Source organism: Alosa pseudoharengus, unplaced genomic scaffold (assembly GCF_046254945.1).
Source record: "Alosa pseudoharengus isolate Yale_2024_CS ecotype anadromous, Long Island Sound unplaced genomic scaffold, YU_APseudo_1.1 YU_APseudo_1.1_scf_16, whole genome shotgun sequence".
Classification (NCBI taxonomy): domain Eukaryota; kingdom Metazoa; phylum Chordata; class Actinopteri; order Clupeiformes; family Clupeidae; genus Alosa; species Alosa pseudoharengus.
In genome coordinates this window covers 3,339,991-3,412,079 of record NW_027468630.1, presented here as the reverse complement: position 1 = coordinate 3,412,079, position 72,089 = coordinate 3,339,991, and the positions used below count along the sequence as shown (strand labels likewise).

General features: G+C 39.4%; 4 protein-coding genes and 1 long non-coding RNA gene across 8 annotated transcripts in view; 2 read left to right on the top strand and 3 right to left on the bottom strand.

Annotated features, from left to right (window-relative positions):
* c1qtnf4 (C1q and TNF related 4) overlaps window positions 1-1,055 on the top strand; it is a 1,209-nt gene extending 154 nt beyond the window's left edge. Inside the window, exon 1 of the mRNA XM_076288035.1 lies at window positions 1-1,055. This exon is cut by the window's left edge and continues 154 nt beyond it. Coding sequence (XP_076144150.1) covers window positions 1-979 — 979 coding nt within the window. The 3' untranslated portion in view covers window positions 980-1,055.
* A 3,249-nt stretch (window positions 1,056-4,304) lies between these two features.
* On the bottom strand, window positions 4,305-9,638 carry ndufs3 (NADH:ubiquinone oxidoreductase core subunit S3). The gene is made up of 7 exons (XM_076286709.1): window positions 9,533-9,638; window positions 8,966-9,025; window positions 8,721-8,818; window positions 8,407-8,556; window positions 7,727-7,852; window positions 6,222-6,341; window positions 4,305-4,615 (listed from the first exon to the last, which is right to left on the bottom strand). Exons 1-7 carry the CDS (start codon window positions 9,585-9,587, stop codon window positions 4,451-4,453), a joined length of 774 nt encoding a protein of 257 aa, XP_076142824.1. The 5' UTR covers window positions 9,588-9,638; the 3' UTR covers window positions 4,305-4,450.
* A 71-nt stretch (window positions 9,639-9,709) lies between these two features.
* LOC143125336 (uncharacterized) lies at window positions 9,710-13,414 on the bottom strand. Of its 2 annotated transcripts, XM_076286706.1 has the most exons (3): window positions 13,340-13,414; window positions 12,467-12,506; window positions 9,710-12,366 (listed from the first exon to the last, which is right to left on the bottom strand). In XM_076286706.1, the coding sequence occupies exons 2-3, from the start codon at window positions 12,474-12,476 to the stop codon at window positions 10,967-10,969; spliced, it is 1,410 nt and encodes a 469-aa protein (XP_076142821.1). In that variant the 5' UTR covers window positions 12,477-12,506; window positions 13,340-13,414; the 3' UTR covers window positions 9,710-10,966. The 2 variants fall into 2 exon arrangements, with proteins under 2 accessions (XP_076142821.1, XP_076142823.1); XM_076286708.1 differs by having other exon boundaries at window positions 12,467-13,361.
* A 9,969-nt stretch (window positions 13,415-23,383) lies between these two features.
* On the bottom strand, window positions 23,384-68,021 carry LOC143125334 (high choriolytic enzyme 1-like). 3 transcript variants are annotated; one of them, XM_076286705.1, is made up of 8 exons: window positions 67,716-68,021; window positions 25,843-25,924; window positions 25,416-25,482; window positions 24,879-25,031; window positions 24,592-24,709; window positions 24,169-24,347; window positions 23,923-24,004; window positions 23,699-23,831 (listed from the first exon to the last, which is right to left on the bottom strand). In XM_076286705.1, exons 2-8 carry the CDS (start codon window positions 25,909-25,911, stop codon window positions 23,699-23,701), a joined length of 801 nt encoding a protein of 266 aa, XP_076142820.1. In that variant the 5' UTR covers window positions 25,912-25,924; window positions 67,716-68,021. The 3 variants fall into 3 exon arrangements, with proteins under 3 accessions (XP_076142819.1, XP_076142820.1, XP_076142818.1); XM_076286704.1 differs by lacking the exons at window positions 25,843-25,924; window positions 67,716-68,021 and adding an exon at window positions 23,384-23,562 and having other exon boundaries at window positions 23,707-23,831; XM_076286703.1 differs by lacking the exons at window positions 25,843-25,924; window positions 67,716-68,021.
* Window positions 48,399-49,536, top strand: LOC143125335 (uncharacterized). Its single transcript, XR_012987251.1, has 4 exons — window positions 48,399-48,454; window positions 48,801-48,939; window positions 49,247-49,297; window positions 49,453-49,536. It is a non-coding gene; the product is annotated as an uncharacterized LOC143125335 (long non-coding RNA).
* Window positions 68,022-72,089: the final 4,068 nt, after the last annotated feature.

The window sequence follows — 72,089 nt, the reverse complement described above, 5'->3', positions numbered from 1 at the left end:
TGGCGGCGACTTCGACCCCAAAGCAGGCATGTTCCGCTGTCGGATACCCGGGGCGTACTACTTCTCTTTCACTGTGGGGAAGTTCCCCCGCCGGGACCTGTCAGTCATGCTGATGAAGAACCGCAACGAAGTGCAGGCCATCGTTTACGACGAGAACGCCAACGAGGAGCGGAAGGTGCAGAGTCAGAGCGCCATGCTGCAGCTCGACTTCGGCGACACCGTCTGGCTCCGTCTCCATGGCGACCCACGCTACGCCATCTACAGCAACACGGGCCACTACACCACCTTCAATGGCTACCTGATCTACCCTGACACCTACAGCTTCCAGGAGCCGGTCGTCAAAGAGACGACGAACCGCCACGAGAACGAGGCTGTGGTTCACGAGAACGCCCAGACCGACAGGGTCATCCCGGACGCCAGGGAGAACATCCTGAAAGCGCAGGAGGAGAAGGAGCAAGCTGAGGAAGAGCAACAGACAGAAGAGGAGGAAGAGGAGGAGGAAGATCCCAGGTCAGCTTTCTCCGTGGGCCGCACCCAGAGTATTGTGGGAGTGGACCGAGGCCACGCTGAGCACCACCCCATCACCTTTGACTCGGACTTCGTCAACATCGGCAGCGACTTCAACATGTCCACCGGCACCTTTACCTGCCGCCTGCCGGGTGCTTACTACTTCGCCTTCAACGCTGGGAAGCTCCCGCACAAGACACTGTCCATCAAGCTGATGAAGAACCACTTGGAGGTGCAGGCCATGATCTACGACGACAGCGACCAGGAGAAGGCCCTCCAGAGCCAGAGTCTGATGCTCCAGCTGCAGCGCGGTGACACCGTCTGGCTGTACAGTCACCAGCGGGACGGCTTCGGTGCCTACAGCAACCACGCCAAGTACATCACCTTCACCGGCTTCCTGGTGTACCCTGAAGCCCCCAAGCAGAAAGTACAGGAGCAGCAGCAGCAGCAGCAGCAAAACACAAAGCCGTAACTGAAAGGAATTTGGGAGGGGTCCTATGGATGAACATTGGGAAAGTGCTTGCTGGGATACATATTGATCTGATATGTTTGTCAATGTGTCATAGTCCGTTCTAAACTCTACCCCTGTGTATTTTAAACCAGGAAACTATTAATATATGACTTCCTTCTTGACTGTGCACCTTGTAAAGGTTATCGCTGGAAAGAGTCTTGTTGTTTTTTATTCATTAATAAATTGTCATCATTGTGGTTTAAAAGCAACCATATGGTTTTGCAACAGAACTGGATAAAACTGATTTCCTGTAATACCCTCAACGGAATGAGATGTCTACAACCCTGCTAATGACGCTAATAATACTATTTCATGTAAGGTCAACCATAGTGCTGAAAGCTAGAGCATTGACCCTAATAGTAATCAGACTATTCTTTCTTTTGAGATCTATAAGTATAAGTATATATACTCTTTTGATCCCTTGAGGGAAATTTGGTCTCTGCATTTATCCCAATCCATGAATTAGTGAAACACACTCAGCACACAGTGTACACACAGTGAGGTGAAGCACACACTAATCCCGGCGCAGTGAGCTGCCTGCTACAACAGCGGCGCTCGTGGAGCAGTGAGGGGTTAGTTGCCTTTCTCAAGGGCACTTCAGCCGTGCCTACTGGTCGGGGTTCGAACCGGCAACCCTCCGGTTACAGGTACAGAGTGCTAACCAGTGGTCCACGGCTACCCCTCCATCACTGTACTACTGAGAAAATTACCAACACATAATCATTCTGTTCAAGTCACAGGTTATATTATATACATTTACATATTCATTTTTGTTCAAATCAGGTTGTTTGAATTAGTTCCTTAACTTGTTCAGTGGTGTAAGAGTAGAACCTAGAGCACAACAGATATAGCTTGGGCTAACTTGAGATTTCAATTCCAAACTAAGAAGCACAAAGAGTCTCTAACCAACAGATGCTTGTGGTTTAATTAAAATCACCTATAAGAAATCTTTAAACAGGGCTGTTAAATGTGTCCTTTATTTTTTCAATGAACTTTTGATTGTCTTGAAGATTGTAAAATTCCATCGACCCATTCCCTAACAAAGAGGAAAAATATCTAGCACACACAAAAAGTTTCAATCTTTTTTTAAAAATCAAGTAGCATAAACGGGTCCTCTGTATTGCCCAGCATCATTGAAAACACATCAGTGGTCCCAGTGTTTTATTGTCATGCATGCTTTTATGAAATAGTGTGCATCACATATTGCTTCCTCCAGTGCATAATGGCGTGTATTTATTCATCTGCCTTCCTTACAATTGAAGATGTATCTTTTTTTATGTGAGTTGTATTTTGTGACCTGAAGTTGGGTGGAATAAAACCCAAGCATGTTCCACTAATGGCATCTTAACTCAGTGACTTTCATAAGGTACCATAACAAAGTTTCTGGTCATGAACAGGAATGACAGGAAATATTTGTATTTTGTTTGTTATTCTACTTTTATGGTTGTGTCATTTGCCATTACATTTCTGCTATGTAATAAAACAATATTTCTTCAGTGTTCTAAAAATGAATGCTTACATGGATTTTTGCCAAAGCTCAACTCAAGATCAATAAACACAAGAAAACCAAAGGAGAGTATTGCAATTCTCTGTAAAGGTCAATCACAGCATATACAGTGTCTATAAAAAGTATTCACAGATATTCAAAGATATAAAGTGGAATTCAAAGATATTTCCACTTTTACTGCTTTTATAATTTGGCCTTTTTTACAATAATTTACAAAAATCCCCTCTTTAATGTCAAAGTGAAAGCAGATTTCTGCAAAGTAATGTTAATTAATTAAAAATATATTCAAATTAAAATAAGTGATATAATAATTTAAATCGTGCATATATATTCACCCCCAAGTCAGCATTGAGTAGATGCACCTTTGGCCGTAATTAAAACATGGAGTCTGCGTAGATAGGTCTCAATCTGGCTTGCACATCTGGATACTGCAATTTTACTCCACATTTTTATTTGCAAAACTGCCCAAGCTCTACCAGGTTGGAAGGAGATCAGGTGTGAACAGCCCTTTTTAAGTCCAGCCACAGATTTTCTATAGGATTGAGGTCTGGGCTTTGGCTCGGCCACTCCAGAACATTCACCTTGATGTCTTTAAACCATTTCTGTGTAGTTTTCACTGTAGACTTAGGCTCATTGTCTTGCTGGAGAGTAAATCTTCTCCCAAGTTGTAGTTCTCTTGCAGACTAAATCAGATTGTCCACCAGGATTTCCCTATATTTTGCTACAAGCCTTCCTGGGCCTGCTGTCAAGAAGCATACGCAGCATGGTGCTACCACCACCATGGTGCTGCCACCACCATGCTTCAAATTAGGGATGGTGTGTTTTTGGTGATGTGCAGTGTAAAAAAAATAGCATCTAGTTTGATGACCAAAAATCAGACCAACAAACCTTCTTCCTTCTGACCTTGGTGTCTCCCACGTCTTTGGGCGAACTTTAGTCAAGATTTAATAAGAGATTTGAAACTCAGCCATAGAGCTTTGACTGGTGAAGAACTCAGTCAAAAGTTGCTGTATGCAGTCTCTCCTATAGTATCTTAGCTGCTGAAGCTTTTAACTTCTTCAGAGTTGTCATAGGTGCATTGGTGGCCTCGCCCACCCTTATCTTTATTGAACGGTCAATCAGGTGACGGCCGGCTCTAGGCAGATTTGCACATTTTATATTATTTTATTTTATTATTATTCCTCACATTCCTTAATGATGAATTTCACTCGACTCCATTCACTGCACCGAGGCGATCTCTATTTCACTAATTGAGAGACTATTAGCACCAATTGGCTGTACCACTGTTGATTTAGGTCAGTTACTTTAAGGGGGGGGGTGAATATTTACGCAATTGCTTATTTTGCATTATATATTTTTAATTAATTAACATTATTTGGTAGAAATTTGCTTTCGCTTTGACATTAAAGATTGGATTTTTGTCAATTATTGTAAACAAAGATTCCAAAAAAAAAAAAAAGAGAGATATCCAAGGGGGGTGAAACAAATGTATCACTGTAATCATTGATGAGGATCAGCAACCTGTGTAGAAGCCAACACTTCTCCTAATGAAGAGTGTTTTGAATAATTCAAGTGATCCCCTCCCTCCCCCCCGTTATATTTGTTATTACTATTACTCACTCTGGATTCTTAATTTTGGCACATGAATATGATAATTTATGACTGATTTGTGAACATGATAAAATGAAAAGGTTGGTGCAAGTGACGAGAGGATATACCTCATAATCAGTACATGTTGTTATGACCTAACCAACTGGGTAAAAAGATGAGTCAGACATATTTGTATCTATATAATCTTTATTCTGCTTGTTGAGCTTCAGTCCACCATGAGATTTTAGAGACCAAAGTTGCACACAACCTGTTTGTTTATTTACATAAATACCTGCATCGAGAGTAGCAGTGGGATACAACACACAACGGATAGATCATTTTGCAGGAGGCTTATCTCCAGCCTCCAATTTCGGGGCATCCTTGGGCTCCCGGTACGCTGGGAAAGTCTCCCACGGGCTGTTAAGGTCAAACTTGCGGAACTCCTGGGCGAGCTCCACTGGCTCGGCTACCACACGCTTCACCTCATCATCATAGCGCACCTACAAACACAACAGATGGAGGTAATGAGGTGAAGGAAGTGCATTTAAAAATACAGTTACGTAATATCCACATATATTTATTTTGGGTCATCTCAACAGCGACAGTTGTTGCTTTTCAATTGGATCAGACAACCAGGCAATGCGATACTAACGCCATCTGCTGGTCAGCAGAGCTAAAAAACAATAGTTACATACATACATACATACAAATAAATAAATAAATAAATCAAAACAAACAACTAACTGACATTTTGAGAACAAAATACCAATTGCACACTAGGGCTATGTCCACCCAGCCTGACCTAGTAGACAATGACAAAAAAAAAATGCAAAAAGGCTTCACACTATTCCTCTGATGATGTCTAAAAAGAGACTGGCCCTTCTTAGCAATGTTATACAGCTGTAATCCCAAACTCAGGTCCCAAATGGGGGCCTATGGCTCCACACTTAATCAACCCAGCTCCTCTGGAGGAAAACCATGTAAGGTGGTGTCCCTCGGATAGACGACTGAGTGTTTACAAAGTGACTGATGCAACAACAGGAAACTGTGCTTGCCCTTCTCTTTATTATGGTTATATTAGAACCTAAATAGCAAGCTCTCAATCACATACAAGTTTTTAAGTGAAGAAATCCTGAGGCGCATTAAAATTCCTTGAATTGTGAAAGTGAACGTTCGCGGCGACCATGTTTGTATGAACAGATACATTTGAACAATTTTGTGTAAATATTTCATCTCAATGGTAACTCTCTGTCCAACTCCCAACATGTTCGTAGAGAACTACCTCTTCAACCTGTTTGCGAATGTTCACAACATTCGCAAAAAACTCTAAGGCAAACAGAAAATTGTTTGCGAACGTTAGCGAACGTTCGCCTTTGAACGCACCTCTGTTCTTACTGGGGTAATGTGGGAGAAAGTTGAGCACGAGTGTTTAACTCATTGAGTGCCAAAAACGTAATATTACGTTTTTCCTTCCCATGCGTTGAGTGCCAAAAACGTAATATTACGTTTTTAGCTTTTTTTTTAAATTACGAAACTAGACACTCTAACACACCTTATATGTGATTTTGGGAACTCTGTGATGAATGGAAATTAATTATATGACGATCGAATACTCATGAAAACGCACAATCTGGACATTTTATCTGGACATTTTATCATAACTCGGTTGCCGCTTTGGGTCGAATCAGTAACGCATGCATGTCAGCTCAAAACCAGGCCATTTTCGTGGGTCTATCACTAGGTGGCAGTCTGGCCAGGTCTCGCTAGGTCACTTCCCCTTCCTTTACAGGCAACACTTAATATTTCATGAAAGACGTTATATCTCCATTTCTAGAAAAGAAACCCAGCGATTTTGATGAAAACTAGCCACTGTTTAGCTTGCGATTTCTCAGGAACAGAAGCGTGTAGAAATACACGGTTTGCACCCACTGAGAGCTTAAAGTCTCACCTTTCAAACGAGCCATTGTATGTGTTCATAGCTATAACACAGAATATGCTGTGGCTGTACAAAAATCATCAACAATGGTCTAGATTGCTGGCACTCTAGGACAAAGCTTCCGAAAACAGCTTGGCATTCAATGAGTTAATAGTGTCACCCATCCTCACCTCGACATATCCAGAGAGAGGGAAGTCCTTCCTGAAGGGATGTCCCTCAAATCCGTAATCTGTCAGAATTCGTCTTAGGTCTGGGTGATTGGCGAAGAAAACACCATACATATCCCACACCTGAAAAACAAGAACTTTAAGTGTCAGTTACAAACAACACCCACTGTTAATTCTTTGACCTGTGTCGCAAACAAAAACAAATAGCCTTTGATAGTTACAAAAGGTTAGCTAAATATCTTAAATGGTTAATTTGCAGCCCACTATGGGACACACCCTGTCATGGGTTCCCCAAAAGCCATATTTCATTATGCCAGCCACCATTGGCTGGAAGACTGACGTGTGAGACACAGAGGAGGTACTTCCTTCTCCCTTATAATCCACGGCGCAATGTCATTGCTTCAGTCCTCTTGCCCCCAGAGGCTTGCTTTCCTGTTACCTGTTCGTTAGTGCAAACCTGTTCGTTCGTACTCGTCGCTCGACTTATCGTGACTAAATTCAAGATGGCGTCGAACGGTAAAATTCCTTAAGGTACTGTCTGTATAAATCGTCTTGTAAATGAACTACCAGTGCTTTTTCAAAATTCTCCATGTCTCGTTTTAAATGTCAAGGCCCTCGGAAGTCTACCAATGAAGTATGGAGCTACTTTGAGCCTTGTAAATGGTGTAAAACAGTGATTTATTTGCATGGCTAGGCCGATGCCCGAGGCACCGCAACGAAAAACTGTTGGTAGCATTGGCACTTGAATTTCCCCTGGGGATCAATAAAGTATCTATCTATCTATCTATCTATCTGGCTAACTAGCACCAGATTTCTGAGTGCAGGGGACAAGCCGAGGTGAGCTATGAGACATACGTTCACACTCGGTATCATGTTTCAACACACTTTAGGTCAATATCACACTGGAATTCTCCTTTAATGATTGGTGCATTAAAACAGGGACAATAGCCTTCCAGTGCTCTGTGAACGTTATCCTTACCCTGGAAATCCAAAGTTCTCACGAACTGGCCATTTTCATTACTCATAGCCAGACCCTAAATATTTCTACTTAAATGAAGTAATGTACAAAACACATTTTTTCATAGAAAGTTTTACATTTCGATTCCTGAGAGTCTTAACTTTCAAACGATGTATAGTATGACTATGGTGCTTCGTAAATATGGTGTATAGAATTGATGTATAGTACGAGAGGGAGGAGGGTAACGAGGCCCAGTACCAGGTCATTCGCGGGCTAACGGGTTAAGGACTTTTGTTTTTTAAGACATTTGTTTTATTTGTTTATGCAACATATAAACAACAGGTGTATTTGTCTGTTTTTCACATATTCTATATACACCATGAAATTTAATTTGAAAATTACAGAAGATGCTATTAGCTGCTTCTTAAAAACATGCTTTAAAAAACTGACAAATTGTTGCATGCGGTCTATATAAAGCAACTGATATTTTCTTAAAATAAACAGGTATTTCAGTGTACATCGGAGTCTAAATCAGAACATGTGTACTGACCTCCCTCTCATACCAGTTTGCTGCCTTGTGAACAGACACACTGGAATCGACAGGGGTGAGCTCATCTGTATACGTCTTCACACGGATGCGCGAGTTGAAGCGAAGAGACAACATGTTGTAGACAATCTATTGAAGGACAAAGAAGAAGGCATGAATTTAACTAGTGAGTATAATCGGTAATTACACTTAAGAAAGTTACTTATATCTTTTAAAGCTTCAGGTGTTACACAGCCAACAAGGCAAGTATAATCTCAGAGCAAAGGAATATCAATGTAACAGAGGCTCAGTCAACATATAATAATGATAATCAATATAAAACTGATCCTGAGTCTAACACTGGGAAAAGTTAATGGCATGAAACAACAGTAATGCCAATCACAGTAGGTGTCTTTAAGCAAAGGCAAACAAAAAACAACAGCTGCAAAGAAATGAAATGCCCGCACTCTGCTAAAACTCCCATATATTTAATAAGTGTTGCAACGTTTCGACCCGACTGGGTCTGAGGAAGACCCAGTCGGGTCAAAACGTTGCAACACTTATTAAATATATGGGAGTTTTAGCAGAGTGCGGGCATTTCATTTCTTTGCAGCTCTAGTTCCATTTGCCCTGCACCTCACCGGTGGGGATGTGCACACCTCCACTACTAAACAAAAAACAACAGAAATGGTAAGACTCAGCACCTCGAAGCGGTTAGGTCGTGTGGGGATGTCCACAGCCGTGAGGTCACTCATGTTCCGAAATTGTGCATTGGTGTGGTCACGCAGAAATGTCAGAACAGGAATTATTCCATCAGGATGAATCATGATCTCCAACTCATCATAGCAACTCACCTGAAATCACAAGTGTGCTCATAAGTATGATAAATATTGCACAATATCTTCACCAGACTTCAAGAGGAGACCCACAACGACCTTGCTCTGCATGGATATATCAATTTTTTTTCGGTGAAAGAAAAGGAAAATGGCAAAGGTCATACTTAGAGTATAGAACTCACTTGGACTTGCTGAACGTATTTTGGTAGTATCTCCGCCACGTACTCTCCAAAAGCAGACAACTGGTTGTGGGCGACTGCATCCTTAGGTCTGACAGTTGCTGTTTGAGAGTAAGTTAACGTTAATTATTCTGATGGACGTTGAAAAACACAACATGAATTCTTAAAACTAACAAAGCACACTAGGCTGAGGCAAACTTAAGAGTTTTAGGACTAAACCTCGGATGAAGGCAACGTTTGTTACTTACGCTTGGTTTCAGTAGTTGTAGTTTCCGACCGCGTTTGGATAAGAGCGGCGTTCCGACTCACTACAACAAAGGTTACGTTAAAATAAGTAGCAGCTATTTCTGAGGGATTTCTGCATTCATTCTGTTATTTACCATGCCACCAACAACCGCAACTAGACTACATACAAACACGCGTAACGTTAAATTCTGCACATGATAGCCAATAATAACTGCTAGCTCGCATTGATTACATTCACCTGTACACACAATTAGTTGGCTAGCCAGTCAATTATTTACGTTACAATAGGTGAAAAAACTCATATATTGTGATGTTCTGTTGACAACGTTAGAAATAGTAAACACTGTGAACACACTAGGTCAGTGGCAACGGTTTAATTGCACAGCAAACGATGGCATTGGCTAGCGACTGCTAGCGTGCTAGTTTGATATGCTGAGAAGGTCAACTGTTTTGTGCGGCTTTCAACGATAAAATAAGTCGTTCGGTAAAAATGGGGTTGTCCTGCCACTTTAAAGATCCTTAATATGTTTGTGTTCTTCATGAACAAGGCAAGCTTGAAGGTTACTCACGATTTAAAGTCTTGTGGATCCCTCCACGGACAAATCTGACAAGGGAGGCCGCCATGTTGGGTAATGAATCGGCTGGTGAGAGTGACGTCACTGAATATAATGATTTTTCCAAAAACTGTTTTTTAAAATAAATTGCGTGTTTTGTAAGTTTTCCTATTACTTTCTGAATAATTTCATCAACAAATTTGATTTACTGTACAAAAATCGAAACGTATATTCTGTTTTTGACCAATTAAACAATTATTGAAAAAGAGACTGATCGGATTTCACGTAAACTTTTAATACACTAGGTGGCAGCATAAGCTTTCAGATCGGCCCGGCACACGGCCTCGTAATTTTCAGGCATTTCATCAAACATACCATTGTAATGCATACAAGACATATGGCAATTACTTTGCTGTCATTGGCCAGCCATCTTTCAGCGAACTTTTCTGACATGAAACACAGGACATCAGTAGGCCTAATTAATTATGAATTAATAATTGATGAGCACGTAGCCTAGAACTAGCTTCAATAGCAAAATCATGATGGTTTATCCTTTACAGAAGGTTGCAGATCAGACCTTATCTGACACAAATGGCATACAACTTTTTGTACAGGCTATGGTTATTTTCAAACTGGACTATTGCAATACATAGGCCTACCTAGCCTGCCTGCTTCTGCAGTGAGACCATTCCAGTTCATTCAGAATGCTGCAGTAGGCCTATTCCCTAGCACAGTGTTTCTCAAAGTGTGGTCCGGGGACCATTGGTGGTCCGCAAGCTATCCCAAGTGGTCCGCGAGCAGACATGGTAAAATATAATGAGATAGATGAGTTGTTTGCAATGTTGAACCAACTTGTATGTAAATCCAAACAGTTCTGCAGCATGCCTATGTAAGCTACGCCAGTTTAAATCATATGAATTCTCTGACACAATAAGCAAGGTGAGTAGGCCTATTGTGTAATATACTATTAAAGTACATGTAGGTCTACTCTTTTTTTTAGCTAGGTGGTCCGCAAGGTTTTTTTTTATTGGTTAAGTGGTCCTTGGTCTGAACAAGTTTGAGAAACACTGCCCTAGCCCTAGTCTTTAATCAGCCAAAGAGGACACATGTAACTCCTGGCCACTCTGCATTGGGCTTCCTATAGCAGTCAGAATTCAATTCAAATCCCTCACTCTGGACACGTACTGCTCCCTGCTATCTCAATGCCATGATCCAGCTCTACATCCCCAATCGCCCACTGCAGTCTCTGATCCTGAGTCTGTTGTATCGACCTGCCATAAACGCTATAGGTCAAATTCAAGACTATTTTCCTCAGTGGTTCCTCCTTAAAAAATGTTTACTGTTAATTTGAACTATTGTAAGTTTATATATTCTGTAAGTTACTTTGGAAGAAAAACATCTGCTAAATGCAATAACCACCATAATGCTTTGAGGTAGCCTAAACATGCATTATTTAGTAAATTTGAATAAATATATGATTGCTACTAAGCTGACAACAATACTTATGACAAACCCTGTATTTCCTGTGAACCCAATAACTATTACTGCCAGTCCTACAGCTCCTGTTGCTAGTGCAACTATGCCAAAAAACACTGCACCCTCAACAGCACTTTCCAGTGTTTTTACCTCTCCACATCCAATTCGTTCAATTCTCTCAAGATTTGGAATTGCAGCCACAATAGTCGTTACAAACAATAATAGTATTTTTCTAGATACCGATAAAGATATTGTACCTAAAATAGCACCCCCAAATGCCCCTAACAAAGCACCTGCACCGCCTGGTCCACGGTACCTCATCTTTGCAGCTATTACAGCAGCTTCCACAGATAGCCCTGCTATGCTGCCCACTCCCAGGAGCATACCTGCGGTGCCACACGGTCCAAGGCTGTCCAGGGCTGCTGGAACACCTTTCAGTGCCAATATGGTTGTGCTTACTGCACCGAGAGCCACTGTTTCAGCATCTTTAGTCTTTAAACCCAGCATGGAGTAGATGCCAATCACAGATCCCATTATGGTGGCACACAGTGGTCCAATATGTGCACACGATAACAGTATTATTTTGGTGTACTGCTGTGCTTTCTGTCTGTAGGACAGAAAAAACGCTGTAGTTCCAGTTGTAAAACCCGTGAACAAGGTTACCATGCAAAAACTGTACACAAAGAAATCCCCTGAATCTGGCATCTGACCAGGAACATGTCTCAAAAGTTTTTGGGCTAATGTACATTGGCGAGTTGGTTCTGAACCCACGGTGGCCCATGTCATTATTAGCATTAAAATATATGCACCTGGATGAACAAAGCTCAAAATAATCCCCAAAAATATGACAATGAACTGGATAATCAAGAACACTATTAGCTGTTTCATTAAAAGGACACATTCTTCAGGGGGATTTCTCAATGCTGGAACGAAAGGCCACATTACAATGCAGCTGACTAGTAGCACAACACTGAGTCCTATGAAGAGTCCCTGTTTTCCCCACACCAGGAGAGATGCAGCAGCTGTCCCCAGCAGAGCTCCACTTCCTGAGGCTCCCAGGGCCATCAACGGCCCCACGGAGATCATTGTCGAAGTGTTCAACCCTAGCATCTTCAAGAGACTATTTACTCCTGTGGCAAACTTGATGCCCACTGCAGCTGACCACAGCGCAATGTCCAGTGCCAAGCAGGTCATCAGCAGACCCACACCAAATGCACCGGTGTCCTCTGCCATGTGAATAACCTCTGGTAAGGTGGTGCTTTTGATAAACCAGTCTCCTGCCTCTATTGCTTGTGCTGTGGTGGCTGTGATAGCATAGCCTCCGACGGCTGCTGTGAGCACCACACAAAGGGGTGATTGTCTGCCTGTGGAGACTAAATGAAACACAAAGAATTAAAGGAACCCAATGACAAATATAAAGTATCCAACTGCAGCCAAGTATAAAATCCTGAAACATAATTTTAGGTGTCTTACTTTTTTCCATTGGTAGCTGGGGTTGTCTAATAAACTTGACCTAGATTTGAAATAAGAGCATATCTACATCGACAATAAAGGTATTTACATGGCAAATGTCAGTGCTATCCATAAGAAACAAAGTCCTTTTGCCTTTCTGTCAAACGTTAACCCTCATATCATGTGCTCAGTGTGTGTAAAGTGGGTAAACCAGTAGAACCAGTTACCACCTGCAGAATGGAATAACTACAGAAAAGAACAATGGCTTGAGAATGAAATCCATCTTCTAACAGTGGAGAAAAGAAAGTAAGCACATTGTCTTTTTTATTTATTTGTCAAATGTTTCCCCTGACACATCCACTTTGCTCTCTGACTCCGATCTACCACAACAGCCACATACTTCCTGTTTTAAAATCTACATTGTAACCAGGGGTGTCACTAGACCCTTTTACTGGGGCATGTGCCCCAGTATTGAACTGTTCTGTGTGTTAAGGTTTAAGGTAAACTAGATCCTATTGCCTCTTTTGGCAGCAGATTAATATTATTATCATCAGATTAGACCTAGAGTTTTGGGTCTAGTGACAACCCTGATTGTAACAGACAATTATGTAATAATTACCACTGTTATTACATATTCAATTTGTTCTTCAATTCAATTCAATTCTTGCATTTTTCTTTCTTGAATTTCCCCTTGGGGATTAATAAAGTATCTATCTATCTATCTATCTATCTATCTATCTATCTATTTGAAGAAAGAGATCAGTGACATTTATTATACTGCTAAAACAAAACTAATGCCTTAAGTTATAAGTTATATTCCATATCTACACATTGAATTTGAGGCAATAGATCGGTGACATTTACTTACTGCTGAAAAAATGATAAATGTTTTACCTGTATATTCCATTGTAGACTACGCCATCACCATCTTGGATATTTTGGTTTCAGTTTTGTTCGGCACATGGAATTTCCACTTCCCTGTTATATGGACAAAGTACAGGCCTGTTTCAGTTCATCATTATGCACTTTTGTGTTTGTTGATCTCTGTGATCTTGCAAAGCTGATATAGTCCCAAAATGAAAATATCAACAATACCAAAAATACCAACTCGTGGAATGCATAGATGGATGGACGTGATTAAATTATGTAGGAATTATGATTTACGTAGGTAGAGGTGGCGTCTGCGCCTTTCGTCTAATCATTTTGTTTCGCCCAGTGCGTAACTCCAAAATAAAGTTTAGTCAAGTAGTAGAAAGTAGAGACTGTGCTCATGGGCTGAAAGATGTTAAAAATTGCTGAACCAGCATTAGCATGAGAAACAAAATAGACAAAAGGTTCGGGCCTAGCTAGCCCATCATCAGTGTCTCCATTTCGAAGAATTATGATTTATACATTGACAATACTCTTATCAAAACATATAACACATTTCTGGTTTGAACTGTTAATGGTTTAAATCTGAATGTTTTAATGAAGGGAGTCAGCTCTCTTTGAGGTATTTGTTCCGGCATGTAAAAATCATGTGGTTTGGCCATATGTCTTCATCTTATCTATATTATTCTAATAATTCTAATCAGGTTTTAGATCACAGCACAGAAACGGCCCTAGTGAAATAGTTAATAATTGAGTTAATAATTTAGTTAATAATTGAAATGAGTTAATAATTGACACCATTGATCATAACGTTTTAATTCACCACCTTGTGAAGTGGGTTGGTCTCTCTGATAATGTTTTAAACTGGTTTCAAACCTACATTACTGGCAGAGATGTTTTATCTTAGTCTCTAGAGGATCCTGTGTCTGTAGAACATGATTTGCCTTTCTGTGTGGCCCAAGGAACTGTCTTGGTCCTCTACTTTCTCTGCTTCCGTTAGGAAACATCATAAGTCAGCATAATGTAAACTTCCACAGCTATGCCGACGATACCCAATTATATATTTCTGTGTGGTCAACAAGATGGCCTTTGCTCCCTTATCTAGCCTGCGGCACAAATCAGCCTTATCGCATGCTTACTCCATTAATCAGTGGATGAACATTTTTTTTAAAGCTAAATGACAATAAAAAAACAGAGGTACTTTTGGTTGGACCAAAATCAAAGTAATCTTGGGAACCTGCCACATCAGGTCAAATCAAAAGTAACAAGGTGCCATCTTAGATACAGAGTTAAGCTCCAAATCCCATATTACCCAGACAGTTTCCACCTGAGAAACATTGCCAAAGTGCGGCCTTTTTTAACTCAACAAGATGCAGAGAAATTAATCTACCTTTATAGGTTAGACCAGTGGTTTTCAAAGTGGGGGCGGGGCCCCCTGGGGGGCCTCAGCAAGATGGAAGGAAAAATAAAAGCAACAAATAAATACATTTGAAAAATGTTAAATACCTATTACTATGAGGGTTGGTATACAATGCCATTATAATAATTTTTCGCATATTTGAACATTATATTTTCCATGATAATGACTGGGAATAATAGTAGAGTGATAGATCTCATATAGCAGAAAACCCCAAATGCAATTTTTACACACTGTATGCTCCATCGCGAAGTGCTTGTGGCTAAAATAATTATTAGGATTAGCTTAAAGTATTTTTACATTTGCTGTAGTATTGTCGATGGGTTTAATAACACATCAAGGGGGTCCTTGGCCAAAACCTAGTGGTATTTAGGGGGCCTTGTCGTGGAAAAGTTTGGGACTACGGTAATGCACTTTTTACTGGTCTCCTGCAAAAGCATAGGAATTGGAAGAACTCTGCTGCTAGATTCTTAACTAAGACCAAGAAGAGAGAGCACATCACCCCTGTGTTAGCTGAAATGCACGGGCTCCCTGTTTCCTATGTAATTGATTTTAAGGTTCTGTTAATTACTTACAAACCTCTAAATGGCATACTGTAGCACCATCATATATCTCTGAGCTTTTAATATCTTATCAAACACAAAGGAACCTTAGATCTTCCAATGCTCAAGGGCGTAGTTTGGGCTCAGCTTTGGTGGGCACACTTTCAGATTCATTGTTTATTGCGACTGCAAGATAACTAACTATCGCTGTGTGGGGCGTAAGCTGCACTGAATACAACAGGAAAGCCCTGCAGCGCATAGTGAACACAGCTGGAAGGATTATTGGTGCTTCACTCCCCTCCCTGAAGGACATTTACACCTCCCACCTCACCCGCAAGGCGACCACAATTGTGAGTGATGCAAGTCACCCCGCTCACAATTTGTTTGATCCACTGCCCTCTGGGAAGAGGTACAGAAGCCTGCGCTCCCGCACCACCAGACTCACCAACAGCTTCATACACCAGGCTGTTAGGATGCTGAACTCTCTCCCCCCTCCACCCTCAGCCACATTACATCCTAGACTTTTGGACCCACAATGGCTGCCTTGCACTACTCCACTTGTACACTTGCACACTTGTTGTTGTTGTCCTGTTGTCCTGAAAACACTTCTGAACACACTTCTGCTGCTCTTACATAACTTGCACCACTATGCCACTTGCATACTTAGGTCAAACAGAACTACCTCAGCCATTTATTGGCTTTTGCACTATTATATTGTCTGTCTACTGTATGCTCAATTGCACAGTTTCAACCCAATTTTGCTGCTCTTATTTCTTCATTGTATGTGCCTTCTTATTTACTTTTTATATTGTTTACTTGAATGTTATGTTTGTCTGTGGACCTATTTGGTAAAATATGTCTTGTCTCCACCGTGGGATAGTGAGAAACGTAATTTCGATCTCTTTGTATGTCTTGACATGTGAAGGAATTGACAATAAAGCAGACTTTGACTTTGACTTTGAAGTGTGATTATTCGTATAAAGACAGCATTAGTAGCAGCGACAAGAAAATAGATAAGATAAATAAAAATAAATAAGAAAATTAAAACAAGACCAAAAACATCATACTGTATTAAAAGCAAATGAGAAAAAATATGTCTTGAGATTGGATTTGAAGGAGGTAATTGTAGGGGAGGATTTGATATGTGGAGGAAGGGTATTCCAGAGCGTTGGAGCAGCTACAGAAAAAGCTCGGTCGCCACGGGTTTTAAGGAGTGTACGTGGGACAGCAAGCAGTAGTTGGTCTTGTGACCTGAGTGACCTGGTAAAGTGTGGGGGCAGAAGTTCAGAGATGTAAGATGGGGCTAAACCTTTAAGGGCTTTAAAAACAAAAAGTAACATTTTAAACTCAATCCTGACTAGTAACTGTATCATAATAGCGCAACCTCTGCTCTGTTGTGCTATATGCGACTATCTGTGCTGCACACCCTGTCAACACTCGCACACGTTTCTCCCGTATTTCAAGGTCATCTCCCAGCACCCTCCCGTTTTGTTATTTCTCCCGGAAAACTCCCGTAATTTGCATGGCCATCAAACTTCATTTTAAAATCATTGATCCATTCAGGTTGCCAGATTGTGTATGAAATAGCCTACACCCTACACATACACGATCACTTAGTTTCAATTTCAACCGTTTTGTCATAGGCAAAAACCTGGCAACCCAAAACCCAAATAAGGAAGCGGGTGCCGACTGCGCAGCCTGCCTCTCGTCGTCATAGACAGTAAAAGAAAAGCAAGCGTCGTAAGCAAGCGGGCTAGTTGTCGTAAGCAAGCGGGCTAGTTGAATGGCCTGCTCCAGAACTAGCTGTTGTGAAATTGTTGAGAATTTAATTGATTAACACATCACATAAACTGTCATTGAGTGTTGTTGATACACTGAACCTGTGCCCTCGGAACCAAATCTGACAGCAAGCAGCTTTGGAGTTTTGGAAGTAGGCTGCAGGCAGGCAGCTGGTGGATACATAACTGGCATGCGTAAGGTAATGGCAGGGTTGCCAACTCTCACGCATCTGGCGTGACACTCACGCTTTCAGCACCAATCTCACGCTCTCACGCACACGCCAGAAATGTCACGCCAAATCCATTCTTTTTTTTGCAATCCGTTCATTTTTTGTTGATGACTAGACTAGACCACAGCATTGTTTCTAAATAACAGGATACGAGTTTAAGGAATACATATGTCTAGACCAACAGCAGGTAGGCCTAGGTCTAATATGCTATACAACGTTCTCAGCGCAGTTTTCTCTGATTGTTGATTCACTGACTAGGCTATTTTAATCCGGTCCGCGACACCTTCACGGAACACGCTGCTATTTAGACATGAGGCAGACTGACACAAAGTGTGGCCGCCCATTCTTCTCTAGGAACTACTCGCGAAGTAGCCTCACAGACATCACATGAAATAACTTTTTCTCATCTTTTATAAGGTGCTATAGCGGCTATTTGCTGCGATAAACGGTTCGCGAGAAAATTAACTTTCAAGAAATAATCATATTAGGCTAATAGCTCTGCGCTCATTTCAATTCATATGTGGAATATCTCTCAAACTGTTCGTTCCACACATAGATAGATAGATAGATAGATAGATATACTTTATTGATCCTATAGGGGAAATTCAAGCCTTGATAACATGACAAACCGTAAACCAGAGTAAACAGCAGACCTTACCGAACACAAAGGTGTAATGCAATCCCCTGTACAATAAGACGTTCCAGAGTAATCCGGTTTTGAAATGGTAGCACATTTCTATATGGTCTCCAATTTTGGGCTTTAAGTGTCTTAAAACTGAGCTGTGCTTAAATACCTATATGTGTAAATATTAAAATAAGAGGATATACAGCTCATGGCTAAGAGTTTGTCGATGTAGCCATAACGATTTGTTTTCACAAAATGCTAAGCATGCATGTATTTAAGTGTCTTAAAAAAGTGACACTCTGATCCAGTAGACTCGAACACCACATATAGTTATGTGCAGGGGGGTGTAGGCTACTGTACCATGTGCAGTCATTGAAAATAAGTTATTTTTTCATGTTCTTCATAAAAAATGAGCCAAGGCCAATGAGTCTGAGTTTGAAGAAATAATAAATAGGATACTTTTTCTTTTAGCAAACATTGAAAACGGGTCCCACAGCACCATGGGTTAAAGCAGCGTTTCTCAAACTGTGGGTCGCGCAGACATGCCATGTGGGGCACGAACTGACGTGAAAAACAGGAGTTTTTTTAATTATTTTTTTGTATCTGTAGCCTGGGCCCAGGTAGCACCCGATGCGCAATGGACGCACTGTGTTATTCACAGGGAAGCGCTCGTGTCAAGGCAGCAGTTAGTCCTGACCTACATGAGATTTTGAACGTTGTTGTGAGCAGGGGCGTAGCCAGGATTATTTTATAGGGGGGGCCAGCTGGGTCCAGACTTTTTATTGGGGTGGCACTTGGGAATCAAAACTACTATTTAAAAACTACTCAAAAAGTTTTGAAGATTAGGATAGCCTATTTTAATAATGGTAATACATTGTGTAAAGCCAACACTGATACACAGGTCAGTTTGTTGTCCACTCCAAATAATTTTCCATAAGCCAATGCTATAAAAAAGTATATTATGATAATGCACCTTACTTAATCAGTCTTATTCAAATGATGTTAAAGAACAATAATAAATACTACAAATATTGTATTCAGATATTTAATCTTATACTGATGGCCAAACTATATTTCTTTCTGATATCCACTCTAAGTACTTGGCTGTAAGTAACATGGCTCTGAATTAAGAAATGTACCCTTAGAACCCTAGACTGTTTTAAGGGCTTTTCCACTACCTTTAGTTATAAGCATTTATCCTGGTCATTGTAAGTGCAATTTACACATGCTATATTTTTTTCAGAACAGTCTAGGCTACCCAGATCTGCCACCAATTCATATTAATACTTGCATTGATTTAATTTTGATTTTTAAATAATACAAAGACAAAAAGCATATTATACCATTCTTATTTTGAAATGTATCTCTGTCAGCTGGACATGACTTTCATGTATGTGTAGGGCAGACTGTCCTGAATCTGGCAAAATAAGAACCATGGTGGAGGGGGGCTTTGGGGCTGAGCAATTTACAGACATGTGGTGTGTGCCTTACAGAAATAAATGCCATTTTTATTTAGTAATGAAAAATGCCCTTTCTGCGCTCCATATCTGTGACACGAACTGATCTGACCTGACTGAACCCGAGTTTGATTCTAAAACAACTTTTTACTGCATTGTCATGAACAAAGTGAAGGCAAAAAGGTGTTTTTTTGTCGAATAAATTGGGATGCAATGTGAGTCTCGAATTGGATGCCATGCAGGAATTTGCTGGGATCTCAAAACCGCATTATGAACATACTTTGCCATAGAGAAACACATGATAGCGTTGGATTATGAACATGCCTTGCCATTACAACACACAAAAACGTGGGGTAAGTGGAGCTATATGAAGTTATTATTTTGATGTCATTTCGTCTGTTTTATAACCCAGAAGGATGTACTTGGTATCAAATGATAGCTCTGTGTATCTCCTCTTTCATCTGACATGCGTGGCATATCTATCCGATCACGGGTTCGTGAATAGGGCCTAATTCAAACGATAGTTGGTTTTTGTACATGATGTTATTTTGCAGTCACGTTGTCTGTTTTTATAGCCCAGAAGCATCGATATACTTGGTACCAATAGTCTCTCCCCTTTCTTCTGATATGCTTGCCATATCTATGCGCAGGTAAACTATAAATATGAATCAATTTGATTTAATTTCATGATTTCTTTTTTTTGTTTTCATACCTGCTCTGTCACGCAATTAAAGTTTCATCTCGCTGCGATGAACAGTTCTGGAGCAATGTAACAAAGAACTCAGGCAAAGCAGCCTCTGCCTGACCAGCTATGGCAAGAACCACACGCAGTCAGCAAATTATGATTTTTATATAAAGTAGCCTAGCCTAGGCCCCATTAGCCTACTTTTATTGGAGCCATGATATGTGCCTAATATGCTTGCATTTCACCCAAATTTTATCGAAATATTTTTGTAACAGCGTTACCGCAGGCATCCGATTATTTCTGATCAGCCCCACACGTCAATGTCAGAGCCTACCTAAGGACAGCCCAACGCAGCTCACTTGGCTATGATTCGTGACACATTCTAACATCTTATTAGCATTAATGTTCCAACTCATCATCAACTCATGTTGTTACTGCATGAGGTTAAGAAGTAGTCAGTGTTTTTAACAGATGACTTGAATTGTCCCGCTGCTGCTGCTGCACTAGGCCTAGCCTATCACGATTTGATCACAACCGTGGGCTACACTTCCTGACTGGGCCAATGGTCGTAGATAGAGTGCAGTAATTGGTTCAGTCCCTGCTTTGCAAAGTGTTGGCAAAGTGCCGTCGAAAATGGCAGCAATTATTTTTTTCTTTTTTACTTTTCACTGAAAGGAGCTGGGGGGGCCAGCAGGGTGGCCAAGCTTTGACCAGTGGTGGCCGTGGCCCCCCCTGGCCACCACGTAGCTCCGCCCCTGGTTGTGAGAGTGGTGAATTTCATCAAAACGCGGCCCTTAAAAGCGTGTCTATTCTCCGCACTTTGCGAAGAGATGGTAGCTGACCAAAAGGCTGTAGCCTACTGTTTCACAGCGAGGCAAGATGGCTTTCCCGAGGTAAAGTGCTGTCGCGCGTGTTTGAGCTCCGAGTCGCCTCTTCTTGGATGAAGAGCGCATGTTTGAATCTGCAAGCACGTTCACTAATGAACATTTCTTGACGAAGATGGCCTATCTTAGCGATATATTTGAGTTAAATGTCCAGTTACAAGGCAAAGACAAGCACCTACCTCACCTAGCAAATAAGATTACTGCATTCACCAAAAAACTTGAGTATGGGACAGGCGCCTCGATCGCGACAGTATTATGCCTTTGAGATTTCTGAGCGAAATCGCTGAAACGTCTGATTGGGAGCCACTCTTGTGATCCCATGTATTAAACAGTAGGCCTATATCACATCCCTGCAAAGTTTATTTCAAAAATATTGCCCAACCAGCAGTGCTCAGTATGACTGGATCATGGATTCATTTAATGCAGCATGTTGGTATTTCATTGAATATATTGTACAATGCTGTAAAATGGCCTATGCTTCCTCATATGTTGCTGGAAAACAGAAATATGTGTGTTATGTATTTATTTATTATTATATCTGCAGCACCAGCTGATTTTAACTCTGTTGAAGAGGATATATTTAGAACTTGTCATTATTTCAATAAATTTGACAATTTTAAGCTTGACCTACCACTTTCTTAGAGCGATGAGGGACAGATGGGGTTCGAGAATGCCCCCTTGATCAAAGTGGGGAATGAAAGAAAAAGTTTGAGAACCACTGATCTAGTTTGTTAACTACCACAGTCACGAGTTGGGTCGCGATAGTCTGTCATTTTTAAAAAGTGGGTCCCCAGAAAAAAAGTTTGAGAAACACTGGGTTAAAGTGAGTGTGACAAGGTGAAGTAAGCTTCCAACCATTTTTTCTTGACAGAGATGACAGCTACTGATAACATTAAACCTGTGAAGCCTCACTAAAGTCGATTTGGGTGAAATTGTCTTGAAGATATAAGCTACCTGTAAGAAGAGTAAGTATACTGTCCAATATCTCAATCATGAGGCCAGAGTGTTTATCAACAATAAGAAAATAATAACAACAATAATTAATAAACTCAATATTTTACATAAGCTATCATGGTCCTTGCTCAATTCAATTCAATTCAATTCAGTTTATTGTCATTATGCAGAACAGAGCACAATGAAATGGGCTGTATCAATCAAGGGAGCACGACTGCAGAATGCTCCCTCCTCTCCAGTGAGATCAGCTGTGGATGTCACCGTTTGATCCTTTTTTTTTCTCTTCCTTACATTTTCATCTCTTATTCAGAGCAGGAGGAGGGTTACAGTGAAATAAGGTGTGCCAACAGATACCCTGTGAGTGATGTGAGCCGAATGAAGGAAGGTTTGTTAATAATAGATGAGTTATGGGTTAATAACAAATGAATAGAAGACATTTCTTGGCTTTCAGATGACAGTTGAAGTCCAAGATGGAAAAAGACTATTCCAGTTCCATGCCTTTAGTTATAAAAGGCAGTTGGGTATTACAATCTCTGCAATCACTCTGGTGATACAGAAGGTTGTATTCTGGATATAGGAGTATTGCTGTATATTGATTTAAATCTGTGTCATTCTGTTGATATGGGAGTGTTATGTCAATACTTACAACACTGTTCATGAGACATAGTGTTCACTGAATCACATTCTGTTATCCAAAGATTCTGTGATCCCATATTGTGATGTCTTTTACAATATCAGGAAAATGTTGTATAATGAGAAAGATGTCCAAATATGTCCAGAGCAGAGAAGCACATGTCCATGGGTGTGTGTGATTTGGGAGTTGTGATTAATGAGATGACATTGTCCTGGAGACTTCTAAATATATCCCCACACCTGTGTATGTTAATTAATGCCAGCGTGGTTGTGCTGCCTACCTCTCATTGCCACTGGGATGTGCAGCCTCAAATAAAATCATGCAGAGAGATCCCACAAAGGAGATAGCCTATGTTTTGTTTTATGTGTTTAAACACTTGAAATGTGTACCATAGTTAACTGTATATTTAAGACAATGCTTTTTAAAATAATTTTTGACAATGTTTTTAATTACTTTCCAACTATCAAGGGTTCTTTAAAGTTTTTGTAGGTCATTGGAAGTGTCCAGATTAATTCAAAAGTTTAGTAAACTTATTAATTCAACAAAGTTTCTAAGGAACTCATTTGTTGAAAATAAGAGAATAAGAAAATGAAGCTGTATCTGCATTTTTCTGAACTTTATAGCAATTATTCCATGTGTGTTTGTTTTGCAACCTGTTTTTTTTTTTAACCAAAGACAGATTGCAATGTAATGAGGATGCAGATGAACACTCTTGATTAGATTGTCTGTTGTACAAACTCAAGACCAAATATTCAGAGCGCACTGAGAGAAATGTAACACTTCACATGTTCATACATACATATTTAGTTCTTCATGTGAGATCACAAGATCACAAGGGAAAAAATTACAACAAACCAAAGGCTTTGATTTTGCACTCAATTCTGATGTTTTATTGAGGGAGTACATTTTGAATTGCTGTGTAGCAAAGCATTGCTATCAAATCAGATGAGATTAAAGTTCCAGCAATGTAAACATCTGGATATCTCCCTCAGTCATCCTTCAGAACACTTGGCTGTTGTCCTGATCAGTGTTGGTAAACCTCTGTTTGGATGAGAAAAAAAGACATAGAATGGGTTTTAGAACACCCCATCAATAGTCTACTGCACAGTTAAGTAATACATGTCATTACCTAGGGTTAGGTTTAAACCTTAGATTCAATTTCAGTGCTGACGGAAAGTTACTCACAGCACTTGTACAGCCTGTTGAGCCTAGTGATGTCGTTCTGGCTCATCTGGGTGGCCTTGCCAAGAGCAACGTTGCTGTTGGGAATGGGCACCATGGTGGGGCGGTTGTTCTTGGAGAAGGCGGTCCTGGAGGCAACAAGCATATGTTTCAGTCTACTATTCATGAATCAGTGTAAATTAGTTGTGAGAGTAGATTAGTATGCATTGTGTTACTGACTTGTGGTACTGCATAACAGAGTTGTAGTCATAGGGAGTTCCCTGGTTCAGGGTGTTGACCTTGTTGAAGTTGTGCTTCATGTCTGTGTGATAGAAACAAACAGTTTTTACTTGTAAATGTTATCGCATATGATTGATTCTTTTCAAAGAGTTGTTGTCTGTTGAGCATGATAGCATGAGCATGATAATCATATACACTAAAATATCTAGAATCTTTGCTTGAAAGGTTCAAGTCTCATCATCCTACTATCGATGATGTTCTCCCAGACAACTCGGATGTGGTTGTCACGGTCACTGCGGGTCTGCTCGTGGTTGAAGCCCAGAGCGTGGAGCAGCTCGTGCTGGACGGTGTTGTGGTACAGGCAGCCGGAGCGGCTCAGGGACACGGTCTGAGCGTTTCCACGGCGACCAACGTAAGAGTAGCATCTAGAGGGCAGAGGTCAACAACAACAGGGTCACACTCACAGAGAAAGAGAGTCTTACAAACTTCAGAGCTTGCACGACAGTAAATGTAGGAGTAACGTGGGAAGGCAAAGATGAGGTTGCAAGACGAGGTTGAAGAAATTGACATTAAAATTAGCTGTTAATGATGAAAATACTCCTTTTCAGATGGAATTTCTATGGAATATTCCGGTGTATAATATGTGGAGTAGTGATTTGTGGTTTATACCCATTGCGAGACTCAATGCTGAGGTAGTCCCTCTCGTTGGAGCGGCGCTTGAAGCGGATGCAGGACATGGAGGAGAAGGAGTCCAGACCACGCTGGATGATGGACAGCTCGCGGGAAGCTGAAAAAAATCAACAAAATATTTAATATTCACTAGCAAGACTGAATAGCCTTAATTCTGATGGAAAGGCCATTTAACAGTATTTAATTAATCTTAAACCAAAAGGGAAAATGCTGTAAGCTACCACACCGAGTATACCTAGCCAACAGGGAAGAGACAAAGAACTCACAGTAGTGGTTCTGAATGACGTAGGGCACGTAGACCTTGCCGTCACTGGACTTTTGCCACATGCAGCCGCGGGAGGTGCAGGGGTCAGCGTTCCTCTCATCAGCAGAGTCGATGGCGATGTCTCCCATCAGCTCAGGCTCGTCAAAGTCAGGAGCTGTAGGAGGGAGACAGCAGCAGTGACCACTGTTGTTACAGACAATCAATATTGTCCAGCTGAAGATTAAAAATAGATCTTCAATACATGTTCACTGACGGTTATAAAAACACACTCTTTAAATCCTGAGGTCTGGCTCTCTGTGGCCTAATTGTTGGTGTTTAAAAGTAAGATAATGAGCTAAAGTTATATTGTTGTTCAAATTCAATGTAAACACTTTGAAATGGTGTCCCACCATTGTGTATATTCTCCTCAAGCAATCTCCTAACACAATTATTTCTTCATTATATGTGAAGATGTTTACATTGTTGTTGTCAATGAATGTAATGTAAGCCATGCAGTAAGACAGCTGATGCGTGAACATGTGTCTAACGGCAGACGTACTGCGGTCCCTGTTGGCTCTCTCCAGCAGCTCAGACACAGACAGCTCAGCATTGGTGTCCTCCACAATCTCATCTGGGTGGATGGGAACAGGGGAAATTATACATCATATCATGGAGCTTTACACATCACAAAAACTCTGAAATAGATGCATTCATATGATGATTCTTACCAGTCTAAAGGAGGTGAATGCAGGTGGACCATGCAAAAAGAGAAAGGAAATAGAATAATTAAAGCCTACATATCAGTCTTTTGTTTCATTTGATGTTCTAAAATGCATTTTGCTAATGTAAAATCTTGTGAAATCTTTGATCTCTTTTCAATAGTAAAATGATAATGTGTTTCCACGAAGCTATATGAGGAGATGAAAGATTGAATGTGTTATATTGTAAAACTGTAAGAAGTTAGTTTGCTTATTTCTCACCTCCACCTCCTCAGCCCAGGCAAAGGCAACCAGCAGCATGGCCAGCAGACCCACGGTGAACTTGAACACGGCCATGACAATCAAACACCTGGGGGAAACACCACATGGTAGTTTAAAACATGAGTATTACTTGGGCAACCAAACACCTGGGGGAAACACCACATGTTAGTTTAAAACATGAGTATTACTTGGGCAATGAATAATATGACCACAAAAAACAACAGAAAATTGCAAACAGGAATAACTTGAATATTTGAAATATTCCAGTTTCAAAATTGAACTACTAACGTTCTATTGACACATGCATATGGCAGACACTGTAAGTAGAATGCACGTTACCCTGATGCTTCAGAAGTAGATGAGTGAACTGCAGCTGGCTAGGATCTGCTTTTATAGCTCTCAAAGCTGCATGCAAGTCCTTGAAAATGCATGTATGTACATTATTTTTTACTATGTCTATGGATATCTTTATCATGGAACCTTGACATCTGGAGATTAGGTATTTGTCATCTGTGAGTTTCTCATGGATTTGATAGTCATCAGAATTTTTTTTTCAGTGAATGCGTGTCACATATGTTAAAATACATGCATGCCCGATTCAGGATTTAAGAACATGGTTCTGTGATGTGAAAGTAATTGTGGTGAATAATTACTTAATATTAATCTTAGACTGGCAAACTTCAGGAAAACTCAGGAATCAGTTTTATTGCTTCTGCAGCTCCAATTTCAAGATGAAGTTATAGATTTCAGCCTGGGCAAAATCATTAAAACAGCACAGGAATATATATATTAAATCAGAATGTCTTTTCAATCAAATCAAGTGGTGGAAATCTGTTCTGGAATTTGTTTTTACCGGTAAGCATTAATGATTAAATAGGTTGAATGACTACAGATTCATAATTAATGAGGGACTTTTATTTGCATATCAAAAGATGCTCAGTGGAATAAAATATTATGGTATTGACAGAGGTTACACTGTGAAAGCAAGATACCACTGTGGTTTTATGTAACATCTTTCACATTAGTATCTAATTATTTCTTGGAATTCCTACATGAATACACATAATTGTTAATGGACTATTCAGTGCTAATGATTGGAAGGCAGTCATAATCTCAAGTGCAGACAAATTCTTCATATTACTAAACCTACTACATCTGCTGTGTAGAAAATAAAAAGTAGAGGATAACAAGTTGACTCAGTTGACGTTCACGTTTTATATTCAACTGATACATAATCACTTGCTGTCACTCCAACTATACTGGACCACACTGCAAGCACTGAAGTGTACTGTATACAAGTAGACGTCAGTTCAAAGATTTTCCTTAAAGGCAAGATATAACTCTTAGCATGTGTGGATATGAAAACACTGCTCATAAGTATCCGTCACGAGGTGAAGAAACTATGTACATTTTATCAGTAGGCCAAAATAAAACATTTGAGCCATTTTCTACCACAGTAGCCAATAATATCTATAGATCTGCAGAGCCAGTAGCTGAGCTCTTGAAATTCATTATTTCCACCTGACGTTTTCTTTTGGAATGTTAAGAAAAAGTTATGTTGTGAATAAGTTTATATGGCTGCAATTAAGTCATTGTGTTAATCCCATTTCTGTAATTAGGGACTCAAGGTCAGGGTTGCCAACTTTGGGTGATTGGCTGGAGTGAGATTTTGTGAAGTCATAGTGCGTGTGCGTTACATTTTTCCCTAAACCTAATTTTAAAAATGTCTGTCCCCTGACTTTTTTGATATGTACAGTATAATCCCTGATTTAAGTTTCTTCAAAATGTACAATTAAATTATTGATTGCACTTGAAAACAAGACCAGTGTTTTAACCCCGTGGCATGGAAGGATTATGAGCCACTGGGCCCCTGGGCACAGACATGAAAAGGGCCCCCCTGCCCACCTGAAAAAGGTAGTAGCTCAGTAGAAAAAAATGAAAAATAACCCCTTAAATGATTACTTCTGGCGAGTTTTGTGGAAAGAAATGGACAGATTGAGACTTATGAATGTGAGTGTACGTATGTATCAGGGATGGAAATAGCCTAAAATATTTTTTTCCACCTACCATTGTGGCTGGTGGATTCCAAAGTCTACCAGCCACTAGAGATACAGTATGAACATTTGATGAAAAATCATGACCAAAATGATTACGGTTATTGGTATTGCAATATGATTAAAATGTGCTGACTTTTCTTCTAAACCTACCATCAATGTTGGACAGAACTCATAATTGGCCTGCCCTTCATGCCCAGTAGCAACAAATCTAAAGGTCAACAGAACAGCTATAGTGTCATAAAAGTGGTGTGGCTCCTTTAAGACCCAATCCACTGGTGTGAGTTCTGGAGCCATCCAACTTCTAACTCTATACTATCCTACATCATCTGATTTTAATATTATGTCTAGGCTACAGTATATTTAACATTTAACATTTCTTTTCTATTTGGCCTGTTATGAAATTATGCATTGACCAATATAAGCACACTTTTTTTTAAGACACTTAAATGCATGCTTAGCATTTTGTGAAAACAAATCATTATGGCTACATCGACAAACTCTTAGCCATGAGCTATATCCTCTGATTTTAATATTTACACATATGTAGGTATTTAAGCACAGCTCAGTTTTAAGACACTTAAAGCCCAAAATTGGAGACCATATAGAAATTTGCTACCATTTCAAAACCGGATTACTCTGGAATGGCTTATTGTACAGGGGATTGCATTACACCTCTGTGTTCGGTAAGGTCTGCTGTTTATTCTGGTTTACGGTTTGTCATGTGTGGAACGAAAAGTTTGTGAGATATTCCTCCTATAGGAATTGAAATGAGCGCAGAGCTATAGTAGCCTAATATGATTATTTCTTGAAAGTTAATTTATTTTTCTCGCGAACCGTTTATCGCAGCAAATAGCGGCTATAGCACCTTATAAAAGATGAGAAAAAGTTATTTAATGTGATGTCTGTGAGGCTACTTTGCGAGTTCCGTGAGTTCCGTAAAAGGTTCCGTGAAGGTGTCGCGGACCGGATTAAAATACCCTAGTCAGCGAATCAACAATCAGAGAAAACTGCGCTGAGAACGTTGTAGGCGGATATTAGACCTACCTGCTGTTGGTCTAGACATATGTAGGCTACCGGTATACCTTAAACTCGTATCCTGTAATTTAGAAACAATGCTGTGGGCTAGTCTAGTCATCAACAAAAAATGAACGGATTGCAAAAAAAAAAGAATGGATTTGGCGTGACATTTCTTGAGTGTGCGTGAGAGCGTGAGATTGGTGCTGAAAGCGTGAGTGTCACGCCAGATGCGTGAGAGTTGGCAACCCTGCTCAAGGTTGTGGCATCAAATTTAAAAATTAATTTCAAGGTGTACCAGGTTACAGTGGCAAGCTCATATTCATTGTCACTGCTAAATGTTTTATGTGCCTTTGTGTGACCTGCTAGGTGATTGCAGATGAAAATTATAGCCTTAGGTTAACACTGGGAAGCAACCCAAAGCTTGTAGTTTTTTAGCGTTAGCATTTTAACAATTCCTGGTTTGAAAGAAAAAGACTCGAAAATGAATGAGATGTTTTCAAATATGAAAATAAAGTGTGAGCAAAACAATGGCCGTAAAAAACCTAGGCATTTGGTTTGGTGAGTTAAAATGTACTGCCTTGTACTGCATCGAACTTAAACTGCAGTATTAGCCTACTGTAATTTTCTATTATATTTCTCTAACTAAGGGACCGTTCGGTATTTATGGAATGGACCACCGGAGGAAAACACGGGAGGGTCATGTCTTTTTATTATTTGTCATCTTAAATGACAATTGCAGATATCTTATAAAAATAATTCAGTTTTGACTAAGCAGAATGAAAGGTGAAGATATCTCAAACGTCATTATGACTAGTGCAAATTATTGTGCAAGACGTTGCTCTTTAGATCCATAGCAGAGCCCGTATACTTATTAGACATTCTCTGTCCGTAGGCTAATTTCCCCTCCCCAACATAATCGAAGAAAAAGTGGGCTTATTTCCTTATTTCTATGAATGGAAGAAGAAGCAGTCATGGCTGTAATGTCTTGTTGACATCTAAAATAACTAAAACTCAGAGACACCTTGTGGTTTATTAGACTCTCACGTTATCAACTGGCTTGATCTCTGTTTTGTAGCCTAGGCCTACATAAATTAGTAGGCCTAGGCTACTAAATGCACCAGCACCATCTACAGTAGGCTACAGGAAACTCCATTTATAATGGTGTTGGCTGTAATCGAAAACATTGAATCATCAATTTTTGCTGCCAGCTCCTGTCTTGCATATGCTGCACCATTAAAAAGACGATTAAAAACTTCTTTCGCCCTCTGGCTGCTCTGACATGGTGCTATATTTATATAATTAGTGCTAATAACAAAGTTAACAGTTAACAGGTGCTATGTGATTTGATGATTTGAACAACAACACGCTCTGCTCCCGCCTAAAGTGGGATGCGGGCCTAATTTGCATAGCAATACAGATATCTCTAACGCATACATGGGCAACATACGGCCCGCGGGCCACATCCGGCCCGTGGGCTTTCCCTGACCGGCCCGCGTAAGGTCCGTGAAAGAACAATAGTCAAGAGCCTAGCATAGAGATAATGCATGCAAATCAATATCGTTTTTATTTTGAAAGCGACTGCTATTTGTACGCCCATACATTTGTGCGTGGATGCATACGACGTAAACACCCTTACTGATGTGCTGGTGAATAGAATATGCTTCTGCGTCGACACAATGCAGTTGCCTTTACGTCGGCGTAAACCTTTCAAAGTTTTGTGTCTCTTATGTCTGCGTCGCTCACCACCGCAAAGGTTGTTAGAACGAACTCCTACTGCTGCTCGTTGGCGATACGAAGTGTTCATTTCAAAACGTTACTGGCAGATAGACAGTTTACAATCGGATAACCCGTAATTGTAACCAAAATATGTCTGAGTTTATTTGCAAAGCTTATGTTAGCGAACTAGTATGATGCTACTACCCACAGGTTGCTTGAAGCAGCCGGCTCAACACACAGGTCGAGTTGACCAATCATAGTTTTGTGAATAGCCTAAATTTAAAAAATAGTTTTCTTTGTGCATGTTGATTAACTAATGACAGCCTACTATTGTCTGCTCCACATTTTCGTAGTCTAATTCTGCATATAGTTAATTTAATGATGGTAATGATTTAATGATGAAATATTGCTGAGTGTTGATGAAATGGTGGCACAGGCCTATCGGTTGTACTGACTCCTTCACATTTTCATGACCTAGCCTAATTACAGTGCATGAAAATGCACTGTATTGTTCTTCCTAGGCTTCTTATTATAGTGCATGAAAATGCACTATACTGTTATTCCAAGGCTTCTTCTTATTATAGTGCATGAAAATGCACTATACTGTTATTCCAAGGCTTCTTCTTATTACAGTGCATGAAAATGCACTGTACTGTTCTTCCTAGGCTTCTTATTCTTCTTCTTCTAACGCACTTAATGCAGCTTCAACCGTTTAACGTAGAAACTTCATTCAAACTATGTTACGTAGGTCTTACTTAGGACATGGGTGCTTTGTATTTTTCAGCTTTGTAACTTTTATACTTTTTAAACTATTAATTAAAAACTGTTCAAAATTTCCCCATAGACTTAACATGGACTGATGACATCACAATAGAGCCGTTAAGCAATTAGAATCCTATGGCAGGTGTTCGGGCCAGCTGCATCAACTGCCAGTCTCAGGCTTTAAGCATACAAACTGGCCCTATTAAGACTACACATCCTGTTCAACTGCTTCCTCTGTCAAAAACTGTTTCAAAATAAAAGTCCTCACTACAATATTTCACTGTTAAACAATTTAACCCTTTAAACTACTGAACTTTTTAACTGTTTAGCCATTGTAACTGTTACTTGTCATCAACTATGACTCCTACCCACTGTAGCTAGTTAGCATGGTTAACATAGTTAGCATGCTAGCATGTTAGCATGTTAGCATGCTAGTTAGCATTTTTAGCAAAACTGCTAAAAATGATTAGCTAAGTTAGCTAAGTCACATGGTTAGCATAGTTAGCATGCTAACATGTTAGCATGCTAGTTAGCATTTTTTGCAAAACTGCTAAAAATGATTAGCTAAGTTAACTAAGTCACATGGTTAACATAGTTAGCATGCTAACATGTTAGCATGCTAGTTAGCATTTTTTGCAAAACTGCTAAAAATGATTAGCTAAGTTAGCTAAGTCACATGGTTAACATAGTTAGCATGCTAACATTTTAGCATGCTAGTTAGCATTTTTTGCAAAACTGCTAAAAATAATTAGCTAAGTTAGCTAAGTCACATGGTTAGCATAGTTAGCATGTTAGCATGCTAGTTAGCATAACTGTTAAAAATGTTTAGTGAAGTTAGCTAAGTCACATGGTTAATATAATTAGCATGTTAGCATGCTAATTAACATAGTTATCATAACTAATAACAATGATTAGCTAGGTTAGCTAAGTCATATGGTTAGCATAGTTAACATTTTAACATTGTTAGCATGCTAGTTAGCATGGTTACTTGGTTAACATTATTATCTTTGTTAACATAGTTAGCATAACTGCTAGCAAACATTGGAGCCATTCCAACTGTTAGTTATCGTCAACTATCTGCCTAAATAATTTAACCATTTCAATTATCAACCTATTTAACTGTTCAGTCATTCCAACTATAGTAAACCTTATCTACCAAGCAAATAATTTAACCATATGAACTCATCATATTTTTGCATTTTCATGCACTGTATTTCCTTCAGGAAATGCTTTTCTAGTTCTTCTTATTCTTCTTCTTCTAACGCGTTTAATGCAGCTTCAACCGTTTAACGTAGAAACTTCATTCAAACTTTGTTACGTAGGTCTTACTTAGGACAAGAGTGCTATGTATTTTTCATCTTTGTAACTTTTATACTTTTTAAACTATTAATTAAAAACTATCAAAATGTCCCCATTGACTTAACATTGCCCTTTATGACATCACAGCAATTAGAATCTTATGGCAGGTGTTCAGGCCAGCTGGCCCAACTGCCATTCTCAGGCTTTAAGCATACAAACTGGCCCTATTAAGACTACACATCCTGTTCAACTGCTTCCTCTGCCAAAAACTGTTTCAAAATAAAAGTCATCACTACAATATTTCACTGTTAAACAATTTAACCCTTTAAACTACTGAACTTTTTAACTGTTCAGCCATTGTAACTGTTACTTGTCATCAACTATGACTCCTACCCACTGTAGCTAGTTAGCTAAGTTAGCTAAGTAACTTGGTTAGCATAGTTAGCATGCTAGCATGTTAGCATGCTAGTTAGCATTTTTTATAAAACTGCTAAAAATGATTAGCTAAGTTAGCTAAGTCACGTGGTTAGCATAGTTAGCATGCTAACATGTTAGCATGCTAGTTAGCATTTTTTACAAAACTGCTGAAAATGATTAGCTAAGTTAGCTAAGTCACATGGTTAGCATAGTAAGCATGCTAGCATGTTAGCATGCTAGTTAGCATTTTTTGCAAAACTGCTAAAAATGATTAGTTAAGTTAGCTAAGTCACATGGTTAGCATAGTTAGCATGCTAGCATGTTAGCATGCTAGTTAGCATTTTTTGCAAAACTGCTGCTAAAAATGATTAGCGAAGTTAGCTAAGTCACATGGTTAACATAGTAAGCATGTTAACATGCTAATTAACATAGTTATCATAACTAATAAAAATTATTAGCTAGGTTAGCTAAGTCATATGGTTAACATAGTTAACATTTTAACATTGTTAGCATCCTAGTTAGCATAGTTACTTGGTTAACATTATTATCTTTAACATAGTTAGCATAACTACTAGCAAACATTGGAGCCATTCCAACTGTTAGTTATCGTCAACTATCTGCCTAAATAATTTAACCATTTCAATTATCAACCTATTTAACTGTTCAGTCATTCCAACTATAGTAAACCTTATCTACCAAGCAAATAATTTAACCATATGAACTCATCATATTTTTGCATTTTCATGCACTGTATTTCCTTCAGGAAATGCTTTTCTAGTTACAGTGCATGAAAATGCACTGTACTGTTATTCCAAGGCATTTTATTACAGTGCATGAAAATGCACTGTACTGTTATTCCAAGGCATTTTATTATTACAGTGCATGAAAATGCACTGTACTGTTCTTCCTAGGCTTCTTCTTATTACAGTGCATGAAAATGCACTGTACTGTTATTCCAAGGCATTTTATTATTATTATTATTATTATTCTTCTTCTAACGCACTTAATGCAGCTTCAACCGTTTAACGTAGAAACTTCATTCAAACTATGTTACGTAGGTCTTACTTAGGACATGTGAGCTTTGTATTTTTCAACTTTGTAACTTTTATACTTTTTAAACTATTAATTAAAAACTAATCAAAATTTCCCCATTGACTTAACATTATGATTATGACATCACAATACGGCCGTTAAGCAATTAGAATCCTATGGCAGGTGTTCGGGCCAGCTGCATCAACTGCCAGTCTCAGGCTTTAAGCATACAAACTGGCCCTATTAAGACTACACATCCTGTCCAACTGCTTCCTCTGCCAAAAACTGTTTCAAAATAAAAGTCCTCACTACAATATTTCACTGTTAAACAATTTAACCCTTTAAACTACTGAACTTTTTAACTGTTCAGCCATTGTAACTGTTACTTGTCATCAACTATGACTCCTACCCACTGTAGCTAGTTAGCATGGTTAGCATAGTTAGCATGCTAGCATGTTAGCATGCTAGTTAGCATTTTTTATAAAACTGCTAAAAATGATTAGCTAAGTTAGCTAAGTCACATGTTTAGCATAGTTAGCATGCTAACATGTTAGCATGCTAGTTAGCATTTTTTTACAAAACTGCTAAAAATAATTAGCTAAGTTAGCTAAGTCACATGGTTAGCATAGTTAGCATGCTAGCATGTTAGCATGCTAGTTAGCATTTTTTCCAAAACTGCTAAAAATGATTAGCTAAGTTAGCTAAGTCACATGGTTAGCATAGTTAGCATGCTAGCATGTTAGCATGCTAGTTAGCATTTTTTGCAAAATTGCTAAAAATGATTAGCTAAGTTAGCTAAGTCACATGTTTAGCATAGTTAGCATGCTAACATGTTAGCATGCTAGTTAGCATTTTTTATAAAACTGCTAAAAATGATTAGCTAAGTTAGCTAAGTCACATGGTTAGCATAGTTAGCATGCTAGCATGTTAGCATGCTAGTTAGCATTTTTTGCAAAACTGCTAAAAATGATTAGCTAAGTTAGCTAAGTCACATGGTTAGCATAGTTAGCATGTTAGCATGCTAATTAGCATTTTTAGCAAAACTGCTAAAAACGATTAGCTAAGTTAGTTAAGCCACATGGTTAGCATAGTTAGCATGCTAGCATGTTAGCATGCTAGTTAGCATTTTTAGCAAAACTATTAAAAATGATTAGCTAAGTTAGCTAAGTAAAATGGTTAGCATGCTAGCATGTTACTATGCTAGTTAGCAAAACTGCTGAAAATGATTAGCTAGGTTAGCTAAGTCACATGGTTAACATAGTTAGCATGTTAGCATTGCTAACATGCTAGTTAGCATAACTACTAAAAATGAAAACATTAGCTAAGTTAACTAAGTTAAGTATTATCCACCTATTTAACCGTTCAATCATTCCAACTATATTAAACCTTATCTACCAAGCAAATCATTTAACCATATAAACTATCCACCTATTTAACTGTTCAGTCACTCCAACTATATTAAACCTCATCTACCTAGCAACCAATATAGTTTGTTTTTACGCTGTATGATATTTTACATCATATTTTTTGCATTTTCATGCACTGTATTTCCTTCAGGAAATGCTTTTCTAGTTCTTATTATTCCTCTTCTTCTAACGCAGTTAATGCAGCTTCAACCGTTTAACGTAGAAACTTCATTCAAACATTGACGCGTAGGTCTTAATTAGGACATGTGGGCTTTGTATTTTTCAACTTTGTAACTTTTATACTTTTTAAACTATTAATTAAAAACTATCAAAATTTTCCCATTGACTTAACATTGCCCTTTATGACATCACAGCAATTAGAATCTTATGGCAGGTGTTCAGGCCAGCTGGCCCAACTGCCATTCTCAGGCTTTAAGCATACAAACTGGCCCTATTAAGACTACACATCCTGTTCAACTGCTTCCTCTGCCAAAAACTGTTTCAAAATAAAAGTCCTCACTACAATATTTCACTGTTAAACAATTTAACCCTTTAAACTACTGAACTTTTTAACTGTTCAGCCATTGTAACTGTTACTTGTCATCAACTATGACTCCTACCCACTGTAGCTAGTTAGCATGGTTAGCATAGTTAGCATGCTAGCATGTTAGCATGCTAGCATGTTAGCATGCTAGTTAGCATTTTTTACAAAACTGCTAAAAATGATTAGCTAAGTTAGCTAAGTCACATGGTTAGCATAGTTAGCATGCTAACATGTTAGCATGCTAGTTAGCATTTTTTACAAAACTGCTAAAAATGATTAGCTAAGTTAGCTAAGTCACATGGTTAGCATAGTTAGCATGCTAGCATGTTAGCATGTTAGTTAGCATTTTTTACAAAACTGCTAAAAATGATTAGCTAAGTTAGCTAAGTCACATGGTTAGCATAGTTAGCATGCTAGCATGTTAGCATGCTAGTTAGCATTTTTTACAAAACTGCTAAAAATGATTAGCTAAGTTAGCTAAGTCACATGGTTAGCATAGTTAGCATGCTAACATGTTAGCATGCTAGTTAGCATTTTTAACAAAACTGCTAAAAATGATTAGCTAGATTAGCTAAGTCACATGGTTAACATAGTTAGCATGTTAGCATTGCTAACTACTAAAAATGCATTAGCTAAGTTAACTAAGTTAAGTATTGTCCACCTATTTAACCGTTCAATCATTCCAACTATATTAAACCTTATCTTCCAAGCAAATCATTTAACCATATAAACTATCCACCTATTTAACTGTTCAGTCACTCCAACTATATTAAACCTCATCTACCTAGCAACCAATATAGTTTGTTTTTACTCTGTATGATATTTTACATCATATTTTTTGCATTTTCATGCACTGTATTTCCTTCAGGAAATGCTTTTCTAGTTCTTATTATTCCTCTTCTTCTAACGCAGTTAATGCAGCTTCAACCGTTTAACGTAGAAACTTCATTCAAACATTGACGCGTAGGTCTTAATTAGGACATGTGGGCTTTGTATTTTTCAACTTTGTAACTTTTATACTTTTTAAACTATTAATTAAAAACTATCAAAATTTTCCCATTGACTTAACATTGCCCTTTATGACATCACAGCAATTAGAATCTTATGGCAGGTGTTCAGGCCAGCTGGCCCAACTGCCATTCTCAGGCTTTAAGCATACAAACTGGCCCTATTAAGACTACACATCCTGTTCAACTGCTTCCTCTGCCAAAAACTGTTTCAAAATAAAAGTCCTCACTACAATATTTCACTGTTAAACAATTTAACCCTTTAAACTACTTAACTTTTTAACTGTTCAGCCATTGTAACTGTTACTTGTCATCAACTATGACTCCTACCCACTGTAGCTAGTTAGCTAAGTTAGCTAAGTAACTTGGTTAGCATAGTTAGCATGCTAGCATGTTAGCATGCTAGTTAGCATGCTAGTTAGCATTTTTAGCAAAACTGCTAAAAATGATTAGCTAAGTTAGCTAAGTCACATGGTTAGCATAGTTAGCATGCTAGCATGTTAGCATGCTAGTTAGCATTTTTAGCAAAACTGCTAAAAATGATTAGCTAAGTTAGCTAAGTCACATGGTTAGCATAGTTAGCATGCTAGCATGTTAGCATGCTAGTTAGCATTTTTAGCAAAACTGCTAAAAATGATTAGCTAAGTTAGCTAAGTCACATGGTTAGCATAGTTAGCATGCTAGCATGTTAACATGCTAGTTAGCATTTTTTGTAAAACTGCTAAAAATGATTAGCTAAGTTAGCTAAGTAAAATGGTTAGCACAGTTAGCATGTTAGCATGTTAGTTAGCATTTTTAGCAAAACTGCTAAAAATGATTAGCTAAGTTAGCTAAGTCACGTGGTTAGCATAGTTAGCATGCTAGCATGTTAGCATGCTAGTTAGCATTTTTTAGCAAAACTGCTAAAAATGATTAGCTAAGTTAGCTAAGTCACATGGTTAGCATAGTTAGCATGCTAATACGTTAGCATGTTAGTTAGCATTTTTAGCAAAACTGTTAAAAATGATTAGCTAAGTTAGCTAAGTAACATGGTTAACATAGTTAGCATGTTAGCATTGCTAACATGCTAGTTAGCATAACTACTAAAAATGAAAACATTAGCTAAGTTAACTAAGTTAAGTATTATCCACCTATTTAACCGTTCAATCATTCCAACTATATTAAACCTTATCTACCAAGCAAATCATTTAACCATATAAACTATCCAACTATTTAACTGTTCAGTCACTCCAACTATATTAAACCTCATCTACCTAGCAACCAATAGTTTGTTTTTACTCTGTATGATATTTTACATCATATTTTTTGCATTTTCATGCACTGTATTTCCTTCAGGAAATGCTTTTCTAGTTCTTATTATTCCTCTTCTTCTAACGCAGTTAATGCAGCTTCAACCGTTTAACGTAGAAACTTCATTCAAACATTGACGCGTAGGTCTTAATTAGGACATGTGGGCTTTGTATTTTTCAACTTTGTAACTTTTATACTTTTTAAACTATTAATTAAAAACTATCAAAATTTTCCCATTGACTTAACATTGCCCTTTATGACATCACAGCAAATAGAATCCTGTGGCAGGTGTTCGGCCATCTGTTTCAACTGCCATTCTCAGGCTTTAAGCATACAAACTGGCCCTATTAAGACTACACATCCTGTTCAACTGCTTCCTCTGCCAAAAACTGTTTCAAAATAAAAGTCCTCACTACAATATTTCACTGTTAAACAATTTAACCCTTTAAACTACTGAACTTTTTAACTGTTCAGCCATTGTAACTGTTACTTGTCATCAACTATGACTCCTACCCACTGTAGCTAGTTAGCATGGTTAGCATAGTTAGCATGCTAACATGTTAGCATGTTAGCATGCTAGTTAGCATTTTTAGCAAAACTAGTAAAAATGATTAGCTAAGTTAGCTAAGTCACATGGTTAGCATAGTTAGCATGCTAGCATGTTAGCATGCTAGTTAGCATTTTTTGCAAAACTGCTAAAAATGATTAGCTAAGTTAGCTAAGTCACATGGTTAGCATAGTTAGCATGCTAACATGTTAGCATGCTAGTTAGCATTTTTTATAAAACTGTTAAAAATGATTAGCTAAGTTAGCTAAGTCACATGGTTAGCATAGTTAGCATGCTAGCATGTTAGCATGCTAGTTAGCATTTTTAGCAAAACTGCTAAAAATGATTAGCTAAGTTAGCTAAGTCACATGGTTAGCATAGTTAGCATGCTAGCATGTTAGCATGCTAGTTAGCATTTTTTGCAAAACTGCTAAAAATGATTAGCTAAGTTAGCTAAGTCACATGGTTAGCATAGTTAGCATGTTAATTAACATAGTTATCATAACTAATAAAATGATTAGCTAGGTTAGCTAAGTCATATGATTAGCATAGTTAACATTTTAACATTGGTAGCATGCTAGTTAGCATAGTAACTTGGTTAGCATTATTATCTTTGTTAACATAGTTAGCATAACTATTAGAAAACATTGGAGCCATTCCAACTGTTAGTTATCGTCAACTATCTGCCTAAATAATTTAACCATTTCAATTATCAACCTATTTAACTGTTTAGTCATTCCAACTATATTAAACCTTATCTACCAAGCAAATAATTTAACCATATGAACTCATCATATTTTTGCATTTTCATGCACTGTATTTCCTTCAGGAAATGCTTTTCTAGTTACTACAGTGCATGAAAATGCACTGTACTGTTATTCCAAGGCATTTTATTATTATTATTATTATTATTCTTCTAACGCACTTAATGCAGCTTCAACCGTTTAACGTAGAAACTTCATTCAAACTATGTTACGTAGGTCTTACTTAGGACATGTGAGCTTTGTATTTTTCAACTTTGTAACTTTTATACTTTTTAAACTATTAATTAAAAACTAATCAAAATTTCCCCATTGACTTAACATTATGATTATGACATCACAATACGGCCGTTAAGCAATTAGAATCCTATGGCAGGTGTTCGGGCCACCTGTTTCAACTGCCAGTCTCAGGCTTTAAGCATACAAACTGGCCCTATTAAGACTACACATCCTGTTCAACTGCTTCCTCTGCTAACTAGCATGCTAACATGTTAGCATGCTAACTATGCTAACCATGTGACTTAGCTAACTTTTTACAAAACTGCTAAAAATGATTAGCTAAGTTAGCTAAGTCATATGGTTAGCATAGTTAGCATGCTAGCATGCTAGTTAGCATTTTTTACAAAACTGCTAAAAATGATTAGCTGAGTTAGCTAAGTCACATGGTTAGCATAGTTAGCATGCTAACATGTTAGCATGCTAGTTAGCATTTTTTACAAAACTGCTAAAAATGATTAGCTAAGTTAGCTAAGTCATATGGTTAGCATAGTTAGCATGCTAGCATGTTAGCATGCTAGTTAGCATTTTTTACAAAACTGCTAAAAATGATTAGCTGAGTTAGCTAAGTCACATGGTTAGCATATTTAGCATGCTAGCATGTTAGCATGCTAGTTAGCATTTTTTGCAAAACTACTAAAAAAACGATTAGCTAAGTTAGCTAAGTCACATGGTTAGCATATTTAGCATGCTAGCATGTTAGCATGCTAGTTAGCATTTTTTGCAAAACTGCTAAAAATGATTAGCTAAGTTAGCTAAGTCACATGGTTAGCATAGTTAGCATGTTAGCATGCTAGTTAGCATTTTTTGCAAAACTGCTAAAAATGATTAGCTAAGTTAGCTAAGTCACATGGTTAGCATAGTTAGCATGCTAACATGCTAATTAGCATTTTTAGCAAAACTGCTAAAAATGATTAGCTAAGTTAGATAAGTCACATGGTTAGCATAGTTAGCATGCTAGCATGTTAACATGCTAGTTAGCATTTTTAGCAAAACTATTAAAAATGATTAGCTAAGTTAGCTAAGTAAAATGGTTAGCATGCTAGCATGTTAATATGCTAGTTAGCAAAACTGCTAAAAATGATTAGCTAGGTTAGCTAAGTCACATGGTTAACATAGTTGGCATGCTAGCATGTTAGCATGCTAGTTAGCATATTTAACAAAACTGCTAAAAATGATTAGCTAAGTTAGCTAAGTCACATGGTTAACATAGTTAGCATGCTAACACGTTAGCATGCTAGTTAGCATTTTTAGCAAAACTGTTAAAAATGATTAGCTAAGTTAGCTAAGTAACATGGTCAACATAGTTAGCATGTTAGCATTGCTAACATGCTAGTTAGCATAACTACTAAAAATGAAAACATTAGCTAAGTTAACTAAGTTAAGTATTATCCACCTATTTAACCGTTCAATCATTCCAACTATATTAAACCTTATCTACCAAGCAAATCATTTAACCATATAAACTATCCACCTATTTAACTGTTCAGTCACTCCAACTATATTAAACCTCATCTACCTAGCAACCAATATAGTTTGTTTTTACTCTGTATGATATTTTACATCATATTTTTTGCATTTTCATGCACTGTATTTCCTTCAGGAAATGCTTTTCTAGTTATTATTATTATTATTATTCTTCTTCTAACGCAGCTAATGCAGCTTCAACCGTTTAACGTAGAAACTTCATTCAAACTATGTTACGTAGGTCTTACTTAGGACATGTGAGCTTTGTATTTTTCAACTTTGTAACTTTTATACTTTTTAAACTATTAATTAAAAACTAATCAAAATTTCCCCATTGACTTAACATTATGATTATGACATCACAATACGGCCGTTAAGCAATTAGAATCCTATGGCAGGTGTTCGGGCCAGCTGCATCAACTGCCAGTCTCAGGCTTTAAGCATACAAACTGGCCCTATTAAGACTACACATCCTGTCCAACTGCTTCCTCTGCCAAAAACTGTTTCAAAATAAAAGTCCTCACTACAATATTTCACTGTTAAACAATTTAACCCTTTAAACTACTGAACTTTTTAACTGTTCAGCCATTGTAACTGTTACTTGTCATCAACTATGACTCCTACCCACTGTAGCTAGTTAGCATGGTTACCATAGTTAGCATGCTAGCATGTTAGCATGCTAGCATGTTAGCATGCTAGTTAGCATTTTTTACAAAACTGCTAAAAATGATTAGCTAAGTTAGCTAAGTCACATGGTTAGCATAGTTAGCATGCTAACATGTTAGCATGCTAGTTAGCATTTTTTACAAAACTGCTAAAAATGATTAGCTAAGTTAGCTAAGTCATATGGTTAGCATAGTTAGCATGCTAGCATGCTAGTTAGCATTTTTTACAAAACTGCTAAAAATGATTAGCTGAGTTAGCTAAGTCACATGGTTAGCATAGTTAGCATGCTAACATGTTAGCATGCTAGTTAGCATTTTTTACAAAACTGCTAAAAATGATTAGCTAAGTTAGCTAAGTCATATGGTTAGCATAGTTAGCATGCTAGCATGTTAGCATGCTAGTTAGCATTTTTTACAAAACTGCTAAAAATGATTAGCTGAGTTAGCTAAGTCACATGGTTAGCATAGTTAGCATGCTAACATGTTAGCATGCTAGTTAGCATTTTTTACAAAACTGCTAAAAATGATTAGCTAAGTTAGCTAAGTCACATGGTTAGCATAGTTAGCATGCTAGCATGTTAGCATGCTAGTTAGCATTTTTTACAAAACTGCTAAAAATGATTAGCTAAGTTAGCTAAGTCACATGGTTAGCATAGTTAGCATGTTAGCATTGCTAACTACTAAAAATGCATTAGCTAAGTTAACTAAGTTAAGTATTGTCCACCTATTTAACCGTTCAATCATTCCAACTATATTAAACCTTATCTTCCAAGCAAATCATTTAACCATATAAACTATCCACCTATTTAACTGTTCAGTCACTCCAACTATATTAAACCTCATCTACCTAGCAACCAATATAGTTTGTTTTTACTCTGTATGATATTTTACATCATATTTTTTGCATTTTCATGCACTGTATTTCCTTCAGGAAATGCTTTTCTAGTTAGATCTGGAGTTGCACTTGATTAACAAGAGGCGAGAGGGATTCCTCAGCAACAATGATAACTTAGTCATTCTTATACTAACTATATAATTACAGTGCATGAAAATGCACTGTACTGTTCTTCCTAGGCTTCTTATTCTTCTTCTTCTAACGCAATTAATGCAGCTTCAACCGCTTAACGTAGAAACTTCATTCAAACTATGTTACGTAGGTCTTACTTAGGACATGGGTGCTTTGTATTTTTCAGCTTTGTAACTTTTATACTTTTTAAACTATTAATTAAAAACTGTTCAAAATTTCCCCATAGACTTAACATGGGCTGATGACATCACAATAGAGCCGTTAAGCAATTAGAATCCTATGGCAGGTGTTCGGGCCAGCTGCATCAACTGCCAGTCTCAGGCTTTAAGCATACAAACTGGCCCTATTAAGACTACACATCCTGTTCAACTGCTTCCTCTGCCAAAAACTGTTTCAAAATAAAAGTCCTCACTACAATATTTCACTGTTAAACAATTTAACCCTTTAAACTACTGAACTTTTATCTGTTCAGCCATTGTAACTGTTACTTGTCATCAACTATGACTCCTACCCACTGTAGCTAGTTAGCTAAGATAGCTAAGTAACTTGGTTAGCATAGTTAGCATGCTAGCATGTTAGCATGCTAGTTAGCATGCTAGTTAGCATTTTTAGCAAAACTGTTAAAAACGATTAGCTAAGTTAGCTAAGTCACATGGTTAGCATAGTTAGCATGCTAACATGTTAGCATGCTAGTTAGCATTTTTTGCAAAACTGCTAAAAATGATTAGCTAAGTTAGCTAAGTCACATGGTTAGCATAGTTAGCATGCTAACATGTTAGCATGCTAGTTAGCATTTTTTGCAAAACTGCTAAAAATGATTAGCTAAGTTAGCTAAGTCATATGGTTAGCATAGTTAGCATGCTAGCATGTTACCATGCTAGTTAGCATTTTTTAGCAAAACTGCTAAAAATGATTAGCTAAGTTAGCTAAGTCACATGGTTAGCATGTTAGCATGCTAGTTAGCATTACTGTTAAAAATGATAAGCGAAGTTAGCTAAGTCACATGGTTAACATAATTAGCATGTTAACATGTTAATTAGCATAGTTATCATAACTAATAAAAATTATTAGCTAGGTTAGCTAAGTCATATGGTTAGCATAGTTAACATTTTAATATTGTTAGCATGCTAGTTAGCATAGTTACTTGGTTACCATTATTATCTTTAACATAGTTAGCATAACTACTAGCAAACATTGGAGCCATTCCAACTGTTAGTTATCGTCAACTATCTGCCTAAATAATTTAACCATTTCAATTATCAACCTATTTAACTGTTCAGTCATTCCAACTATAGTAAACCTTATCTACCAAGCAAATAATTTAACCATATGAACTCATCATATTTTTGCATTTTCATGCACTGTATTTCCTTCAGGAAATGCTTTTCTAGTTATTATTATTATTATTATTATTCTTCTTCTAACGCAGCTAATGCAGCTTCAACCGTTTAACGTAGAAACTTCATTCAAACTATGTTACGTAGGTCTTACTTAGGACATGTGAGCTTTGTATTTTTCAACTTTGTAACTTTTATACTTTTTAAACTATTAATTAAAAACTAATCAAAATTTCCCCATTGACTTAACATTATGATTATGACATCACAATACGGCCGTTAAGCAATTAGAATCCTATGGCAGGTGTTCGGGCCAGCTGCATCAACTGCCAGTCTCAGGCTTTAAGCATACAAACTGGCCCTATTAAGACTACACATCCTGTCCAACTGCTTCCTCTGCCAAAACCTGTTTCAAAATAAAAGTCCTCACTACAATATTTCACTGTTAAACAATTTAACCCTTTAAACTACTGAACTTTTTAACTGTTCAGCCATTGTAACTGTTACTTGTCATCAACTATGACTCCTACCCACTGTAGCTAGTTAGCATGGTTAGCATGCTAGCATGTTAGCATGTTAGCATGTTAGCATGCTAGTTAGCATTTTTTACAAAACTGCTAAAAATGATTAGCTAAGTTAGCTAAGTCACATGGTTAGCATAGTTAGCATGCTAACATGTTAGCATGCTAGTTAGCATTTTTTACAAAGCTGCTAAAAATGATTAGCTAAGTTAGCTAAGTCACATGGTTAGCATAGTTAGCATGCTAACATGTTAGCATGCTAGTTAGCATTTTTTACAAAACTGCTAAAAATGATTAGCTAAGTTAGCTAAGTCATATGGTTAGCATAGTTAGCATGCTAGCATGTTAGCATGCTAGTTAGCATTTTTTACAAAACTGCTAAAAATGATTAGCTAAGTTAGCTAAGTCACATGGTTAGCATAGTTAGCATGCTAACATGTTAGCATGCTAGTTAGCATTTTTTACAAAACTGCTAAACATGATTAGCTAAGTTAGCTAAGTCACATGGTTAGCATAGTTAGCATGCTAGCATGTTAGCATGCTAGTTAGCATTTTTTTACAAAACTGCTAAAAATGATTAGCTAAGTTAGCTAAGTCACATGGTTAGCATAGTTAGCATGCTAACATGTTAGCATGCTAGTTAGCAAAACTGCTAAAAATGATTAGCTAGATTAGCTAAGTCACATGGTTAACATAGTTAGCATGTTAGCATTGCTAACTACTAAAAATGCATTAGCTAAGTTAACTAAGTTAAGTATTGTCCACCTATTTAACCGTTCAATCATTCCAACTTTATTAAACCTTATCTTCCAAGCAAATCATTTAACCATATAAACTATCCACCTATTTAACTGTTCAGTCACTCCAACTATATTAAACCTCATCTACCTAGCAACCAATATAGTTTGTTTTTACTCTGTATGATATTTTACATCATATTTTTTGCATTTTCATGCACTGTATTTCCTTCAGGAAATGCTTTTCTAGTTCTTCTTATTCTTCTTCTTCTAACGCGTTTAATGCAGCTTCAACCGTTTAACGTAGAAACTTCATTCAAACTTTGTTACGTAGGTCTTACTTAGGACAAGAGTGCTATGTATTTTCCATCTTTGTAACTTTTATACTTTTTAAACTATTAATTAAAAACTAACAAAATTTCCCCATTGACTTAACATTGCCCTTTATGACATCACAGCAATTAGAATCCTATGGCAGGTGTTCGGGCCACCTGGACCAACTGCCATTCTCAGGCTTTAAGCATACAAACTGGCCCTATTAAGACTACACATCCTGTTCAACTGCTTCCTCTGCCAAAAACTGTTTCAAAATAAAAGTCCTCACTACAATATTTCACTGTTAAACAATTTAACCCTTTAAACTACTGAACTTTTTAACTGTTCAGCCATTGTAACTGTTACTTGTCATCAACTATGACTCCTACCCACTGTAGCTAGTTAGCATGGTTAGCATAGTTAGCATGTTAGCATACTAACATGTTAGCATGCTAGTTAGCATTTTTAGCAAAACTGCTAAAAATGATTAGCTAAGTTAGCTAAGTCACATGGTTAGCATAGTTAGCATGTTAGCATGCTAGTTAGCATTTTTAGCAAAACTGCTAAAAATGATTAGCTAAGTCACATGGTTAGCATAGTTAGCATGCTAACATGTTAGCATGCTAGTTAGCATTTTTAGCAAAACTACTAAAAATGATTAGCTAAGTTAGCTAAGTCACATGGTTAGCATAGTTAGCATGTTAATTAGCATTTTTAGCAAAACTGCTAAAAATGATTAGCTAAGTTAGCTAAGTCACATGGTTAGCATAGTTAGCATGCTAACATGTTAGCATGCTAGTTAGCATTTTTAGCAAAACTATTAAAAATGATTAGCTAAGTTAGCTAAGTCACATGGTTAGCATAGTTAGCATGCTAGTTAGCATTTTTAGCAAAACTGCTAAAAATGATTAGCTAAGTTAGCTAAGTAACATGGTTAGCATAGTTAGCATGTTAGCATTGCTAACATGCTAGTTAGCATAACTACTAAAAATGAAAACATTAGCTAAGTTAACTACCCATACAGAAAAATCAAGGGAAAAAATATATTCACATATATATGCAGCTACATCCAGCTTATATTTAAATAGATGGCTACAATATATTTAATACATATATAGTACAAGAATGTATATATGCAAGTATATGTGGGACCCAGCAATGTAACATATATGTGGATATCGTACATGAACATATATGGTGAATATATTCAATTAACTTATTTGCACACAGGCAGTGATGGGTGGGGTTTACAAAAAACCTTCAACTTCAAAATACGTCACTACCAACGTACTCTAAGGTCGTTGGAATAACGGTTAAAATGTTTGCAGCTTTTTCACTAGCTACATAAGCATAACTAACAGCTACTACTAGTCCAAATGTAAAACATTTGCTCTAAGTGGATTGGCGGGGAGTATGAGGGCACGTTAATGAGGAAGACTTTTTCAACGGCTCTGGATGGGACAACATCTTGCTAGAAACAAACTTATGTGGTGGAGGGGAGGAAGGCTCTTGGCCGGTTTTCGAGGCCATGGTGGTCAAAATTGCTGGTAAGTAGATCTTCATTGTATGCTGAATTGCTTTCATATAACATTTGCAGAAGTTAATGTCCGAATTAACAATGGTATTATTGGTGGAAGCTGGAAGCTAACCTTTGCTACTTTCTGTAACATTAACATTAGCATAAATTAGCCAGCGCTAGCTTTATTTTTTTACACCTGAAAGGGGTTTGAAAAATAAATTCACTGAGAAACGTTTGGACAATTAATGAAAACGACTTGTAATGACAGTGAAATGCCAATTTAACCTGTCTCCCGGTCATATTTGGTAGTATATTTGCCTCTGGCATGTAGATTGATAGCTAGGCATAAATAGAAGCTAACTTATGATTTGTCATGCAAGACAGAAAATGTAACGGTTAACATTACTAGCCTAAGGTGTCATTCTATGCACTGTGGTTTAGCTAGCTAGCTGCTATTGTTGCATCATGGACAACACTTAAGAGCTAACATTAGCTCTTTTTTTTAGATAGGATGTAATGTGGTATTAGTAATGGAGTATTAGAATGGACGTGTAGAAATTGAAGACACAAGTACTGTGCTTAATTTCATGGAAATGGTATTGCAAGTAATGTGTTTTGTTTTTGTGCACTATCAAACTACTTTGTCATGCTTTGTGCACTGACATTCTTGCAAAACCATTCATACCCATGCTAAATTATGGAAATGTAAAAGTTGAATTGTATTGAAAAGGACCCCTTTTTTTTACATTTTAGAGAGAGAGGCAACACTTGAAAGCTACATCAAGGACACCGGAGGAAGGACCAGAAGACCTGAGACCAAGACGACCCAAGCCCCTGTGTGCAAGTATGCTTCACTGACAAATGCTGATGTTGATGCTTCATCATCACATAGACCAAAGGTAATCAAAAATTAATGTTTACTTATGAATATAACTTTTTAAGGTCTATTTTCAAATGCAGAACATAACCTTTTGTTTCTGAGAATTTATACATTTGTTTGAGTAGTTTTGATCTTTTGAATGACAAGAAATTAGCTTCAAGCTACTGGGGACACAAAGTGAACTGAAATACCTTTCCAACCATATCTTTCTATGATGGTTGGTACAGCTTCCCTACAGTCTCAGATAGCAGTCTCGGATGGGAGACACTTCATGAGTGGGAATATCCCAGGACATTACATATTACTCGAGTATACCCTTTACCAACGCCACTCTCATTCATGCTGTATATTCTGTTCACTTGCAGGTTTCAGAGAAGGCTGGTAGAGCTCTCTATGAGTTTGAGCTGTGGGAGATAACCCCGAACTGACAACCACCTAAAGAAGAGGTGGCGATAATGGCTCTCCAAGAGGAGGTTGTGAGTCTGAAGGCTTTTATTTAACAAGGTTTGTAGAGTGTTTTCATACAGATGTGAACTTTTACATTAAAATTTACATGTTTAACTTTAATGAAATCGCAGCTTCTTGGTTGTACAAGTTTAGTAAAAATTTGAGGATGAAACTAACTTTTCCTTTCAGTGTTTATCTGTGTGATTCTCTCTTCTTTGTATATGATATATTAGTTGTGTTGTCTCATTTAAGTGTTAGGCTGTCTGTGTGGACTGCTTCACATTTTCGCCTCACCATCATAGATCTTTTCTGTGTTAGTAAACTGTAACTATTTGAGGTCCTAATTGATTGTGCTATTTTTTAGGAGGCACTTAGAGGGAATGCCTGGACCCTGAGAGGACTAAGACGATAATTGGTGAGTTTATTTTATTTGTATGTCTTTCTCTCCAACTCACTTTGTATTTATCTCCAATTATCGTGATAACACAACAGTGTTTCTGCACTTTAGCATCTGTATTTGTGTCACTAATATTTTGCATGTTCTATTTGTATATGTTCTGTCTTATTCAGAGGCCACCCTGAAGCAGTTCCCAGGCCAGGCACTCACTCCAGATTGCTGGGCCAGGCAATAAATGCCAAAGTGACAGAACTGAGCTAACATAACAAAAACAAAGATTTTCAATAAAATAGAATAAAAGATAACAGAAGTGTTGTGTGTTTCTTCCTCTTTATACTGATACTATGGTTAATTTTAAGTAAACACAATAGTGAAATATTTATTGATCAATGTGGAAAATATCAAACCATAGTAGAATATGAACTATATTAGAGAAATATATGTCTGAAATATATAGATCATGTGATCAGAATCTTCATCAAGGGTCATGTGATCATGCTTCTTAGTGTCATATATTTAAATATATTTAATTATATGCATAAAATATAAGAAAGTGGCCAATATTGAATATTTACTTATATTTTGAAATATATTGATACATACATGTAAATATATGCATTTAACATAGATGTAAATATATTTATTTAACATAGATGTGCTTATACTGGAATATGTTCAAGCTGCATATATGTGAATATATTATTTTTCTGTATGGGTAAGTTAAGTATTATCCACCTATTTAACCGTTCAATCATTCCAACTATATTAAACCTTACCTACCAAGCAAATCATTTAACCATATAAACTATCCACCTATTTAACTGTTCAGTCACTCCAACTATATTAAACCTCATCTACCTAGCAACCAATATAGTTTGTTTTTACTCTGTATGATATTTTACATCATATTTTTTGCATTTTCATGCACTGTATTTCCTTCAGGAAATGCTTTTCTAGTTATATAGATATTGTAGTACTTTTTTATATCAGTCTTTGAAAACTGAAAAAAATGTCAATGTCAAAAAATAATTTTCGAGAATGAGGATTAAATACTGGACATAGATTAAATATTGGTGTTTTTCCTTTGTCTCCCTCACATTTTCATCTGTTCTTACGACTAGTAAACAAAACCATATTATTTACTTAATGTTATACAAGAACAGAATAGAATTGAACAGAATTGAGTTCAGACAGGTATTTTGGGTCCGGCCCTCCTCAACAGTCCCAGTTTGTCATGTGGCCCCTTGGGGAAATTAGTTGCCCACCCCTGCTCTAACGTCATTTCGCCTAGTCAAAACTCTAATTCAAGATATCTATAATTACATTTTGACTAGGCAGAATCAAAGTTATAGATATCTCCAATTTCAGATATCTCTAATTAAAACTCATTCAAGATATCTATAACTTGATAATAGATATCTACAATCAAATTATAGTCATAATTTACAGATATCTACAATGTAATTTCGCCTATCAAAACTTAATTCAAGATATCTGAAAAGGAACATGTAGATATCTTCAATTGAGGTGAATTAAAGATATCTTCAACTGGAGTTATGACTAGTCAGAATCAAATTGTAGATATCTCTAACTGGAATTACAGATATCTACAATTCAATTGCAGATATCCGTAATTCACATAGTGGATATCTGCAACTGAATTGTAGATATCCATAATGATAAACCCCATAGAAATGAATGGCAAATGTGGCGTCATTTGTCCTAGGAAGAATGTCTTTGTGGATATCTGAAATGACAATTATGGATAGGAAGAATTTAATTGCGGATATCTAAAATGTTAGTTTTGACTAGGCAAAACTGAATTACAGATATCTGCAATACATATCCAGTCTAGCGGGTAAATGTTAAAATGGCTTGCCATAGGCACCCCTCTGCACACCACGTTCACCCCTCATTTCCTTCTTTCTTGCAGAGTAGCAAGATAAAGGCCTCGCACTGCGGCTTAGAGACATCTAGGCACTAGCAAAGGTTCTAGAGGGAATGTGATTTCTAGCGCCATATTACGTTCTCTTTCGTTCCATAGCTGTCAACATTGAACATTGAAAATAAGGGAGATGCCCCGGGTTTCTCACCCAAAATACGGGGAAAAGTCAACATTCGCCCCTATTAACGTCGGAAGGGTTGCAATTGTAGCAACAAAGTAGCCTACTTTATTCACGCATAACAGCCTATATTACAGTAATTTGGTCAACTTTACACAGCCCTAAAAAGGCTACATTTACCTTTGGCTTACTTTTAGTATACAGTCTAACGTTAAACAGCGTGCATGCTTAACAATAGTAAAGCATACTTGTGCTTCATTCATCCACATCCAGCTCCTAATGTTTTGACAAGCTACCAATTGACCTTGTTCCTGCCCAATCTCTAGCTTTGCTGTCTCCATCCTTTCTGTTTTTGTTGATTGCAAAAATATATAGTATTTATTGGTAACCAGCAACAAGTGCAATTTGTTAATCGCTGTCACTCTCGCGCAAACAAAAATGTGTTACGTTTCAAGTAGCCTATAGCGTAATTCTGCTTCATAAAGTTGAACAAATACATTCGGTTATTTCACAGAAAAATATAAATAGCCAGTTTATGGTCTACAGTGCAGAGTTGGTAAGTTATGGTAGGCCATCTTGGAGTGAACATACAAACAGGGGAAATTCTTTCTCTAGTAGGCTAGCTCATAGACATAATATACATAGACGCTGCATTGGCTGCTGGAAACAAGAAATGCGGCCGCCATCTTGGACCGGTATACTCCTTGTTGCGTTGCAGCAGAAAACACAAGATGACAGCACTGTGCAGCATGTTCCTGCTCAAATCGGCGGACCATACTCGGGGGATTTACTTTTCACAAGTAAGATTTAACATTACCGTACTATTGGTTGTATTTTGTATTTTCGAACAATGTGGCCTGTATCATAGCTACATCTATGACCTTTGCAGCAAAAAAAAACACGTGAAAATCTGTTCGGTATTCAGTGAGATATGATTAATTAAGTGCGCTGACAGCTCATCGCACCGGCCAAACAGATTACACTGAGTGGAGTGGATGACCGGTCCAAGATGGCGGCTCCACGTCTCGTCAGCGCTAGTAGGGAGTAGCGGTCGATGCAGCGTCTATAGTATATTATGTCTATGGGCTAGCTGAGTAGCCTGATGGTAGGCAGGTGCGCACGTAGACATACGGCCGAACACTATGCAAGCGCCAATGAATCGTGCTCTCACGACAATCATGCCGTTCAACTTAAATAGGTTAACATTGTTACGATGTATGACTGTTCAATAAGTGCATGACACGCAGAGCAACGTGCACACAGGTCTGTATTCAGCAAAAGCCATACAAGTTCCTAACTTCCGGGGTCTATGCATATCATAATAAAAGCAGCTACTAGACCCCGTAACATCATCTTTTACAGAATTCAAGATGTAGGCCATCATGCCCAAAACACAGTGCTTAAACATGACACTCTTATATTAATGAAACAATCACATCAACATTCATTGAAGAACATTTCCTGAGGAAACCCAAACACATGAACATGCATTAAAGAACATTTCCTGAGATGAACAAAACATGACCATTTCTTATGTCTATTTTTTTCTTTTTTTCATATATGATTAAGCAGTGTGTATGTGCCTTGTGGCAAAATGTAAAGATCAGATCATAGATTAAGTCTTTCAGGCGGCTTATTAGACAGCCGCCCAGCTTTTGTGTAAGTGCCACTGTTGTGAACCGGCTGCTTCCCAGGTCCCGGGGAAGCTGCTGACGGTGGCCAGACAGGGCCAGCCATGTCCTCTGGTGTCGGGGTTTCTGTAAGATTCTCCTCCGGTGTGGGAGAATGTGAGGGCTCGTTCATGTCCATTGTCACTGATGCAGTGGGTTCTGCAACTCTGAGGTCCACTCTGTTGCGCCGGTAAAGGGAGTCATCCACATTCACCAGGTAGGAGCGTGGTGCGACCTGACACAGGCAGGTGCCGAGTTTCCAGCGGCCAGAAGTATCCCCTTGCATGGGCTTCATTCTGACAGTCTCACCAACCTTCAATTCGGGCAGGTCCCTTGCTGTTCGGCCGTAGAATGACTTTGCCACCTGTCATCGGTGGCGCAATTTCTCTGTGACTCCCACCACCACACACGGTTCAAGGAGCTTATTTGTCACAGGAATGGAAGTCTTAAGTCTCCTCGACATGAGGCGCTGCACTGGGCTGCTGTCCATGGTTTCGGTGGGCGTGTTTCTCCAGTGCAGTATGTCTTTCCAAGGGTCTGCTCCATCTCGCACCGCCTTGCGCAGAAGAGATTTTGCTACTTTAACAGCAGACTCCGCTTTACCATTAGCTTTTAGGTATCTTGGTGAGGAGGTCACACGGTCAAATTCCCATTCCAGGGCAAATCGCTTGAACTGTGAACCAAACTGCGGCCCATTGTCCGAAATTACTTTATCTGGCTGACCATGGCGGGCAAATTGTGACTTGCAGCGCTTAATGATAGTGTCTGCCGACAGGTCTGGGAGTAGCTCAATCTCCCAAAAATCAGAATAATGGTCAACAATGAGCAGATATTCCTTCTGTCTGTGGGTGAAAAGATCCATACTAACAATTTGCCATGGCCGTATGGGCAGTTCATGTGAGAGCATGGACTCCTTCTGCTGTTTGTGAGCATATTCATTGCAGGTTGAGCAGGCGCTCACAAAGTCTTTAATCTGTGTCCATGTTGGGCCAATAGAGAGTCTCTCTAGCTTGTCGGTAGCAGGCATCTCCACCAATGTGGCTTGAGTGGATGCGGGCAAGCATTTCAGGACGCATTGCTCTGGGTATGATAACTTTCTGTCCTCTGAAGAGAATGCCATTCTGCACACTGATCTCATCACGAAAAGGCCAGTATTCCCTAATGTTGTGTGGGGTGCTTTCCTTCGCCTCTGGCCAACCGGCAAGGACTGTGGACTTGAGAGTCTGTAGACAGTCATCCCTGTCTGTGTGTCGCCTTATCTGTTCTAGTCTTTGATCACTCAAGTAGTCCGCTTGGTTAATGTGTTGTATGTCCTCCTGTGCTCGTTTCAGCGAGCAGATGGCCTGGCGATTGTAAACAGTGCCACGGCCTGAGCAAGCTGCTGTTGCTTTGCTGAGCGTGTCACTGATATACATCTCAGTCCCTGGCTTGTACACAACTCTTAAGTCATAGTTCTGCAGCGTCAAAAGCATGCTCTGAAGCCTCTTGGGTGCACTCAGAAGAGGTTTGCTGAATATGGAAATCAGAGGTTTGTGATCGGTCTCAACCGTGACAGGGTCACGTCCATACAAATAATGATGAAACCTCTGGCAGGCAAAGACGATGCTGAGGCATAGTTTCTCTCTGTAGGAGTGAGTGCTTGTGATGCAAATGCGACAGGTTGGCCTTCTTGCATGAGGCAGCACCGAGGCCTCTCTGGCTGGAGTCAATTTGCACAGTGACAGGACGAGTGACGTCATAATAGCGTAGCACGGGCATAGATGTGGCCAGTGATTTGAGCTCAGACGCTGCTGCATCATGCTTGGGCAGCCAGTGCCATGGTGTGTCTTTGTCCAGCAAGCGGTGCAACGGCTCACAGACACCTGACAGGTGTGGCATGAACTTTGCCAGATAGTTAGCAAAACCTACAAGACGCTGTACACCTTTAGCGTCTGAAGGGTTAGGCATGTCAATAATGGCCTTCACCTTATCTGGGTCGGGCTTTAACCCTGCAGCTGATAGAATGTGCCCATGGAAACGGACTTCCGCCACTTTGAACTGTAATTTTTTCAGGCTAAGTCACAGCCTCACCTCTCTGCAGCGCTCCATCAGTGCCTGCAGGTTGCTGTCGTGGTCCCGCTCTGCCATTTCATCAGTGTCTCCGCAACCCACGACCAAGATGTCATCTGCAATAGGCTCAGCCCCTTTCAGCCCAGCAAGGAGCTCATGTTGCTTGCGTTGATAGACCTCAGGGGCCACAGATACCCCAAAAGGTAACTTGAGCCAACGCTTTCTGCCCCAGGGCGTCCAGAAGGTGGTCTTGAGGCTGCTCTCCTCGTCCAGCCTGCACTGTAAGAAAGCATGCCTGGCATCCACCAAGGAGAAGACTCTTGCTTTTGGCAGTTTGTATAAGACATCCTCAAGGGTGGGCATAATGTAATGTGAGCGTTTCAGGGCTTTATTCAAATATTTCGGGTCCAAACATATTCTCAATTTGTCAGGCTTTTTTACAACAACCATATTGCTGATCCATTCGGTTGGGTTAGTGACATCCGTGATGTGCCCATCAGCCTGCTATTCATCCAGCAAAGCCTTGACATCAGCTTTCATTGCGATAAGAACATTGCGAGGGGCACACTGAATGGGTCTAACTCAAAGTGCACCTCCCCTGGCACAGAGTCCACAGGTGAGTTGAAAACGTCCTCATATTTGCAAATCAATTGCTCTTTAGTCAATGCTCTAGGATGGGTGAGCTCAACTGCGTGCACATCTGCTGGGACCATGAACTTGATGAGTCCAAGGCGTTCACAGCTTGAGCCAGAGAGCAAAGGCTTTTGAGGCCTGCAAATGTGCCTGCATTCACTTCCCATCACGGTTCGCAGCATTGCAGCCTGCGCGTTGTTCGGTCTGTCTGCCAGCCCCGGGACCAAAATATAGTCCTCATACTCAGCCCTGTTAGAACTCCAGTCACCTGCGAAGCTCATGGGTGATGGTGGTGGAATGTTGGGGGCCATGCTCGGTACCGCAGCCGGCTGGCGTAGCACAGCTTGTGCATCCGCACCTCAGTTTCTATCGGTTTCTGACATTATTTCACACAGACTAACTCTATAACACGAATAAAAGCACGAGTTCACTGACTTCTGACACAATGTTACGATATATAATTCAATAAGTGCATGACACGCAGAGCAAGGTGCACGTCTGTATTCAGCAAAAGCCATACAAAGTTCCTAACTTACGGGGTCTATCTCATAATAAAAGCAGCTATACTAGACCCCGTAACAAACATCACTCTAAGTTCGCCTTCAAGCAAGGAAAACGATGATTTGAAGACATCTGTTTCGTTGGAAGGGCAACACAGAGACAGGCCCGATGGCAGGGCTAATGTTATGAGTATTAAAATATGGGATATTCTACGGGAAAATATTAAAACAAGACAGCGGGGGAAAGTTAAAATACGTGGTAAACACAGAAAAAGTTGGCATGCATGTTTCGGTCTCTGAGCACAGGGATTATTTGTCACATTATTAATCACATATGATTATTTGTTAAAATTGTGCAAACAGGTGCAACACATTTGAAAAGGAAGGACTGGTAGTATGCAGGGTTGCCAACTCTCACGCATCTGGCGTGACACTCACGCTTTCAGCACCAATCTCACGCTCTCACGCACACGCAAGACATGTCACGCCAAATCCATTTTTTTTTTTTTGCAATCCGTTCATTTTTTGTTGATGACTAGACTAGACCACAGCATTGTTTCTAAATGACAGGATACGAGTTTAAGGCATACATATGTCTAGACCAGTGTTACTCATTGCGCGGCTCGCGAGCCACATGCGGCTTGTCAAGCTATAATTGGTGGCTCGCATGCAGCTTTGGCGAGATTTCTCCAAATTTGGTTTTACTCATTTTGAGTAGGCCTAAACTGTTCGCCAAAGGCCATCATCTCTGGCCCCAGCTTGATAAAAACAAAAGTAGGCTCTGATTTAGCCTAGTCTACTGCAGAGCCGGACCATAACGGAGTACATTTACTTGAGTACAGTAGGCTACTTGAGTACAATTTTGAGGGATCTGTAGGCTACTTTACTCGAGTATCATTTTTAGGGAGTACTCATGACTTTACTCAAGTATTTGAGAGGCAAATATTGTACTCTTTACTCCACTACATTTCTATCCATAACCGTGAGTACCCATTACTTTCTAAAAAAAAAGGAAAAAAGAAAAATCTCGGAAACCCTCAATTTGTTGTTTCCCTCTCAAACGTGATTGGATTGTTCAGGCGCCACTGATTGGGACAGCCTATCAGCAATCACCTTCAGCTTTCCGCCAAAGTCAACTCCATGGTCAGATTTAGATAAGAGCCGAAACCATGGACGAAACAATGGATGAAGATGCAGCAGGTCCATCCCGGGAATGTGCCAACCTGTGGCCCCACCTCGCCAGACTATTTCAAATTTCTGAACAAGTTAATGATATTTTTCGCTTCAAGTGTTTAAATTACAAAATAGTATTTTGTATTTGAAATACGTATTTTAAATACATGTAGAAATACTGCCCATCCCTGGCAACATGGTGAAAAGATGAAAATGACTTGATTTTAGGCTACTTTAAATTCCTTTTACATTCTCCAAGGTATTAACATTAAAATTTTTCATAACTCCATGTAGGACATTTCTGTACATAAATGTAAGCACTGTGGCAGTAGTAATGCAATATTTAGAAAATGTAGGCTACTCTATTCTTTCAAATGTGCTTCATAAACATACAATACTGCACTACAAAAACGCAAACATCTGAATTATACTTCTCCCTTCACCCAAGTAATGAAGGTGAAAGGAAGTTATTAAGCCTGGGCTGTATACATTTAGCTGTATTGGCTGTGTTATTTCTTTTTTGTGGGATATCCGATTTATATGTAGAAAGGCACATTTGCAAAGGTGAGTTAGTATGTTGTCGTAAAAGTGGCTCTCTTTTTGATTTTGCACTGCCAATGTGGCTCTTGTGAAAAAAATAGTGAGGATCACTGATCTAGACCAACAGCAGGTAGCCTAGGTCTAATATCCGCCTACAACGTTCTCAGCGCAGTTTTCTCTGATTGTTGATTCACTGACTAGGCTATTTTAATCTGGTCCGCGACACCTTCACTGAACACGCTGCTATTTAGACATGAGGCAGACCTGTTTTGATTTCAATAAAGAAACTGTATTCAGCAATTTGTCATTTATTATTAAAAGACGGAGCATCTTACATGCGACTTCACTGTATGATCTCAGTGCTAAATCTGATCTGTAATAACAGTAATCACTCATTAATAGAACCGGTACTGACACCTTGTGGTAAGACGTGGAACTACAGATATCACCACATCCCCCTTTCTCTGAAGCATAAAAACTAAACGCATCACAAGTGTCAGTATTTACCTTAGACAACTTTTCATTAAACTGCATGGACTACTTATCCTATCATTGGTAGTAGCAACAAACATCATAACTCATTCTTAGTATCTTACTGCGAGACACATTTAGCAAATTAATTACTGTAACTAAACTTAAACATTAATGCCATAACACACAACACATTAACTCATCAACTTTTCTTTTTCTTTCTTTTTTTTTTTTTTTACAGGTCAAGTCTCTCAGGTTTCTTGATAGGTCTTGTGGATCTTCTTATCAGCGTTTCACCTGGAAGAGATGTATTGGTTAGATTATCAGTGTGTGTGTCTGTGTTGCAGTGTGCATTATGTGTGGAGATTGACTCGGACTCAGCTTGGGTTTGACTGAGCTCTTGGTCTGGAACAGTCTCTGATGTTGCTGGTGTTTTCAGGAGACTGCGCCGGTTTCGCCTGATGATCTGTCCTTCTGGCGTTCTCACGGTGTAGGACTGTGGAGCGACTTCTTGAAGAACAGTGGCTTTCATCGTCCATCCTTCAGGACTTTCAATCCTGACTGCGTCGTCCCTGGACAGTGGTGGAAGCGGCTTTGCTGTTCTGTCATAGAAAGTCTTTTGTTTCATTTTCTGATGTTTAAGCTTTTGTTCCAGCTTTGGGTATTTCTTTAGCTTTGCACAGGTTGGAAGTGTTGTTCGGAGCTTTCTCTTCATCAGCAGCTCAGCAGGTGACAGTCCGCATTCCAGAGGTGATGCTCTGTAGCTCAGTAGAGCCAGGTAAGGATCAGAGTCACTGTCTGCAGCCTTTTTCAACAGCTGCTTCAGGATGTGAACGCCTTTCTCTGCTTTGCCATTAGACTGTGCATACAGTGGGCTAGATGTGACATGCTTGAAATAGACTTTTGCGAAGTCTTGCCACTCTTTGCTACTAAAGCATGGTCCATTGTCACTCATTACTGTATGCGGAATGCCATGTCTGGCGAAGATGGATTTGGCATGTGCAATGACACAGTTGGACGATGTACTTGAGAGTAATGCCATCTCAGGGTAATTTGAGAAATAGTCAATTACTACTAAGTAGTCCTTTCCTTTCAGGTGAAACAAGTCCATTCCTACTTTGTGCCATAGTGTTGTTGTCACATCAGCTACAGTCATTGGCTCTTTTGTTTGTTTGTTTCTGTATTTCTGGCATGTCTCGCATCTGCTTATCATGTTGTCAATGTCTTTGTTAAGTCCAGGCCAGAATACTGTGTCTCTTGCCCTTCTTTTACATTTTTCAACACCTAAGTGTCCTTCATGTATTCTCTGCAGTAGCTCTTGTCTAAGTGTACGTTAGATGACTATTCTGTTTTGTTTTAACAACAGTCCATTAACTACACTCAGCTCACCTCGGACATGGTAGAGCTGTGGACAGGATCCTGCAGCCCATCCATTCCGCATGTTCTCCATCACGCGCTGTAGCTCTGGGTCTCTCGCCGTCTCGTCGATGATCTGCCGGGTCTTGGCGTCGGACACAGGAAGTGTTGCAGACACCGTGTTGACGTGCACCTGGACATCTTCAGTCGTGCTCGCACAACCCTTGACAGGAGCTCTTGACAATTCATCAGCGAGAATGAGGTGTTTGCCTGGTGTGTAGATGAGTTCAATGTCATACTTCTGCATCTTCATCATCATGCGCTGTATCCGTGGTGACATTTCATTCAGGTTCTTTTTCATTATTGCAACGAGTGGACGATGGTCAGTCTCAACTGTGAAGGTGGGTAAGCCGTATATGTAGCTGTGAAACTTTTCAAGGCCAAACACTAATCCGAGACACTCTTTCTCAATTTGTGCATATCTGCACTCAGTCTCTGTCATAGACCTAGATGCATATGCTACAGGTTTCCAGTGCTCACCTTCAGCTTGTAGTAGTACTGCAACGATTCCATCTTTCGAAGCATCTGTAGACACCTTGATTCTTTTGGTTGGGTCGAAGAATGTCAGCACAGGTGTGGCAGTGAGTGCATCTTTGAGCTTTTGCCACTCGCGCTCATGGTTGACTGTCCAGTCGAAGTTGTTTTCTTTGTGGAGGAGCTCACGCAGGTAAGTTGTTTTTGCTGAGAGATTGGGTATGAATTTCCCGATGAAGTTTACCATTCCCATGATGCGTAGGACACCTGGTTTGTCTGTGGGTTTTGGCATGTTCAGTATGGCATTGATCTTTTCTTCATCTGGCTGTATGCCCTGAGCTGGGAGCTTGTCTCCGAGGAACACGATCTCTTGAGCAGCAAACTGGCATTTGTTTTTGTTGAGCTTTAATCCATTCTTCTGTATTCGCTCTAGAACATTGGTCAGTCTCTGATTGTGTTGCTGGATTGTGGACGCCCATATGATGATGTCATCTACATAGGCTCTTACTCCATCCAGGCCTTCGATGATGTGCTCCATTGCCCTATGAAAGATTTCAGAGGCGGATATGATTCCAAAGGGGAGCCTCTGAAAACAGTATCGTCCAAAGGGTGTATTGAACGTACACATCTTGGTACTGCTCTCATCCATCCTCAGTTGCCAAAAACCTTGTGACGCATCAAGTTTGGAGAAGTATCTGGCGCCTGCCATCTCGTTGGTGATCTCCTCTCGCTTGGGTATTTGGTAGTGTTCACGCTTGATGTTTTCATTAAGGTCTTTTGGATCCATGCATATCCTCAGCTCTCCCTTCTTTTTCTTTACGCAGACCATGGAATTAACCCACTCTGTCGGTTCTTCAATCTTCTTTATCACTCCAAGCGCCGTCATCCGCTCCAGCTCTTTCTTCAAGCTGTCTCTGAGTGCCAGTGGAACTCTTCTTGCGGCATGAACAACTGACTGTGCGTTGTCTTTCAGCTGAATTTTGTATGTGAATGGCAGCATACCAAAACCTCTGAAGACGTCGGAGAAGTTCTGCACGATCGCGTCAGCAGAGTCAGGTGAGTCAGTCATGCTGGTGTTGATTCGACACACTCTTTTCACGAGCTCCAGGCTTTCACAAGCTTTGTCCCCTAGCAGTGAATCGAGTCCTTCAGGAACAACTGAGAATAGCAGGTGATGCACTTTATCCTTGACTGTGACTTTCAGCTTGCATGTGCCTAAGCACTCAATGCTCTGTCCATTGTAGTCTTTCAGTGCACGTGCTTTCTTCTGTATTTTTAGTTTTTCTCTCATTGCCTTCACATCTGACATGCTGATCAAGTTTGGTTTTGTACCTGTATCTAGCTTCAGTGTAATTATAGTCCCATTAATTTGCAGTGGTGTCATCCATTTGTCTGATTTAACAGCGTTTATCTGTGCTTTTGGTTGGAATGTGTCACCTAATTCCGTATCTTCCACGACATTCACAGATTTTCCTCTCTGTTTCTCTTTTCGTTTTGAAAAACACCGTTTGGCAAAGTGATTCTTGCCCTGGCAGTTACTGCATCGCTTGCCGAAAGCAGGGCATTCTCTGGGCTTATGCTGTGTGCCGCACCGTTTGCATTGAAACTGTAACGTTTTCTGTCCACTAGAATTTCCTTGACGTGCATTGTGGTGCTTGGATATGGTGCCAACGTCTGCCGTTTCTCTCAGATTTGTATGAGGAGGGAAAGTAATCTCATCGCCATCTAGTGGTTGCGTTCCTAGAGTTTAGCGGAGGGGATGGGCTTTTTTTTCAGAAAAAATATATCTCGGTGCACATTGGGATCTTAATTTAATGCCTTCCATATGTTAGGCACTGGGGTCACCTCTATTGCTTCAAGTGGTCATACCTTATTTTTAGGATCAGTTGAATTGTTTTGAGTTTTTGTCGTAACATGGTGATAACAAACTACAGTTGCATGTGACGTCACAGGTTTGGGCGCTTAATCTCTAACTGATCAATACGGCAATTTGCTTAACTGGCTTACATATTTTTGTAATAACGGAAGGTGATGTAAACCGCGTGGTTATAACCTTTATGTCTGGATAACTGGTGTTGTGCTTCTACTCACATGAAGAGCTGGCAGTAAGTGTTAAAGGAGAATTCCGGTGTGATTTTGACCTAAAGTGTTTTGAAACATGATACCGAGTGTGAACGTATGTCTCATAGCCCATCTCGGCTTGTCCCCTGCACTCCGAAATCTGGCGCTAGTTAGCCGATGCTACCAACAAGGCGGTCAATGGTGGTGCCTCGGCATCGGCATAGCCATGCAAATAAATCACTGTTTTACACCATTTACGAGGCTCAATGTATCTCCACACTTCATTGGTAGACTTCCGAGGGCCCTGACATTTAAAACAAGACATTGAGAACTTTGAAAAAGCACTGGTAGTTTACTTACAAGACGATTTATACAGACAGTACCTTCACGAAGTTTAGCGTTTGCAGCCATCTTGAATTTAGTCACGATAAGTCGAGTGATGAGTAAGAATGAACAGGTATGATAAGGGATCAGATTCCAAAAATAATTCTGTTGAAATGCATGGATTACAGTTTCTTCCAGTAGCAGCAACTGGAATCCATGCATTTCCACGGAATTATTTTTGGAATCTGATCCCTTATCATACCTGTTCATTCTTACTCGTCGCTCGACTTATCCTGACTAAATTCAAGATGGCTGCAAACGCTAAACTTCGAGAAGATACTGTCTGTATAAATCGTCTTGTAAGTAAACTACCAGTGCTTTTTCAAAGTTCTCAATGTCTCGTTTTAAATGTCAGGGCCCTCGGAAGTCTACCAATGAAGTGTGGAGATACATTGAGCCTCGTAAATGGTGTAAAACAGTGATTTATTTGCATGGCTATGCCGATGCCGAGGCACCACCATTGACCGCCTTGTTGGTAGCATCGGCTAACTAGCGCCAGATTTCGGAGTGCAGGGGACAAGCCGAGATGGGCTATGAGACATACGTTCACACTCGGTATCATGTTTCAAAACACTTTAGGTCAAAATCACACCGGAATTCTCCTTTAAGTGGCAATACTAACCAGGCTAATAAACAAACCATGCTACATGAGTAATGTCGAAGGGTAAAGTCACGTGGCTTTTTTGTAGTTCGTTTATGAAACAAAAGGAGCAATTTCGATTTTTTTAAATAAGGCAAAATAGGGTCTGACATTTTCACAGTTAGAAGATTATTACTGTATAGACACTGAAAAATATTTTTGGTGGATAAGATCGCTGATTTGGCTTTATTTTTTTTAAAAATAGGTCTATGGGACTTAACATAGGAGCTGCTCTTCGATAGGAACGCAACCACTTGGGGCGCTGGTTTTCACTTTCCCTCCCTATTAGGGGTGTAACGGTACACAGAAGTCACGGTTCGGTTCATACCTCGGTTCGGACATCACGGTTCGGTACGAGTTCGGTACAATGGAGGGAAAAGCAAAACAAAAATGCAGAAAGCATTTTTTTTTTATTGTGCATGTCTCAGGCTGTACCATCTAGTGTCATACAGTCTCTTCCCTGAGCTATCTGCAACAGCCTGAAGTGTGTAAGATGTAGGCTAAACAGTACAATAAGTACCCAGACTCCATCTGTAACTTGTAAACAAAATAAGACAATCAGCTATAAAACTGAAAATAGGCCTACAGTATCTCTTATTTCTGAAAGTGCAAATTACATAGAAAAATGATTTTTAAAAATCCACTTAAGCAAGACCTTCAACATCTGTGTTTAGTTGTATATGGAAGGGTCTACAATTTGCCTCAATATTTTTCATTGTGTGTAAAGTAATAATCTAGCCTACTAACTGTGAAAATATCACACTATTTTGCCTTTTTTTAAAAAACGAAATTGCTCCTTTCATTTCATAAACAGACTACAACTAGAAGTCACGTGACTTTGCCCTTTGACGTTAACTCACCGTAGCATGGTTTGTTTATTAGCCTGGTTAGCGTTGTCACTTTATTTTACTGTCTATGCACTTAACACTACCAGCTCCTCATGTGAGAAGTTACAAGTTACCCCAACATAAAGGTAATTACCACGCGATTTACATAGCTTTCTGTCATTACGAAATCATTTAATTTAAGCCATAGGTTTTGGCCCTATTTGTATGTGTATCCAAAGGCTGCTGAAGCGCAGGGGAAGTTTTTTTTCCCCTCGTTTCAGTGATTGGTAGCCTACATCATCTGGGTGATGGCTTCGAATATGTGTAGCATTTTTTCCACTCACATACCCAACAACTGCTGAACAACGCCGACACACAGTTTCATCTTATCCACCACTCTTTCGCCTGTACTAACGTTACTGTAACTGAAGTTCTCAAACTTGCGATCTTAAAGAGACCAGCGGATCCTCTAACTCTTGTGGGTCTAACCTTAGTGCTGCTAATGACTGACGGACTCGACTGACGACCTACAGATTAGCGTTAGGTGTCGCTAAAGAACTCCCGTAACTCTCGCTACTTAACAGTAATTGCGCATGACATTAATTAATCCGCACACGAGTTTTATGTATTTTTATACCGTGTATTCTCCGTGTAAATTCATGCACCGAACCGTGACGCCCGTACCGTTTCGGTTCAATACGAATACATGAACCGTTACACCCCTACTCCCTATAGCTAGGTGCTGCTTCACTGAACGTCCGTATGCTTTTTGCTAAGCTCGCTAGCTTGGCCAATCTTCACTGCTTCGTATAGCTTTAGTTCAGTCTCCCTTAGCAGTCTTTCCCTAACCTTATCCTCAATTCCAGACACGATCTGATCCCTTATCATTGAATCTTTGAGAGTGCCGAAATTACATGACTGTGCTTTTATTTTCAGGTCTGTGACGTAGTTGTCAAAATGTTCTCCTGGCTGCTGTAGCCTTGAACGGAATACATATCTCTCGTATGTCTCGTTTTTCTTAGGAGAGCAATGAGCGTCGAACTTGGCTATCACAGTGTCAAACTTTGATCGGTCTTCTCCCTCCTCATATACGAAGGTAGGCTACCGAGGTGAAGTTACTTTGATATTTGATATTCGGATATTCGACAGATATTAAAAAAAAAACAATTATGCGGCCGGTTTCACCCCGTGTTTGCAGACAATGTACAAACAGATGACCTGTCTACTTGCTCCCAGCCGACCATAGGGACCGTCTAAAAAGTAACTTCTGAATTACCTTCATAGTCTTTTTTGTCAATAGCTTTGACATCATGTGACCTAGTGACTCCAAACCAATTCAAAATAGTTATCCTATATGGGACTCATCAGACACACCTCTTTTTATAGTCACTGTATGCACACTGTATTTTATATGAATATTTTAAAGAAAATACATTATTTCATATAAGAAACAGTCTCCTTTTTTCAATACCTCCCAGGTCATGTGACCTAGTGACTCCAAACCAATGCAGAATAGTTATCCTATATGGGACTCATCAGGCACACCTCTTTTTATGGTCACTGTATGCACACTGTATTTTATATGAATATTTTAAAGATAATACATTATTTCCTATATGAATGGTCCTCTCTTTTCAATACCTCCCAAGTCATGTGACCTAGTGACTCCAAACCAATGCAGAATAGCTATCCTATATGGGACTCATCGGGCACACCTCTTTTTATGGTCACTGTATGCACACTGTATTTTATATGAATATTTGGTGAAAAAAATACATTATTTCCTATATGAATGGTCCTCTTTTTTCAATACCTCCCAAGTCATGTGACCTAGTGACTCCAAACCAATGCAGAATAGTTATCCTATATGGGACTCATCAGACACACCTCTTTTTATAGCCACTGTATGCACGCTGTATTTTATATGAATTCTTTAAATAAAATGCATTATTTCATATAAGAAACAGACTCCTTTTTTTCAATACCTCCCAAGCCATGTGACCTAGGGACTCCAAACCCATGCAGAATAGTTATCCTATGTGGGACTAATAAGACACACCTCTTCTTATAGTCTCTGTATGCACACTGTATTTTATATTAATATTTTTAAGAAAATACATTATTTGCCATCATGAATGGTCTCCTTTTTTCAATACCTCGCAAGCTTTTTTCTCGCTAGACATCACAGATCAACATAGAACTGTTCTGCTATGTGATAATAATCAGACACATGTCAATGTGAAATAATATTTTGCATGAACTATTATATTTAATTTTTTTTAAAGAATCATATTTATTTCCTATGGAAAACAGCTTTTTGCTCAATAGCTGCCATATAAGGGGTCCTAGACAACACAGATCAATACAGAACTGTTCTGCTATGGGGTACTTATCAAACACACCTCAATATGAAAAATGATTTGGCATCTACTATTATATGGAAGGTATTGAGAAAACACAGTTTCCATAGGAAACAAATGGGTACTATAAGATAGTATGTGCAAAAATTATATTAATTTGAGGTGTGTCTGATTAGTCCCATAAAGGATATTCTGCATTGGTTTGGTGTCCCTATGTCACTTCCCTTTGGGGGGTGGGGGGGGGGGTATTGAAAAAGGAGACCATTCCTTATAGGAAACGATGTATTTTCTTTAAAATATTAATATAAAATAGTGTGCTTTCAATGGTTATAGGAAGAGTCTGTGTCTGTGTCTGATGAGTCCCATATAGGGTAACTATTCTGCATTGGTTTGGAGTCACTAGGTCGCATGGCTTGGGAGGTATTGAAAAAAAGGAGACCGTTTATTATGGTAAATAATGTATTTTCTTTAAAATATTCATATCAAATACAGTGTGCATACAGTGACTATAAAAAGAGGTGTGCCCGATGAGTCCTATATAGGATAACTATTCTGCATTGGTTTGGAGTCCCTAGGTCACATTACCTGGGAGGTATTGAAAAAAAGGAGACTGTTTCTGATATGAAATAATGTATTTTCTTTAAAATATGAATGTAAAATATAGTGTGCATACAGTGACTATAAAAAGAGGTGTGCCCGATGAGTCCCATATAGGATAACTATTCTGCATTGGTTTGGAGTCACTAGGTCGCATGGCTTGAGAGGTATTGAAAAAAAGGAGACCGTTTCTTATGGTAAATAATGTATTTTCTTTAAAATATTCATATAAAATAGTGTGCTTTCAATGGTTATAGGAAGAGGTGTGTCTGATGAGTCCCATATAGGATAAATATTCTGCATTGGTTTGGAGTCACTAGGTCACATGATGTCAAAGACTATGAAGGTAATTCAGAAGGTACTTTTTAGACGGTCCCTAAGGTCGGCTGGGAGCAAGTAGACAGGTCATCTGTTTGTACATTGTCTGCAAACACGGGGTGAAACCGGCCGCATACATTTTTTTTTTGAAAATCTGTCGAATATCCGAATATCAAATATCAAACTAACTTCACCTCGGTAGGTAGGCTATTGTACACTTCAATGGCTTGTGGCCCAGCTACAGTTAGCAGTAAAGCTACCTTTCTTGAGTCCGGTGTTGTCCAGCCCCGTTGCCTCGATGTATAGCCGAAACTGCTGCTGAAAAGTGCGCCAATTGTTGTCGATATTCCCAGTCAACTTCAGGTGTCCCTGTGGTTTCATCAACTCCATTGTCGAATTTCTTGGCGATGGCGACCGTCTTTATGCCGTCTTTCCGAAACCGAAACTCACTCACTTTACGTCTTTCACTCCTGGTACCATGTTTTGTTCTTCATTTCAATAAAGAAACTGTATTCAGAAATTTGTCATTTATTATTAAAAGACGGAGCATCTTACATAAGACTTCACTGTATGATCTCAGTGCTAAATCTGATCTGTAATAACGGTAATCACTCATTAATAGAACCGGTACTGACACCTTGTGGTAAGACGTGGAACTACAGATATCACCACTACAGATGTCACCACAAGACCGACACAAAGTGTGGCCGCCCATTCTTCTCTAGGAACTACTCACGAAGTAGCCTCACAGACATCACATGAAATAACTTTTTCTCATCTTTTATAAGGTGCTATAGCCGTTATTTGCTGCGATAAACGGTTCGCGAGAAAATTAACTTTCAAGAAATAATCATAGGCTAGCTCTGTGCTCATTTCAATTCATATAGGTGGAATATCTCACAAACTTTTCGTTCCACACATAGATAGATAGATATATAGATAGATAGATAGATATACTTTATTGATCCCTATGGGAAATTCAAGCCTTGATAACATGACAAACCGTAAACCAGAATAAACAGCAGACCTTATCGAACACAAAGGTGTAATGCAATCCCCTGTACAATAAGCCGTTCCAGAGTAATCCGGTTTTGAAATGGTAGCACATTTATATGGTCTCCAATTTTGGGCTTTAAGTGTCTTAAAACTGAGCTGTGCTTAAATACCTACATATGTGTAAATATTAAAATCAGAGAGCTCATGGCTAAGAGTTTGTCGATGTAGCCATAATGAATTGTTTTCACAAAATGCTAAGCATGCATGTATTTAAGTAAGTATTAAAAAAGTGTGCTTATATTGGTCAATGCATAATTTCATAACAGGCCAAATAGAAAATAAATGTTAAATGTTAAATATAGCCTAGACATAATATTAAAATCAGATGATGTAGGATAGTATAGAGTTAGATAAAGTTGGATGGCTCCAGAACTCACACCAGTGGATTGGGTCTTAAAGGATCCACACCACTTTTATGACACTATAGCTGTTCTGTTGACCGTTAGATTTGTTGCTACTGGGCATGAAGGGCAGGCCAATTATGAGTTCTGTCCAACAGTGATGGTAGGTTTAGAAAAAAAGTCAGCACATTTTAATCATATCCCAATAATACCAATAACCGTGATCATTTTGGTCATGATTTTTCATCAAATGTTCATACTGTATCTAGTGGCTGGTAGACTTTGGAATCCACCAGCCACAATGGTAGGCCTAGGTGGAAAAACATATTTTAGGCTATTTCCATCCGTGATACATACGTACACTCACACACATTCATTAGTCTCAATCTGTCCATTTCTTTCCACAAAAATCATTTAAGGGGTTATTTTTCAATTCTTTCTACTGAGCTACTTTTTCAGGTGGGCAGGGGGGCCCTTTTCATGTCTGTGCCCAGGGGCCCAGTGGCTCATAATCCTTCCATGCCACGGGGTTAAAACACTGGTCTTGTTTTCAAGAGCAATCAATAATTTAATTGTACATTTTGAAGAAACTTTTCCATTCTATTACACTCTAAACCCAGATTTAATTGAAATAAATATGTTAGGTGGTCACTACTAATGTTTGTGTGTTTTGTGAAAACCCTATGCCATAACTAAAAGAAATGAGTTGATTGTACTATTTAAGTGAAATATACAGTGCACTGATCATGATAAGCAGAGACAACAATACATTTTATGTTTTTGCAAGTAGTCCAGTGGACAGAAAGGTGAACCCGGAAATGTTGAGTACACCAAAGTTTTATGATGGAAATATATAGTATGGGTTCCCAGCATGCAGAAACTACCGGATGCTAATTTGCATATGTTGGGCAATTTGTGTAATTGGGTTAATTAGCATAAATTAGCATAATCACCTATATTGATCATATTATAAGAGCTGCTTGGCCAAAATGGACCATGTAAGTATGTTTTTAGGGGTTACTGGAGATGCTGAGTCCATATCTGACATTTTCAAGATTCAAAATCACTATTTAAACTTGGTTTGTTCACGTTTTCACTCTCATTAAGCTGATTTTGCTGAGTTTTTGGGGGCGATTTATACGGATTTTTGGAGGATAAAAATGTTCAGTGTTTAGGAATAATTTGGATCCTCAAGTTATTTCTGAATTCCACAATCATTTTGGAAACAGCTATTCACTGGCCCTCTGCTGTGACTCACAATTAAGTTACAAAGGGAAGAACTAGCCTCTTCTACTCCTCACTGTCCTCATCCGTTGTCCTGTCGCGATCTTCTCCAGACTCTTCATCCCTGTCCTTCTGCTGTTTTTGCTGTGTAAATATATTGCCACATGTAACATCACTGCCTTTGCAGAAACAATAATTAGTACAGGCCAGGCCTGCAGCTGCACTTTCCAGATACATGTATACACAGTTTTAACCCAGCTTTGCAGTTACAGCTGATAACATCTAACAAATCAGGAGGAGCAACAGGACTTGAATCGAGGGTGGGCAAGTTCCTCTCCTTTCTTCCTACCTGTCTTCTAACTCCCTCCAAATGCAGTTATATCCACAGCCGGTGGATCAGGACGGTCTGCTGCTTTCCAAAGCAGCACCTGTAGATGGGCACGTTTTCCATGGAGGAGCAAGTTGCGTTCTGTAGGAGAGAGTGTCTTCAGTACTGGAGGAGCCGGGAGTGGGAGACCTCACCGCCAGGGATGAATTACTGCACGGGCCTACCGGGCCCGACCCAGGGGCCCAAGGGGTCAGGGGGCCCTGAAGCCCAAGCCTTCGCATGAAATCATTGTCTCAATATCAACACATCAGGATGTAGGCTATGAATCTGATTGAATTTAGTATTGGCCATCCCCAAAATGCACCAGAATACAGGAAATCACATCAAACAAATTAAAACATTTCTGAGGAAGAACCTCCAAACCCCCCTTCCACATATGCGACAATTAATGGGGGGGCCTTAATACATCTGGGCCCAGGGGCCCGAAAGTTCATAATCCGTCCATGCTCACCGCTAGGTGGAGGCCCAAGCAAAAGGATCCGAAGAGAGCCCTTGTAAGGGGTACTAAAAAGCTTACAGAGCCTTCAGTAGAAGCCGCGGGAGGAGACCAGCCGTCGCCTGGGCCTGGCTACGGGAGGAGTGCTTGCCTGAAGAGGGTTTTGATGCAGTGGCCACGGCGGAGAAGGACTTCACGCGACTGGGAGAGCGGTCTGAGGAAGCGGCCTTGGAAAATAAGGTAGTGACGCTGGCCTGGGCGCTGACTTCACCGAGAGAAGACATTGAGCCCCTGCCCCCGCCGGACAGCTTTAGGCTGGAGTTGGCGGTGGCCCTGGCTGCGGAGCAGAGCAGAGGTGGAGCGGCAAGGAGGTGGTGCCTTGAGGACGGACGGTTAACGGAGCGTGTTCGAGCCTGTTCGCCGGTGCTCTTTAGAAAAATAAGGGGGAAAAAAGTTTGTTGTGTGAAATCCGATGGCACGAGCCAGAGAGAAGGTCTAGGCCTTGGCGCGATCGTGGCGGTGTGGAGTGGCCGGAACAGCGGAGGACAGCTCTGCGACAAGGCAGCAGAGGAGGGACGCCAACGTCGGTAGCTGTAGCTGTGCGCAGCGTGGTCCGGCTACGATGGAACTGGAGTCTGCTGCCCCGACTGGCGAGACGACGGAGTGGAGCATCGGAGGTGCAGTGCCAGTTACGGTGCTCAACACCGGTGTTGGAGGAACGTTGCGGTGGAGGCTAGGCCCCGCCAGGTGTTGGAGGAACGTTGCGGTGGAGGCTAGGCCAGGTGTTGGAGGAACGTTGCAGTGGTGCACACTGCGAAAGTGCGACCTGAGGGCGTTCTCTGAAGGGAGCTGGGGACGAGAGGCGACAGACCAGGTGACTGCCAGCACGCCCCGCATTGGGCCGCTGGTGGCTGTGGTTCCCCAGGGTGAGTAGGGCTCCTGCGGTGTGTGCACCCCACCTGCTGTGTGGCAGTGCCAGAGACTTTGCTGGACTGAATGTGGGAACGCCTGCGCCGAGGATGGCAATGGCTTGTTGGGGGAGCTGTGCAACGCCAGCGTGCTGGACTGTGCTTGAGATTCCCAAGATGTTTCGCGCTGGGGATTCTGGGTGAACTGAATGATCATCTCAATACCAATGTTTCCCAAAAGGCTTTTCCCAAGGAGAACAGTATTACCTTAAACACACATG

Bases quoted from the DNA above. Each gene is read 5' to 3' on its own strand.
- ndufs3 (XM_076286709.1), bottom strand. From the start codon at position 9,587: ATGGCGGCCTCCCTTGTCAGATTTGTCCGTGGAGGGATCCACAAGACT. The intron at 9,026-9,532 runs GTGAGTAACCTT...CCTTTGTTGTAG, and splicing joins GATCCACAAGACTTTAAATC to TGAGTCGGAACGCCGCTCTT. The intron at 4,616-6,221 runs GTGAGGATGGGT...TTGTGTTTGTAG, and splicing joins CTCTCTCTGGATATGTCGAG to GTGCGCTATGATGATGAGGT.
- LOC143125334 (XM_076286705.1), bottom strand. From the start codon at position 25,911: ATGGCCGTGTTCAAGTTCACCGTGGGTCTGCTGGCCATGCTGCTGGTT. The intron at 25,032-25,415 runs GTACGTCTGCCG...TCCCTCCTACAG, and splicing joins GAGAGCCAACAGGGACCGCA to CTCCTGACTTTGACGAGCCT. The intron at 24,348-24,591 runs GTATAAACCACA...TCTGCCCTCTAG, and splicing joins AGCATTGAGTCTCGCAATGG to ATGCTACTCTTACGTTGGTC.